Source organism: Ovis canadensis, chromosome 7, assembly GCF_042477335.2.
Source record: "Ovis canadensis isolate MfBH-ARS-UI-01 breed Bighorn chromosome 7, ARS-UI_OviCan_v2, whole genome shotgun sequence".
In the NCBI taxonomy this organism is placed as follows: Eukaryota; Metazoa; Chordata; class Mammalia; order Artiodactyla; family Bovidae; genus Ovis; species Ovis canadensis.
The window spans coordinates 17,047,987-17,120,075 of record NC_091251.1 but is presented as its reverse complement, the minus strand read 5'-3'; the positions used below and the strand labels follow the sequence as shown (position 1 = coordinate 17,120,075).

General features: G+C 41.8%; 1 long non-coding RNA gene across 1 annotated transcript; it reads left to right on the top strand.

Annotated features, from left to right (window-relative positions):
- Window positions 1–38,112: 38,112 nt before the first annotated feature.
- Window positions 38,113–71,722, top strand: LOC138443265 (uncharacterized). Its single transcript, XR_011258050.1, has 3 exons — window positions 38,113–38,183; window positions 42,723–42,821; window positions 70,641–71,722. It is a non-coding gene; the product is annotated as an uncharacterized lncRNA (long non-coding RNA).
- The last annotated feature ends 367 nt before the right edge of the window (window positions 71,723–72,089 follow it).

The window sequence follows — 72,089 nt, the reverse complement described above, 5'->3', positions numbered from 1 at the left end:
CAGAAAAACATCTATTTCTGTTTTATTGACTATGCCAAAGCCTTTGACTGTGTGGATCACAATAAACTCTGGAAAATTCTGAAAGAGATGGGAAAACCAGACCACCTGACCTGCCTCTTGAGAAACCTATATGCAGCTCAGGAAGCAACAGTTAGAACTGGACATGAAACAACAGACTGGTTCCAAATAGGAAAAGGAGTACATCAAGTCTGTATATTGTCACCCTGCTTATTTAACGTGTATGCAGAGTACATCATGAGAAACCCTGGGCTGGAAGAAGCACAAGCTGGAATCAAGATTGCTGGGAGAAATATCAATAACCTCAGATATGCAGATGACACCACCCTTATGGCAGAAAGTGAAGAAGAACTAAAGAGCCTCTTGATGAAAGTGAAAGAGGAGACTGAAAAAGTTGGCTTAAAGCTCAACATTCAGAAAAGTAAAATCATAGCATCCAGTCTCATCACCTTATGGCAAATAGACGGGGAAACAGTGGCTGACTTTATTTTTTCTGGGCTCCAAAATCACTGCAGATGGTGACTGCAACCATGAAATTAAAGGACGCTTACTCCTTGGAGGAAAGTTATGACCAACCTAGACAGCATATTAAAAAGCAGAGACATTACTTTGCCACCAAAGGTCTGTCTAGTCAAGGATATGGTTTTTCCAGTGGTCATGTATGGATGTGAGAGTTGGACTATAAAGAAAGCTGAGCACTGAAGAATTGATGCTTTTGAACTGTGGTGTTGGAAAAGACGCTTGAGAGTCCCTTGGACTGCAAGGAGATCCAACCAGTCCACCCTAAAGGAGATGAGTCCTGGGTGTTCATTGGAAGGACTGATGTTGAAGCTGAATCTCCAATACTTTGGCCACCTGATATGAAGAGCTGACTCATTGGAAAAGACCCTGATGCTGGGAAAGATTGAGGGCAGGAGGAGAAGGGAACAGCAGAGGATGAGATGATTGGATGGCATCACTGACTCAATGGATGTGGGTTTGGGTAGACTCTGGGAGTTGGTGATGGACAGGGAGGCCTGGCGTGCTGTAGTTCATGGGGCTGCAAAGAGTTGGACATGACTGAGTGACTGAACTGAACTCCTCTTAAAAACTCTCTAGTCCCATCTAGGATTCCACCCTCCTGACCTAATTGCCTCCCGAAGTCCTCATCTCCAAATACCATTAAACTGGGGATTAGGGTTTCAACATATGAGTTTTGGGGGGCACACAAAAATTCAATCTATAGTAACAAATGAAGGAGCTCAGAGTAGAGGTCTTGGAGGGAAAATGAAGCCAGCTAGACCTGGGAGCTTGGTGGTGGGGTCCTCTCCTTAAGAATTCACTCCTTACCAGTTACAAAAGATGAGAGTCTCCCTTGTAAAACAGAATCCATCACTCTTGGTTCATACCTTTCAATTCAGGTGTTGTAAAGTGAGATTTTGAAGCACCATGAACAAACTCTAAAAAGTAAGATAGTAAGTAAATATATTGCTGGGTAAGATAAGGAAGTGGAAGGAATAGAATTTTGGAAGACAGAGTCAGATCCACCTCTTAGGGCTCTGTGCTTCTTAGTTTCCTCATTGGTAAAAAGTATGGACATTAATACTGTTTTTAGGATTGTTAGGTGGATTAAAGGAGAACATATATGTAAATAAATTGTCATACTATATTGGTTCACAGCAGCATCCAACGAATGAGAACTGTTATTATTAAATGCTAGAAGACTCACCATCTACATTGGGAAAAATTATTTCTATCACTTGTATATTACTTACCTCTGTTGTCATCAACATTATGCAAAGGCAGACTTATGAACATTCTTGCAAAAAGCTAATATTGGAACAAATGTGTTTCCTTCATGTAATTTGCTTTCCTTACATGAGTAATACAAAATGCCTGTATAATAGTCAAGGAAAGCCCCCCAAATACACTCTCCTAGAAAATTAGCTCTTTTCAATTTTATTTCACACACCAAAAAAAAATATTTGAAGTGTTTCAGTAATAACTTCAGCATTCCTTAAGAAGATTGAAGTGAAGTGAAGTGAAAGTCTTTCAGTTGTGTCTGACTCTCTGTGACCCCAAGGACTGAACAGTCCATGGAAGTCTCCGGGCCAGAATACTGGAATGGGTAGCCTATCCCTTCTCCAGCAGATCCTCCCAACCCAGGGATCGAACTCAGATCTCCCGCATTTCAGGTGGATTCTTTACCAGCTGAGCTACCAGGGAAGCCCTTTAAAAATATTAGGAGAGCTGTTCTAAAATGATTGATTTTTATGTCTTTAAAAGGGAAAAGCCTAGTTTATTTTTGGAGTGTGGAAACCTACCTTAATGCAGCTAATGTAATAACTTCTAATGCAAACAGTCTTGTGACTTTGTTTTGTCTCATGCCATCTAAGTAAATATTTGTGAGGCCTGGCAAACTAAATTGTGCTGATTTCCCAGAGTCCCAGGAGATAATGGGAGACTTTTTTTTTTTATGAGTTTCAATAAAATATAACATAAGTTGTGGGTAATATAAAACAGCTATCCTCAACCCATGTACCAGTAGGTTAGCAGCATTGCATGCTATCAGCCAATAAGAACGGACATTCAGATTCTGGCCCCTTCTTAACCAGAGTAATGTTGTGATCATGGTAGAGGTTACATAAATTGTTATAGGCAGATATGTGAGGACTGGACATTAGGCTGTTCATGTACATACCCCATGAATACATAAGTCCCTTATGATCAATAAGCCATCCCTTTGTGAACCTGCATTGTTCTGGGCACTGTTCTCCTGTAAAGCTCGGGTTCTGGGTCCCTCAGAGAAGAACTAGTGTCTTTGTGAGCCCAGAGTGGGGACCCTTTGCGAATGCAAGAGCAGAACATACAGTTTTTGCAATTTTGCTTTCTAGTACCCAAATTGTATTTTGATTTCAGTGGTAGTTACATGTGTATCTGCACATTTGTCAAAACTCACTGAATTTCTAAAGATATATGCTTTATTATAATTATAAGGACCTCCTAGGTGGCTCAACGGTAAAGAATCTGTGTGCCAATGCAGGAGATGCAGGTTTGGCCCCTGGGTCAGGAAAACCCCCTGGAGAAGGAAATGGCAACCCACTCTAGCATTGTTGCCTGGTAAATTCCATGCATAAAACAGCCTGGCTGGCTACAGTCCATGGGGTTGCAGAGTCAGATAAGGCTTTGCAACTAAACAACAATACCTCAATAACATTGATTAAAAGTAATTATGCTGCAATTAGATTATTGAAAAGTAATAATTGACATAGAAAAAAAAAAACCACCTTCAGTGGCTCCCATTGGACTATGAGATTAAATTCACACTGCTGAAGATATTTAAAGCTCTCTGTTACATGGTTGAAGATCCCCTGGAGGAGGGGCACCCACTCCAGTATTCTTGCCTGGAGAATCCTATGGACAGAGGATCCTGGCAAGCTACAGTCCGTGGGGTCACACAGAGTCAGACACGACTGAAGTGACAGTATGTTACTTATGCAGGTATGTTGTATGGCTGCAAGCTACCTTCAGCAAAGGTTTTTAGCCTATTTGGTGTCATGACCACTTTTGATGATCTGGGGAAAACTATGGGCTCCTTCTCAGAATAAGGTTTTAAAACGTGTAAATAAAACATGTAAGAGTATAAGGAAACCAATTAGATGGAATTTACATCAAAATATGTATCAGATTTTTTGTACAGTAGGATATGTACTTCTTTACTAGCTCATTAAATGACTAGAGCTGGCTTAAGTCTCATAACTAATGTAATGTCAAAGTATTGAACATAGACAGTAGTTTAAGATTGATATGTGAAATCTGCAACAACTATTGATATGTGGGATCATCTGTGAGTTTTACTGGTGACAAAATCACACATATGGCTCATACAATTGTGATTTGTTGTTCATTCAAATACAAAAGGGAAGGAAATGCTAAATTTCAGCTAGACATTAGTGAAAATAAATGTGTTTTTTCCCCCATCAAATTCCACCTTTTGCATACACAACTCCCCAGACTCTCTCTCTGCCTTAATTCCAGGTGACAATCCCCTGCCTGTCCCCTTGTTCCCCAACAAGCCCTCAGACACTCTCTGCTTTAGTAAACAGGGCTCATCCCCTCCTAAAACCTATAGGGACAGCAGCTGACACGAGTATGCGAATGCGAAGTCAGACAGTGGAGAAGGATGGTGGATACACAGTCCATGTCCTTCCTCAGGGCATTCGATACATTTGTTTTGGGGGAAAAAACCCAAAGCACAATAATGTACCAGCCAAGGAGAGATTAGTGCAGAGCTGGCCAGCGTGCAACCGCTGCTTAATCAGGCGGAATGAACTGCCTGTTCTCCCCTGCCTGCGCTCCCACCACATCTCCAGGGAGCTTCACTTGGGTAGAAAGCCCTTCCCCGCTAATCTCTATCAATCAAAACACAGCTAGTTCAGAGGCTGGCGATTCCTGCTTCCCCTAGCTGCCATCATCTGACCTCTTTCTCTCCTCCCAGAACACTTGGTTCAAATCTTTTTTTTTTTTTTCCAAACAGAGGTCCCATCTGGCCTTGTATTGTGGTGATTGACGTCCACGTCCATCTTCCGTCGTCCATCCTGAGCTTGAGGGCAGCACGCCCTGCTGAGCCTGCATCTCTCTTAGTACCCGTGCTTTGGTGCACACAAGGCCGCGGGGACCCAGTGGGTCAGACTGACCGTGCTGGGCCGGCCTCTGCCTCCCCACCTCTCTGCCTCATGTCTTTGTGTCTTTTACTGATGGATTCTAATGCTTCCACTGCTAGAAACAAAGCCCTGACAAACTTCTCTTTCTTGGAAGGGCTTACCGTAGAGCCACAAAAGTCCCAGCCAGAAAAGTAATTGATGTCCTTTAAAGCCTTCCTCCAGAAATCCACTCAATCATTCATTCATGTCCTCTCTCATTCTCCTTAAAGGCCAGGTGAGAGCTTACTGTCTGAAATACATCAGGTGGGGACTGGCCGGATACACATATATGACCGCATGTGTGTGAGACTGTTTCTTAGTAGCCTAGAGACAAGGAGATTAATGCCTCTTCATGAAAGGCACGCATTCCTCCTCAGATGAGCTGGAGCTGTCAAAGCAGTATCCTATTATTTATGTTTTATTTTTAAATTGAAGAAGTGACGTGAAATGAAAGTCACTCAGTCATGTCCGATTCTTTGTGTGTGTGTGTGTGAGTGTGTGAAGTCGCTCAGTCGTGTCCAACTCTTTGCAACCCCGTGGACTGTAGCCCGCCAGGCTCCTCTCTCCATGGGATTCTCCAGGCCAGAATACTGGAGTGGGTAGCCTTTCCCTTCTCCAGGGGATCTTCCCAACCCAGGGATTGAACCCAGGTCTCCTGCATTGCAGGCAGATTCTTTACCAGCTGAGCCACAAGGGAAGCCCAAGAATACTGGAGTGGGTAGCCTATCTCTTCTCCAGCAGATCTTCCTGACCCAAGAATCAAACCAGGGTCTCCTGCATTGCAGGTGGATTCTTTACCAACTGAGCAATCAGGGAAGCCTCTTTAAATTGAAGTATAGTTAATTCACAATGTCATATTAGTTTCAAGTGTACAGTAAAGTGATTCAGTTATATATATATATATATTCTTTTTCAGATTATTTTCCATTATAGGTTATTACAAGATAACGAATATAGTTCCTTGTGCTATGTAGTAGGTCCTCCTTGTTTACCTATATTATATACAAATACATCCTTTAAATACATGTAAATACGTTAGGGCTTCCCTGGGGGCTCAGATAGTATAGAATCTGCCTGCAGTACAGGGAATCCAAGATCAATCCCTGGGTCAGGAAGATCTCCCAGAGAAGGGAATGGCTACTCACTCTAGTATTCTTGCCTGGAAAATTCCAAGAACAGAGAAGCCTGGGGCTACAGTCCATGGGGTCACAAAGAGTTGGACACAACTGAGTAACTAACACATAAACACAAACATGTTAAGCCCAAACTTCTAATTTGTCTTTCTCCTCACCCTGCTATCCTCTTTGGTAACCATAAGATTGTTTCCTATGTCTGTGAATCTATTGGTTTGTAAATAAGTTCATTTGTATCATTTTTTAGATTCCACAAGTAAGTGGTATCATATATTTGTCTTTCTCTGTTTGACTTCACTTAATGTGATTTCATTCTTTCATATGGCTGAGTAATATTCCATTGTATATGTATACCGCAAGTTGCATCCTATTAATTCGGTCACTCAGCAGTGCCCAAGGCCCCACAGAATATCCATAGTTATTGGTCTCTGTGAAGCTACATTTAAAACCATGAAAAACAATAAAATAGGAGTTTGTATCCTGGCTTTTAAAATTATTTGCAGTGTGACCTTGAGCAAACTATTGAAGATATTTAAGCCTCAGTTTTATCATCAATAAACATGGATGGTAAAAACATCTACCTCTTAGGGTTGTTCGATGGCAAAATGAATTAATATATGTACAACTCTCACACCAGTGCCTTGCACGTGATAAGTGCTCCATGAATCCCACAAGTGTTCACTAAAACAAAGCACCTCCCATGCATCTATTTTCTATTAAGCACTTGCTATTGGCTAAGCACTGGGTTAGCCATTAGGGATTTAAATCTAAATAAAACATTACTTTATCTTCAAGGAGCTCATAGCATAATGTAAGGTTTTTCAACCTGTAGACTGGAGATTCCTTAGGAAACCTTTTTCTGAGAATCTATTTGTTCATCTGACTGAGTAAATAATCTGCCTTAGATATATATGCTTAATTTTAAAAGTGTATGTAGTTACTTTAGGATTAATCATTGTTAAAATCATTTAGAAGGATTCGTTTCATATTTTTTTTCATTACACATCATCTCAACCAACATGAAAGGAACAAATGTGACCATGTGATGGTGCCCGACACTTTTTAGAGGATATTAAAAATAGCTTCTTGTGGTCAAGTTGGCTGCATCTACTGAGTGGATAGCACGTTTTGATAGAAGCCCAAACCATCCTGTCTGCTTAGGCCTAAAGGGAATTCTGCCTCTGATGAGTGGCAGTCAGTGCCAAGATACTACGTGGGGGAGACTGACTCTCAGAGAATACTTAATCAAAAGTTTCCAGATGCTCTCCCCCAAATTGGGAACACTCCACAAAGAAGAAAGTAGAGGGAAGCTCGCAAACTGACTCTGCGAAAAGGGCTTCTGTTTAGGAGTTTCTGTTTCTCTGATCCAGCTGAAGTGGGAGAAGGTCTCCAAGATGACAAGGGGCGGCCCATAGTTGCTAGTGCTGGATTTCTGTGGATGCCTCTTGGATGTGGCTGCTGATGGAGTCTCTGCAAGCAGACGGAGGTTGCAGAGAGGCAAATTGCCTTCTTCACACTGCTGTTCTGCTACCATAGAAATTACAGAATTGTTCGTGGCAGTTGCTGACCATCAGGGTTAAGTTTTTAGATCACCTCTTTTCGTGATTGATCGTATAGGGAGGTGGAGAAGCATCAGTGAGTTGGACTCTGATCCGTGTCGCAGTTTGAATTTTCAGTCTTGGCAGTCCTCCTCAGTAAAGTCTTTAAAAGACTGCAATGACTATTCTGGCAAAATTAGTGGGAACTATTGCCAACACTAAGAAACTCCTACCAGCAGAGATTGGATGAGAACCTCCTACCTTGTTCTTTAGAGCCCCATGCCTTAAAGTAGTTACGGTGCAATGTTCCCTCAGAGAGGAGAGCATTAATACTTACTTTCTGGTCCAGAGCAGAAGATCAGTACACTTGGCTGCAGACAAGTCTGGGTGATCTTTTGGTAGTTATATCATTCTCAAGCCACAGGGTGATCTCCACGGAAAAAAAGAGACTCCCCACTATGGGTTGTTTTGCTTTGTTTGATTTTTGTTTTTCTTGTCTGGGAACTCACGTCTTTGGTTCCTCCCAGGAAAATTGTAATTCAGCACAAGTTTATTGGCTGACAGTAGCAGACACTCAGTTCAAATTTATTGACTGACTGAAGAAATGCTTATTCACATAGCAGTTAAACCTCAACCTAAGTCAGCCTTCCTTAGTCACATTCCCATCCCTGAGGTGTTTTCCTCTAGGCCCTTAGGTTCCTTTACTGAAAAAGTTGTTGTGGGACTGATGAACAGGTAGGATTGTTTAGTAGTTAAGAGCATCAGCTTTGCAGTCAAACAATACCTCAATGTGATTTTGGGCTCTGCAAATAACTAGATGGGTGATCTTGAACAACAAACTACTTGAGCCTCAGTTGCTTCTTTGTGAAAATGTGCTGAATAAAACTTGCCTCATAGAGCTGTTGATAGAATGAAATGAAATAAAGCAGATTTCCCCAGATTTCAGTCATTTGCAACTTACCCATACAAAAATGGCCTGCATGATTTTTGCCATATTTAAATACCACCTGTACTAGGATTCCTTTAATACTTTCTTTAAATTAACTTTGTTTTTAAGACAGATTAATTTTAAAATATATATGGATACTTATCACCTCTCTAGTGATAGAAAATAAATGTCATGGAGACTAAACAATACTAAGTTCCAGCTTAATATTTTTACCCGCTAAAGTCTCTGACCTAAGGTCTTCTCTGTTAGGAAGATTCCTGTCATGTGTTAAAGACATCTTAGCCCCAAACTGACACTTTATTTTTCCTTTAATTGAAAGAACTAAAAAATGATCAAAACGGACTAGCGTTTTCACTGTTTGAGTCAATGTAACTTGATACCCTGCTTATTTTGTCTCAGATATTGCCAATGGCATGTCTATCACGTTTTAGAAAGCTGAGCTAAAATTTGTGAAGATGTTGTGTTTCCAAGTGAAATGATAGAGACCCCTTGAAAACGCAGCTGTACTGGGTCACATGCAGGCGCAATATCCACTAAGAAAGTACAGTTTGGCCAGAGGAAAGAGAAAAGGAAAGTCTGCTGGGGGTTCCCTCTGACTATCGCATGAGTTTCTACGAAGGACTCTGAGGTCACACAGTAGACCCCACAGTGGCTCCTTAAATCAAGAAATCGCTGCTGCCCTTAGGGGAGCCTGCGAACCTTTGCTCATCTACAGAGCTCACTGCCAGGAGTGGTGGTGTGCAGATAATGGGGACACCGGAGAGGGAGAAGCATCTTTTGACAAGTCCCATCTTGGTCTCCACTTCCTTGGAGTCTGTTGTGGGCTGAATAATATGCACGCCTCAAAATGTGACTGTATTTGGAGAGGGGTATTTAAAGAGGTAATTAAGGCAAGATGAGGCAGTTAGTCCTAATATGACTTGTGTCTTACAAGAAGAGTTTAGGACCCAGACATACACAGAGGGAAAGCCATGTGAAGACAGTCGTCTCCGAGCCAAGGACGGAGGCCGCAAAAGAAGCCAGCCCTGCTGGCCTCTTGGTCTTGGACTTATGGCTTCCAGAGCTGTGAGACGACGCATTTCTGTTGTTCAAACCACCCATTCTCTAGAACTTTGCAATAACAACACTAGCGGACTAAAAGAGTCAGTGCTTCCCCTTTGGACGAAGGGGATAAAGGCCGATTAGCTCATCACTCATAGACAGTGACCCAAGCTCATAGACTGGCTGGTGTGTCAGAGAGAGCCAGGCTTATTTGACTTTTTACATATGTTTTCTAATTACTGTGCTCTCCATCCATCCATCCATCAGAATTCCTCTTTGGTAGGGTGGTGGGGTGGGGAGCAGGTAGTTTATAAAAGACTTGTTTTGTCAGCTTAGAGGACAAATTTTAGTGAAGTTTTTGGATTGTCTTAAATGTCAAAGTAGAATTCTGTTTCTAAGCCTGGTCAAGGTCCAGATAAACTGATTTTCCCTATTTTGACCTTTTCATTACTTTTTATCCCTTAAGCACAAAAACAGCATTTCAACATTGTTGCAACGATGTCTGGCGCATCAGTTCTGATGTGCCATTTACCCGTTTATCACGTTTGTGTCCTCTCCCCTATCCCGCTATATCCTCGCGCAATGTCCTCGCTCATTTTTATCATCATTGTATCAAGCAAAGACTTTAATTCAAGTTCTTACACCATCTTCCCACCACTCCTGTGCATTTCTGAGTGTCCTTGGCATGGATAGAATTCAACTAAATTGTCGGCTCACGGTTGTGTTCATTAAGTTTGTTACATATTCTTTCGAGTCATGATGTACCCAAAGAGTGCGGCACAGCCAGGATCTCACAGAGTCTCCTACCTAGAGCAAAGCCGAGCTTCTCTTTGTGCCTGCATAGCTTTGTAAATAGCTCCAAGAATTCTGACTGTCCCTAATTAACTTGTAAAATGTTTCCCCTTGTACATTCTGTCTTTTGAGAAAAGCTCTCCTGCTTTCATGGGTTCAAACAAAGTTCAGTTATGACTTCTTTGAATATCATCTGTAATCACCAGAAGGACCAGTGCTTAGAAAGGCTTTAAATGCCTCCAGCTCCCTACTTGGTGAGTAGGAAGATGTTTGAACATTTTATGGAAGAGTAACAAAAGTGTTTTGAGGCCCTTCATCCAACCAGTTTATCTAGAAGTAATGTGTGAGCGTTGGAGATAAGTGACGTGTCTCATCATTAGCCGCATAGCACGTACTGGAGGAAAGGAGCAAGACGAAGAAAGTCCTAAGACCCCTAGGTAAATAGTGGGTCACTCACATCCTTAGAGCCTGTGGTGAGCGAGTGTGGCCTGCTAGTGACAAGAAGATGAGGCCTGCATGTTAGAAACCCCTAGTGTAAACAGCATCTGGGAAAGGAGGTGCTGATTGTTCACGGCTCTTCTGTGTTTTGTTTTATGTGGTCACTGTTTCTTCTTTGCGAATAAATCCCTCCCTCTTAGAGTTTTTCCTGGCCTGATTTCAGGGCCTACCTCTTAGTTATACAGTATGTTGTGATTTGTAAGGTTTTGTGAAGGATCAGCCTGTGAATAGATCTCTTATCCTGTTTGAAAATTTCTGTGCAGTTAGAATTTAGAAAATCTGCTAGAGAGGAGGCCAAAGGCAGTCTCTGAGTTCTGATCCCTGTATTTTTGATGCATCTTGGGTTCTTGTTGTTGTTCAGTCGCCCAGTCTTGTCCGACTCTGTGACCCTATGGGCTGCAGCATGCCAGGCCTCCCTGTCCCTCACCATGTCCCGAGTTTACCCAAGTTCATGTTCATTGCATCGGTGATGCCATCCAACCAACTCATCTTCTGTCGCCCTCTTCTCCTCCTGCCCTGTCTTTCCCAGCACCAGGGACTTTTCCACTAAGTTGGCTGTTCACATCAGATGACCAAAATACCGGAGCATCAGCTTCAGCATCAGTCTTTCCAGTGAATATTCAGAGTCGATCTCCCTTAAGATTGACTGGTCTGATCTCTTTGCTGCCCAAGGGAACTGCAGGAGTCTTCTCCAGCACCACCATTTGAAGGCATCAATGCTTTGGCATTCTGCCTCCTCCCAGCCATGTGTGACCACTGGGAAGACCGGATCCTTGACTACATGGACCTTTGTTGACTGAGTAATGTCTCTGCTTTCAACACACTGTCTAGGTCACCATGAAGGAAAAGGCTAATGTTTTTCTTCCCTCTTAACTCCTCATTTCTCCCCTTCATAACAGTGTGATTTATAGAAAGTGAGACTGGGTGTGCCTTCCCGAATGCCTGCATCTACCCTTGTGCACAACCGCACTAGTTTATGAACACAGCCACAACCAGCGTTTTCCGTGCTGACTTTGTCTAGCATGTGACCATTTGTCAATCAAACTCTGCCCTGTTTCTACGCATTTTAAATTCATGGTGAAGGTCACATCCTGAGTGTCTGCTGTGCTCTCAGCCTCATGTCCCTGCTTCTGCAAGTTTACTTGCCCACAGCCTCACAACCTGGGTCAGACTTAGTGCAACGAGACAGGCCTCACAGGAAACACTTTAGGAAGAACAGTCAAGTCCTTGGTGGCTCCAAGCCACATCTGGTCTTAATCTTTGGCTGGATCTCCGAGCTGTGTTAATGCTAAAATTTTCCTCATCATTTCAGTCTCTCTGTCTTTCCATCTGTTTTCTCTTTGTGTCCAGTGTTGCTACCAGGAGAATGAGACTCAAAGAAAACTCTACCTGAGGATTTATAAGTTATAAATACTATAAAAAAGAAAGAAAGACAGGCACCCTTGTTAATGTTTTTATACTGCTTTCAAAGCTTATGAGAAACAGAGCCACCCAGAACAACTTGGGAACCTGGGCTCTAAGCCCTCCTGAGAGCAGGTTGGGTTTCTGTCTACCAAAAAAGGAGACTTTCCCCCTCCTCTCGTATCTCCAGGCTCAATTTTCTAAACAGTTTCTTCACCTATAATCTTCTGTTGTAGAAGACAGACTGCTTAGCTGGGAGTAAAGAGACATCTTTACACATCAGATGTGTAAAGCCTCATACATGCACATCACGTTTATTCCTTGTCTTCATCACATGCGTGATACCAGACGTTGTTCACTCACGACAGACATTCACTGAGGAAGCGCACTATTTTGGACTCCAGATACCTTCATGAACAGCTCAGACAGGGTTCCTGATCTCACCCATTCACAGATGAGGCGAATTCAGTGCACCTAACAGTCCTGTGTAGTGTCATGGGGCTTCCTTCAAGAGAGTCCTGAGAGACTCGAAGGTGGCCCGTCACAATGCCACGGTCTGGAACTCATGCCCTCTGCTTGAATACCGGCTGACCTGTGACTGCCAATAGTGGAATGTGGCGAAGGTGGCAGAATGACACCTTCTAAGCAAATGGGGTAGGGGTTCCCCAGAGCAACCGAATCAGGCAAGACTTTCTTGACACAAGAGAAGCCATTTTTGTCCTAAGCCATTATGTGATCTAAGCTTGAACACAGTGCTTGCCCTTGAACAGACATTTAATGATCTTAAGGGAAAAAGCAGGTTCTCAAGTGGTGCTAGTGGTAAAGAATCTGCCTGTTAATGCAGGAGATTCAATCCCTGGGTCAGGAAGATCCCCTGGAGAAGGAAATGGCAACCCATTCCAGTATTCTTGCCTGAAAAATTCCATGGACAGAGGAGCCTGGCAGGCTACAGTCCATGTGGTCACAAAGTGTTGGACAACTGGAACCTAAGAGGTGATGTATTGACCTCTTCTGGCCCTTGTAACTTCATTAACTAAAGCTTAAACTCCATGGACTGCCCAAGCCCCTTCATGAATATGCATACGCCCTTAGCTTAAAACTTCCCCAGTTTTGCTCTGGGAAAGATCCCCAGTGTTCTCCTTCCTTGTTTCAAGTAATAAATCCTTCTTTCTACCCACCTTTGGCTTGGTTGTGTCTTTTAACTTAGTATCCAACAAGAGACAAACCCAGCATTTCAGGTAACAACTTCAGTGATCACAATAAGATGTATAAGATTCTGTCTTGCTTGGAGGGTCCTCCTGGGTACAATAGCCTCTCCATTTCCCCCATTTCTTGTTTGTAGAAAATAGGATTTAGTCTTCTAGGCCTTCCCTGAGTTTCAAAAAGGAAAATAGGCAACTACTAAATAGGGAAGGAAAGGAATGCAGAAACAAAGGAAAAGTCGTTACACAAGAGAAGTTCAGCAGTTAAACAGTCCTCTTTTTCCACAGGAACTAAGATACCCTACCCGGCTACCCCGCCAACCCCAGTGTTAGATGGTGACTACGTGCTGAGCATAAGCACACAGACTCCAGGTTGGTTGAACCAGAAGAATGGTTGAGATTCTTGAATCACCACCCTGTTGCTGCTGCTGCTGCTGCTAAGTCACGTCAGTCGTGTCCGACTCTGTGCGACCCCATAGACGGCAGCCCACCAGGCTCCGCCATCCCTGGGATTCTCCAGGCAAAAACACTGGAGTGGGTTGTCATTTCCTTCTCCAATGCATGAAAGTGAAAAGTGAAAGTGAAGTCACTCAGTCGTGTCCGACCCTTAGCGACGCCGTGGACTGCAGCCCACCAGGCTCCTCCGTCTATGGGATTTTCCAGGCAAGAGTACTGGAGTGGGGTGCCATTGCCTTCTCCGCACCACCCTGTTACTTCGCCATTAACCAATCAGAAGAAAGTCATGCCTCTTGAAGCCCTCACTCCCAAATACTGCCTTTAAAAATGCTTTCCTGGGATGGGATGGTTAGGGAGTTTGGGACTGACATGCATGCTCTGCTCTATTTATTTTCTTAATTTATTTTTATTTTGTATGTATTTATTTCTGGCTGTACTGGGTTTCCTTGCTGCTCGGGCTTTTCTCTAGTTGCGGCGAGTGGGGGCTAGCCCTCTAGTTGCTGTGTGCAGGCTCCTCATTGCAGTGGCTTCTCTTGCTGTGAAGCACAGGCTTTAGGACACACAGATGTCCGTGGTTGTGGCTCTCAGGCTCTAGAGGACAGCCTTCATAGCTGTGGCACACAGACTTGGTTGCTCAGCAGCATGTGGGATCTTCCCGGATCGGGGATCGAACCCACGTCTCCTGCATTGGCAGGCAGACTCTTTACTACTGAGCCACCAGGGAGGCCCGACACTCTGCTATATTTAAAATGAATAATCGACAAGGTCCTACTGTATAGCACATGGAAGTCCGCTCAGTGTTGTGTGGAAGTCTGGATGGGAGGGGAGTTTGGGGGAGAATGGATGCATGTATATGTATGGCTGAGTCCTTTCCTTCACCTGAAACTATCATAACATTCTTAATCAGCTATCCTCCAGTATAAACTAAAAAGTTAAAAAAAAAAAAGTTTCCCTGAAACCATCAAGGAGTTCGGGTCTTTTGAGCATGAAATAAACTCTGTACTTCCTTCCCCCACAAACTGGTGTCAGTCAGTTGGCTTTGTTGCATAGCAGGTGAGCAGATGTAGGTTCACTTTGGCAATGCATTCTCATTCTGGAGGGGCTTTTCTGATAGCTTAGTTGGTAAAGAATCCTCCTGCAATGCAGGAGGCCTGGGTTCAATCCCTGGGTAAGGAAGATACCCCGGAGAAGGGAACGGCTGCCGACTCCGGCATTCTGGCCTGGAGAATCCATGGACTGTATAGTCTATGGGGTTGCAAAGAGTCGGACACAACTGAGCGACTTTCACTTCACTCATTCTAGAAACTCTGTAGTTGACTTTGAAGAAATGAGGGGCTGTATTGTGAGGTTCACGAGACAAGGAACTGAGGCAGCTCCCAGTCAACAAGCAGCAAGTAGGCAAGGTCCTCAGGCCAATAGCTGCCAGCACCCTGAGTGAGCCGTCAGATGAGAACACAGGCAAAACTCTGACTGCAACCTTGTGAGATCCAGATAAACCGTTCATAGACTCCTGATCCACAGAATGGAGATGATGTGTGGTGTTAGCTTAAGCTCTTAAGAATGTGGTAATGTGTCAAGTAGATGGAAAACTAAAATAGAGACCCTGCATACAAGAGGAAGACCCCGGCCTAGGACTGATCCACAGGCTTCTGTAGCTGTTTACACAGCTTTCTCTATTTATCTCTACTATTTTCCATGGGCTCCTTGGATTACAGAGCTGTGACTTCACCACGGAACTTGCCTAACCTGGGAAAACATGTTTACAACATCCCAACTCCTGGAACTCCTTAAAACTAGAAAAATGATGAAGCAAGACCACAGACAAAGAGAGATTCCTGAAAAACTACAAGCTGGACACTGCGTCACTGAAGGGATTTAAAAGACTTGTCCTCTTCTCCCACCCTGGACACCTTCACTGCCAAGTACCTTTCCAGACCCCAGATGGATCGTCTCAAGGTGATCCATTTAATTACATGTGGTAACTTTGCATCTTTCATTCATTAGTTCAACTAACAGGTTTAATTTCCTCATCTGTAAAGTGAGTATATTAGTATCTACCTCAGAGAGTTGCCATGAGAGAAAATGAGTTAATACATGAAAATTGTATATATAGTCTCTTAGTACAAATTAAATACTATACAAATGCATGCTATTACTATTGACATGGTTTTGAGTGTGCTTATTTATTATTATAGTGAGGCAGTGACCTAGATCTTGGGAATACAGATAGATATATAAGCTATAGACCCTACCCTGCTTCTGGTTCCTTATCTATCTACGAGAAAGCTAAGTTTTAAAAAGAGAGACAAACTGGACAGGAAGGTTTATAGAATGGGGGCTTAAAATCAGTAATACAAATTCCAGAGTCACATAATGCTCTCTGGAAAAGCACATTCTAGGTAGGTGAAGTCTGGAAATGACAGATGTAAAAGATGGATCCAATAGCATCCTATGTCCTCTTGGTATCATAGGAGTCAATTAGTGCTAAAAGAGAAGAAATGAGTGAGGACAAGCTCATTCAAGTTATCATTTTCACTAAGCCAGCCCTGCTAATGCAAAATAATAATAATAATAATAATAATTAAACTACAAATAGTTGGCATGGCTATAGCATTATTATTCATAGCAAGTTATATACCTGGTAAACACACAGTACAATAAACACTCGTTTATGACTTCAGTAAAAGTGTAAGTCATAGAAAGGTTAGGTTGGATTGCTCTTTCAGGAAAGTTATGTAAGGGTGAAACAGCCTTTGGTGGGGGCAGGAACTGCAGTCTGGTCCCTGTTCTCCAGGATCATAGTTCCTTTTCATGGATGGTAGAACAAAAGGGAAATGTCCTGCCCTTCATGAGCCAGTTATTAAAAATGAATCTCTTTGGGACAAGACTAGGCTTCCAAACAAACAAGTCATTTAAAATTAAATCCATGTTTTCTTGGGGTTTCTTGATTAAGGTGTCATCCAAGATAAGGATAAAAAGGAGATTGTACCCTGATGAGAGCATGTCATATTTTAAATGCTGGCTGCTGAGTGTGTCTCAGTCAGTGGTTGAATTTTTTATTCCTCCATTTTATCTCTATAGCTACCATGGTGTCTGCAAATAGCAAAATATTCTATCTGTATTTATGAACAATGAGTCACAGAATGCTTATTAATCAAATGAGACAAAGAATGGTTAAATAATCAAAAGAGAGGAAAAATAACTCATTACTCAATTGTTCTTATTTCTGTTTGCAGACTCCCACATTAAGAGAGTGTTTTGACCAATTTCAATACAATTTTGGTAGAAATAGAATTTCAGTCTAGAAGTGAGGGGACTTTGTTCAAATATTGCATCTATAGAAATAGTTTCTTGAGACTTCCCCTAGACCTTCTTACTCCAAACAACAAATACTTTGTTGTTGTTGTTTTTTCTGGTGTAGAAAAGATGAAAACTAATTCTCTAGTGCTCTTCCCTTAAACTTCTACTCTGCTGGGCTTTGTAAATGTATGTGACCAAGTGAAACCAGATGTTTCAATTTCCTCTCCCCGCCCATCACAAGATGCCTTGATTTTCACCTTTGGAATTGTTTGTTACAGCTTGAGATCTTCTTATAAAAGGCCCTGTGATGGTTATTTTTATGTATTACTTGATTGGCTAAGCATGCCCACATAGCTGGTAAAATATTATTTCCCGATGTATTTGTGAAGGTGTTTCCAGAAGAGATTACCATTGAATTAGCAAACTGAGTCAAGAAAAGTGCTCTTACCAATGTGGATGGATCATCCAATCACTGAGGGCTCAAATAGAATGAAATGGTGGAGGAAGGGTAGATTTGCTCTGGGACATCCACCTTCTGCTCATAGACATCAATGCTTCTGATGCTCCTAGAATATGGGCCTTTAGACTGTGTCTGGAATTTATGTCATTGACTCCTATGAGTCTCATGCCTTCGGATTCAAATTATGCTTCCCACTTTCAGGTTTTCCAGTTTGCAGGTTGTATACCACAATTGCATGAGCTGCTGCTGCTGCTGCTGCTAAGTCGCTTCAGTCGTGTTCGACTCTGTGCGACCCCATAGACAGCAGCTCACCAGGCTCCTCCATCCCTGGGATTCTCCAGGCAAGAACACTGGAGTGGGTTGCCATTTCTTTCTCCATTGCATGAGCTAATTCCTCATATATATACATGTAGTTACATATATATATCCTACTGGTTCTATTTCTCTGGAGAACCCTGACTAATATATATTTCTTTGCATATCACCTAGTGAATATATAAGCCTGAATTAAGTTTACTGTTTATTTCTTGGGGTAGAGGAAATATGTAAATAAGCCATCACAAGGAGGTAGAATTTGCAATGGTTAAAAAGAGAGACTTGTAATAGAATCTGAGCTCTACCATTTACTCTCTTGAATGAGCTGTTTAAACTTTCTAAAACTCCTCTTCCTCTAAATTGAGAACACAGTTACTGAATTTAGATCATATGGTAACTTAATGAGATGATTTGTGTGAAAATACTCAGTATATAGTAAACCAATCAATAACTATTTCTGTTATGTTTTGATTGGAAAGCAGGAAAAGGAAAGAGGAGGAAGGGTGAAGAGCCTGGGTGCTGTCCAGCTCTGTATGGAAGAAGGAGGGGGTATAGGGGGGAAAGTTTTAAAAGTGGTGTTAGTAGAAAGCTATGAGTTTCTCTAAATTCATCATCTCACAAAGGGCCAATTCTGGGTGTTTATGCCTGTGCCAATGCATTCTATAAGAATATCATATCTATTACCCACCAAATTCCTGAGATTCAGATGATTTTAATATACTTTGTCCAATAGAGTGTCATAGGCATAATATGGCCCCCAAAGTTGTACATGTCCTAATTTGTAGAATTAAATATGTTACCTTATATGGCAAAAGAGACTTTGCAGATATAGTGAGGATTGTGAATCTTGATATGGATCTTATTTGACTAGGATGAATCTAACTGTATAAGCTGTTAAAAGTGGGAGAAGGTGAAAGAGTCAGTCAGAGAGACATGTCAGAATTGGAATTTTGCAGGTGAGATTCAGTGCCTGAGGGGTACTCACCCAACCTTCTGTTTATGGCTTTGAGGTTGGAGGAAAGAGATCATGAGTCAAGGAATGCGGGCAACCTCTAGAACTGAGGTAAGTACCTCCAGCTGACAGTCAGCAAAGAAGTGGGTACTTCAGTACTGCAACCATAAGGAACTGAGTTCTCCCAACTACCCATGTGCTGGAGGATATAGATTGTCCCATAGAGCCTTCAGAAAGAAATGCAGCCCTGCTGACACCTTGACTTTAACCCAGTGAGGCTCATTCTAGACTTCTGACATGGAGAACTATAAGATAATAAATTTTTTGTTGCTTCAGTTCAGTTCAGTCGCTCAGTCATGTCCGACTCTTTGCAACCCCATGAACCACAGCATGCCAGGCCTCCCTGTCTATCACCAACTCCCAGAGTCCACCCAAAGCCATGTCCATCGAGTCAGTGATGCCATCCAACCTTCTCATCCTCTGTCATCACCTTCTCCTCCTGCCCGCAATCCCTCCCAGCATCAGGGTCTTTTCCAGTGAGTCAACTCTTTGCATCAGGTGGCCAAAGTATTGGAGTTTCAGCTTCAACATCAGTCCTTCCAGTGAACACCCAGGACTGATCTCCTTCAGAATGGACTGGTTGGATCTCCTGGCACTCCAAGGGACTCTCAAGAGTCTTCTCCAACACCACAGTTCAAAAGCATCAATTCTTCAGTGCTCAGCTTTCTTTATAGTCCAACTCTCATATCCATACATGACTACTGGAAAAACCATATCCTTGACTAGACAGACCTTTGTTGGCAAAGTAACGTCTCTGCTTTTTAATATGCTGTCTAGATTGGTCGTAACTTTCCTTCCAAGGAGTAAGCATCTTTTAATTTCATGGCTGCAGTCACCATCTGCAGTGATTTTGGAGCCCCCCAAAATAAAGTCAGCCACTGACTTTTTCTACTGTTTCCCCATCTATTTGCCATGAAGTGATGGGACTGGATGCTATGATCTTCGTTTTCTGAATGAGCTTTAAGCCAACTTTTTCACTCTCCTCTTTCACTTTCATCAAGAGGCTCTTTAGTTCCTCTTCACTTTCTGCCATAAGGGTGGTGTCATCTGCATATCTGAGGTTATTGATATTTCTCCCGGCAATCTTAATTCCAGGTTGTGCTTCTTCCAGCCCAGTGTTTCTCATGATGTACTCTGCATAGAAGTTAAATAAGCAGGGTGACAATATACAGCCTTAACGTACTCCTTTTCCTATTTGGAACCAGTCTGTTGTTCCATGTCCAGTTCTAACTGTTGCTTCCTGAGCTGCGTAGCGGTTTCTCAAGAGGCAGGTCAGGTGGTCTGGTATTCCCATTTCTTTCAGAATTTTCCACAGTTTATTGTGATCCACACAGTCAAAGGCTTTGGCATAGTTTTGTTGCTTAAGAGTCTAAAATAATGGTAATTTGTTTGAGCAGCAGTATAAAACTAATACATGGAAATAAAGACAAAAGCTTCATTTAATTTCATTCATTCATTTATTCAGTTTTCAACATTCACTGAGCAGCTATAGTGAGTGAGTCTCTGAGCCAGTTGCTAGTAATAAAAGCATGAGTAAGATACTGTCCTGGCTCTCAGCTTATTTAGACAAAGTCAGTGGAATGACCAGAAAAAGTTTCAAACTACCTAAACAACTTGTTCTGGCTTAATTCTCTGAACTACTCCACCTCTCCTCTTGCTTGCAATTTCAAAACAATTAGTCATAGGAGAGGTGTGGCATGTTTTGCAAACTCACTGGCATGGATGTAGTTGAGCAATCCAAAGAAAATCTAATGGATTTTCCCCCTTGGTCTATTTCCAATAAGATCTTGGCTTTGGTGCCCTTTGGGGTAGAGCTTTGGCTGCTTAATAAACATACCATCATGCTGCTGCTGCCCAGTGACACAGTGACATCCTTCTTCTTCAGAAGAGTAGTCTCTTGGTGGTTGCCTAGGTCAGGGCTCCTCGAGCCTTGGTGGGCCTAAAAATCGTCTGGGAGGCTTGTTAAAACACAGATTCCTGGGTTCCGTTCCTGAGATTCTGACTCAGGAAGTCTAGCCTGGGGCCCAAGAATCTCAATTTATTTTAAAAATTTATTAATAAATAAATGCTGGTATTTATTTAATAATTTTAATATTAATATTAAATATAATAAATATTTACTTGTTCCAAGTCTTAGTTGTGCCTTAAAGGATCTTTTCTTTATGGTTGCAGTATGTGAGGTCTTCAGCTGCAGCATGCAAGCTCTTCATTGCAGATGTGGGATCTAGTTCCCTGACCAGGGGTCAAAAAGCAGCCCCTCTGCATTGGAAGCATGGCGTCTTAGCCACTGGGTCACAGGGGAATCCCCAGAACCGGGATTGCTAACAAGCTCCTGGATGATGCTTCCTGTCCACGGGCCTCACTTGCAGTGTCTTCAGTGGATCAGTTCAGTTCAGTTCAGTTGCTCAGTCGTGTCTGATTCTTTGCGACCCCATGAATCGCAGCACACCAGGCCTCCCTGTCCATCACCAACTCCGGGAGTTCACTCAAACTCACGTCCATCGAGTCAGTGATACCATCCAGCCATCTCATCCTCTGTCTTCCCCTTTTCCTCCTGCCCCCAATCCCTCCCAGCATCAGAGTCTTTTCCAATGAGTCAACTCTTCGCATGAGGTGGCCAAAGTACTGGAGTTTCAGCTTTAGCATCAGTCCTTCCAAAGAACACCCAGGACTGATCTCCTTTAGAATGGACTGGTTGGATCTCCTTGCAGTCCAAGGGACTCTCAAGAGTCTTCTCCAACACCACAGTTCAAAAGCATCAATTCTTCGGTGCTCAGCTTTCTTCACAGTCCAACTCTCACATCCATACATGACCACTGGAAAAACCATAGCCTTGACTAGACGTACCTTTGTTGGCAAAGTAATGTATCTGCTTTTGAATATGCTATCTAGGTTGGTCATAACTTTCCTTCCAAAGAGTAAGCGTCTTTTAATTTCATGGCTGTAGTCACCATCTGCAGTGATTTTGGAGCCCCCCAAAATAAAGTCTGACATTGTTTCCACTGTTTCCCCATCTATTTCCCATGAAGTGATGGGACCAGATGCCATGTGGATCACTCCTTGTTTATTAATGAGCATGGCTTATGGAGCCTGGATGGTCAGAAGCAGACAAACCTCAAAAACATGCAGCATTTCTGCCAGTTGGTGCCGTACTTTTGAACCCTGAACCCTGATAGTCCTCCACCCTGGTCCTTCTCACTTTGGTTCTCAGATGGCACTTCCCAGTCCTTCTATGATCACCCAAGATGCACAGCAACTTGCTGCAAACTCAGACCACTGAGAAGTGAGGGAGAGGAGGAGAATATGAGTGGTGTTCCTCTAGCCCATAAGTCTTGATGTCCTTGCATCATAAACAGCATCCTCACCGATAAGGCAAAATGAAAGACTGAAATCTTCACTTACGCAACTCAGCGTGGGTGCAAAGGGCATGTCCACTGAGGGACACGCAAAGGGATTACACAATGCGCTCTGCAGACACTGAGACAGCACATGATATAGCAGCCTCTCCTCAACTCCAACAGTTAATATCCCCTCACCAAGCTCTGTTGTCCTTTATTCCGTTGCTGCCATCCTTCGCTGAACTTTTTAAAGTCCAAGGACACCCTAGAATGTATTGACCCAGACAAATGCGAATGAGTTACTGCTCAGTTCTCTGTCATTGTCCTTCTCAGGATCTTGTCCTTCTCAAGATCAAGAACAAGATCTCATGTCCTTCCTGAGCTAGAAAATGGCCACAAGTCTGAATACATTCCAGGCAATAACTGTGGATTCCTAAACTGATATTTATACAAATCTCATCATTTTGATAGGCTGGATGAGGATGGTTCCTCTGTTTAAGATTCAGAAACATAAAATGGGATTTGGGTCTATTGCTTAGAAAAATCCCGTTGAAATTCCCAAACATCCTCTTTGTCATTTAAAGAGGAGAAATGTCATAAATAAGGGCTTTGTAAATACTGCTTGCTTGATTAAAAGGAAAAAATCATGTTTCTTGTAAAAATTTGTTTTCACTTAAGTTTTCTTTCTAAAAAAAAGATACATCTAGAGTTTTAGGAAGATGGTTTATCTCTAGATGGCTGCGGCATTGTTATTTTCTTTACGCTCAGTCGCTCAGTCGTATCCAACTCTTTGTGACCCTTTCTTTATGCTAGGTCTTTACAAAATAAAAAAGACTTGTTTGACATATGGACTATTAATCTCATAACAGGAGTAAAAGACCATTATTACTTTTATCTGTGAAATTAACCTTAGTGGGGTTTTTTTGCTCATTTAAAAAAATTTAGTTGATGTAAAATATTGTATATTATGGATATACAATATAGTGATTCACAGTTCTTAAAAGTTATAATCCATTTATAGTTATTACCCTATGTTGCCTGCCCCCTTCCCTGTCCTCACTGGTGACTGCTAGTTTGTTCTCTGTATCAGAGAATCTGCCTCCTTTTTGTAATATTCACTAGTTTGTTTGTTTGTTTTAGATTCCACAAGTAAGTGCTATCATAAAGGATTTGTCTTTCTTTGACATTTCACTTAGCATAATGCCCTCCAAGTCTATCCATGTTGCTGCAAATGGCAAAATTTCATTCTTTTTAATGGTTGAGCAATGTTCCATTGTACATATATAATATACATATACACACATCTTCTATATCCATTCATCTGTTGATGGATACTAAGACTGATTCCATATAAGATGGCTTACCTTTCTTGGCATAAGAATTATTTATTGACATTAAAATTTTATACATCTGAACTTTAGTTTTATTTGCTCTAAAGTAAAATTTCTTAACTTATTTTGTATCATGAACCTCTCTGGAATTGTTGATGTCTCCAGGCCTTTTCTAAGAATAATGTTTTATTTATGTATGTATTTGGCTGTGCTGGGTCTCAGCTATGGCATGTGGGATCTTCAATATTTGCTGCTGCATGAGGGATCTTTTCATTTCAGCCTGTGGGATCTTTGCAGCATGTGAACACTTAGTTGCAGCATCTGCATCTAGCTACTTGGCTGGGGATAGGACCTGGGCCTCCTGCACTGGAGTGCAGTCTTGGCCACTGGGCAACCAGGAAACTTCCCAAGAATAATGTTTTAAATGCATGAAAAGCACCACTTTTAGGGAGAAAATAAAAATAATTATTTAAAAATACAGTTACCTAAATATTAAATCAAATTTACGATATAATGATATGCTTCTTTGGGCTTTCCTGGTAGTTCAGATGGTAAAGAATCCGCCTGCAATGTGGGAGACCTGGGTTCGATCCCTGGTTGGGAAGATCCCCTGGAGGAGAGCACGGCAACCCACTCCAGTACTCTTACCTGGAGAATCCCGACCGATAGAGGAGCCTGGCGGGCTACAGTCCATGGGGTCACAGAGAGTCGGAGACGACTGAGCGACTAAGCACAATGTGCCTCTCTAAGTTATGGCCTAGCAGCAGGCTCACTGCCTACTATAATTTTGATGTAGTGATGAGCAGAAACAGTATTTTGAGGTATCTGCAAGAACTAATGAATGGGTATGATTTCTGTTGGAGATACAAATACCCTTGTCTATTACTGTGGCTTGCTGTCTGCATCCTTTCTTCTTAATTAGAGGGTAATTACTCAACCATTGTGTGATTGTTTTTGCCATACCTCAACGTGAATTGGCATTAGGCATATATATATGTCCCCTCCCTCTTCAATCCCGCTTCCACCTCCCTCCCCACCCTCCCCTCTGGGTTGTTAGAGAGCGTTGGCTCTGGGTTCCCTGGGTCACACATCAGACTCCCACTGGCTGTCTGTTGTACATATGGTAATGTATATGTTTCAGTGCTGTTCTCTCATATCATCCCACGTCTCCTTCCCCCTCTGTGTCCAAAATGTCTGATGTGTCTCCTTTGCTGCCCTTTAAGTGGGAGCGTCAGTACTATCTTTCTAGATTCCATATAGGTGCGTTAATATGTCTACATTTTTAATTGAAGGAAATTCTAAATTTCAAAGAGGTTAGTGAAAATACAATTCTGTCCATCCAGGCCCATAGACTCCCGGCATGCTATGCTAAGTCACTTCAGTCATGTCTGACTTTGTGACCCTATGGACTGTAGCCTGCCAGGCTCTTCTGTGCATGGGGTTCTCCAGGCAAGAACACTGGAGTGGATTGCCATTCCCTTCTCCAGGGGAACTTCCCGACTCAGGGATCAAACCTGCATCTCTTACGTCTTTTCCTGCATTGGCAGGCAGGTTCTTTACCACTAGCACCACCTGGGAAGCCTGAATTTTATCCATAAGACTGCCTGGGGATTAGTGGACCACAGGTTGAGAAAATCAGCCTAAAGCCTCTTTTCATGAACTCTGCAGTTTAATGCATTCCAAAAAGAGGATTTCTGTGAATCAGCCAGACTTTAATGAATGGAGGCTATTAGTCTCTGACCCTCATGAAGTTTTAATTATTCAGGTAACATAATGATCTATTGATTTTGACAATTTTCTAAAAAACACTGAAGTATGTATACTAAGTATAAAAAATAGTTTATTCTCCCTCCCAACTTCCACTCCGTTACCAAGAAGGGAATCACTGTTGACAGTGTGTTTGTGTGTGATCTATATATTTTATAATTCTCTCACCATCACATGCCAATGGGAACATGAATGTATTGCTCAACAATAACTGGGGAGAAAAGACAATTTATTTCTGAAAGTTTAGTATTTATAGTGCAGGTCCCAAAGAAAGATTAGCTATATTTTCTCTCACAGGAAAGTTCTGTCAGATCTAGCTAGGGTCATATGTCAACTTGGTCCAGGCCCTTGGCTGGAAGAGCGTAGGGTTGGATCAGCTTAATACACGGGTGCTTTTGCTGCAACCATGTAAATATGTGGGTTGAGAAATTCTATGATTCAGAAAGAACTAAGCAGATGCCTCCACTAACTGACCTTTAGAAAGCTGGTAACACTTTGTCCTCAGCCTGAAACAGAGTGGATATCTTCATGGAGAATGAGAGAACTAGGTTTCCCTCTTCTTTCATTATGAACAAGGACCAGGAGCTCATTCTCTTTTAAAATACTCTCAGTGTTACATTTTCTGAGTAAAAAGTAATTCACAAGACATTGAGAGTTTGAGGAAAAAATTTAAGTGTAGTAAGGCAGTAAAGCATCTTGCATCTCTTAAACCTGCTTATGCCCAGATCCCGCTTCCGGTGCATGCTCAGTTGTTTAGTCATGTCCAACTCTTTGCCACCCCCTGGATTGTAGCCCACCAGGCTTTTCTGTCCATGGCATTTTCCAGGCAAGAATACTGGAGCTGGTTGCCATTTCCTTCTCCAGAGGATCATCCCAACCTTGCATCTCCTGCGTTTCTTGCATTGGCAGGTGGATTCCTTACCACTGAGCTACCTGGAAAAGCTATCCCACTCCTGGAGACTCTGAAAAAATTGATTTGGGGTGTGCCCTGATCTTTGGGTATTTTAACAATTTCCCAGGTGACTCTGACATCCAGCCCAAGTTGAGAAACTTTGACTCGTCTCATATTCTTTTTAGTTATACAAGTAATGCATAAATACATTCTTGTTAACTTTTTCAAGCATGGTTCTAATTTTTAAAGCATTGATCAAAGTACATGGAATCAGGAGTCTGAAAATCTGATGTGCAGTGGAATCACCTAGGAGAATATTTAACATGCAGATTTCCTTGCTTGATCTGCTTTATTAAGTGTGAGGGGTGACCTAGGAATGTGTAATTTTTATAAGTGCCCCTTTTTCCTTTTTTATTAAAGCTTTTATTTTGAAATAATTTTATACTTACAGAAGAGTTGCAGAAAAATCCCATTCATTAGGCCCCAAACATCTTACTTAACCACGGTACGCTTAAAACCAAGAAGTTAACACTAATACAATACTATTAATTAAACTACAAACTTCATTTGGGTTTCTCATTTTTCACACTCTTTTTTCTGTTCCAGGGTACCATATTACATTTAGTTGTCATTTCTTCTTAATCTTCATCAATCTGTATGGTACTTGGGTCTTCACTTGTCTTTCATAACCTTGACTCTTTGGAAGAATTTTAATTAGTTACCCCCAACTGATTTTGGTATGGAATTTTCCTAACTTTTTTAAAATTGAAGAATAGTTGATTTACAATATCATGTTAGTCTCAGGTGTACAACATAGTGACTCAAAATTTATATAGAATATACTCCATTTAGGGCTTCCCTTGTGGCCCCGCTGGTAAAGAATCTGCCTGCAATGCCAGAGACCTGGGTTCGATCCCTGGGTTGAGAAGATCCCCTGGATAAGGGAAAGGCTACCCACTCCAGTGTTCTGGCCTGGAGAATTCCATGGACTGTATAGTTCATGGGGTCACAAAGAGTCAGACACACTGAGTGATTTTCACTTTCACAGTTTCACATACTCCATTTATAGTTACTGTAAGGTATTGGCTGTATCTCCTGTATGGTACAATATTTCCTTGTAGTTTATTTATTGTATACATAGTAGTTTGTACCTCTTAATTCCCTGTTTTGTCTTTCACTCCTTCCCTCTCCTCACTGATAACTACAAGTTCTATGTGTCAGTGAGTCTGTTTTGTTGTTGCTGTTGTTAACTGTTGATATTTTCAATCCTGTGTTTTATTTTTCAGATTCCACGTAGGTGATAACATGTAGTATTTGTCTTTTTTGTCTGACATCTTTCACTAAGTGTGATACCCTTCAGTTCCATCTATGTTGTTGCAAATGGTAAACTTTTATTCCTGTTTATGATTGAGTAGTATTCCTTTGCACATATAAACACATCTTCTTTCTCCCACTTTGGTAACCATAAGTTTGCTTTCTATGTCTGTGAGTCTGTTTCTGCTTTATAAATAACTTCATTAGTATAAGATCTTAGATTCTGCTTGTAAGTGATACCGTATGATAGCTGTCTTTGCCTGACTTACTTCACTTAGTATGATGATCTCTAGGTTCATCCATGTTTACACCGATTCATTCTTTCTTTGGCTGAGTACTATTCCACTGTATATATATACCACATCCTCTTTAGCTCTTCATCTGTCAACAGATATTTAGGTTGCTTCCATGGTTTGGCTATTGTGAATAGTGCTGCTATGAACATTGAGGTGCATGTATCTTTTGGAATTAGTTTTCTCCAAATGTATGCCCAAGAGTTGGTTTGCTGGATCATATGGTAACTATTTTTTTAAAGGAACTTTCATACTGTTATCCATAGTGGTTACACAAATTTACATTCCCACAAACAGTGTAGGAGGGTTCCTTTTTCTTTATACCCTCTGCAGCATTTATTATTTGTAGACTTTTTGATAATGGCCATTCTGACTTGTATGAGGTGATAGCTCATTTTAATTTTGGTTTACATTTCTCTAATAATTAGTGATGTGGGGCATCTTTTCATGTGTCTATTTGTCATCTGTATTTCTTCTTTGAATACGTGTCCATTAGGTCTTCTGCCCATTTTTTGATTGGGTTGTTTGTCTTTTTGCTATTGAGCTGTGTTACTATTTTGTATATTTTGGAAATTAAGTCCTTGTTGGTTGCATTGTTTGTAAATGTTTTCTCCCATTCTGTAGGTTCTATTTGTTTTGTTTATGGTTTCCTTTCCTGTGCAAAAGTTTAGAAGTTTGAATAGGTTTCATTTATTTATTTTTGCTTTTATTTCTTTCACCTTGGAAGACTGGCATAATAAAACATTGGTACAATTTATATTACAGAATGTTTTTCCTGAGCTCTCTTCCCGGAGTTTCATGGTGTCATGTCTTATATTTAAGTCATTAAGCCATTTGGAGCTTATTTTTCTATATGTTGTAAGGGAGTGTTCTAATTTCATGGATTTTCATGTGGCTATCCAGCTTCCCTACAACTTGCTGAAGAGACTTATCTTTTTCCCACTGTATATTCTTGCCCCTTTGTTGAAGATTAATTGACCATAGATGTGTGGATTTATTTCTGGGTTCTCTATTCTGTTGCCAATACCACACTGTTTTGATTACTGTAGCTTTGTAGTATTGTCTGAAATCTGGAAGGATTATGCCTCCAATTTTGTTCTTTTTCCTCAGGATTTCCTTGGTAATTCTAGGTCTTTTGTTCCATATACATTTTAGGATTATTTGTTCTAGTTCTGTAAAAAATGTCATGGGTAAATTGATAGGGATTGCATTTAATATGAAAATTGCTTTGTGTATCATGTCCATTTTTAACAGTAGTAATTCCTCCAACCCAACAGCATGGGATGTCTTTCCACTTCTTTGAATTGTCTTCAGTTTCCTTTGTTAATGTTTTATAGTTCTCAGCAGATAAGTCTTTGACCTCCTTCACCAGGTTTATTCCTAAATGTTTTATTTTTTATGCAATTTTAAATGAGTTTTCTTTAACTTTCTGATATTTCATTGTTAGCATAAGAAAATGCAGCAGATTTCTGTATGTTAAACTGTGAGACTATAGTAGTGAACAAAATGATGAGGTCTGAGGGAACTTACTTTGCAGCAGGTACAATTTTTAAAAATTTACAAACACAAGACAAAATCATCTATGTGCCACAGGAGATGAAGAAACAGATTAGGAAAGAAGGTGGCACTTGAGCCAGGCCTTGAAGAACAGATAAATTTTTAACAACTGAAAATGAAGAAAGCGTTGCTTGAAGTACAAATTGGACACTTAATAAATGAAGTTCAATTGTTTTCTAATAAATAATAGCAGTACAGCAAAATTATCTGTCTTTTTGCAGTTCTTAAGAATAATCATTCATGATCATTTCCCCATTTATTCTGAGCCTAGTGGTTCCTTTGTTCTCTTCATTTCTTTATATTCTACAGGTAGTTGTTTTTTATTTAATATAAATTCTCAGATAAAATACCTTGTTGGAAGTTTTGGATTTAGAGCTAATTAACCGAGGCCAGGGGTGGCAACCCGGAGGAGCAACCCCACATCCAAGGAGCGGTTGCTGTGCGGGCGTAGGAGGGCCTAGAGGAGCCATCCCACACTGAAGGTCAGGAAGGGTGGCTGTGAGGAGATACCCTTCATCCAAGGTAAGGAGAAGCAGCTGTGCTTTGCTGGAGCAGCTGGGAAGAGATACCCCACGTCCAAGGTAAGAGAAACCCAAGTAAGATGGTAGGTGTTGCAAGAGGGCATCAGAGGGCAGACACACTGAAACCATACCCACAGAAAACTAGTCAATCTAATCACACTAGGACCACAGCCTTGTCTAACTCAATGAAACTAAGCCATGCCTGCAAGGCAACCCAAGACGGGCGGGTCATGCTGGAGAGGTCTGACAGAATGTGGTCCACTGGAGAAGGGAAAGGCAAACCACTTCAGTATTCTTGCCTTGAGAACCCCATGAACAGTAGGAAAAGGCAAAATGATAGGATACTGGAAGAGGAACTCCCCAGGTCAGTAGGTGCCCAATATGCTACTAGAGATCAGTGGGAAAATAACTCCAGAAAGAATGAAGGGATGGAGCCAAAGCAAAAACAATACCCAGCTGTGGATGTGACTGATGATAGATGCAAGGTCTGATGCTGTAAAGAGCAATATTGCATAGGAACCTAGAATATCAAGTCCATGAATCAAGGCAAATTGGAAGTGGTCAACAAGAGATGGCAAGAGTGAACGTTGACATTCTAGGAATCAGTGAACTAAAATGGACTGAAATGGGTGAATTTAACTCAGATGACCATTATATCTACTACTGCGGGCAAGAATCCCTCAGAAGAAATGGAGTAGCCATCATGGTCAACAAAAGAGTCCAAAATGCAGTACTTGGATGCAGTCTCAAAAATGACAGAATGATCTCTGTTCATCTCCAAGGCAAACCATTCAATATCACAGTAATCCAAGTCTATGCCCCAACCAGTAACACTGAAGAAGCTGAAGTTGAATGGTTCTATGAAGACCTACAAGACCTTTTAGAACTAACACCCAAAAAAGATGTCCTTTTTATTCTAGGGGACTGGAACGCAAAAGTAGGAAGTCAAGAAACACCTGGAGTAACAGGCAAATTTGGTCTTGGAATGCTGAATAAAGCAGGGCAAAGACTAATAGAGTTTTGCCAAGAAAATGCACTGGTCATAGCAAACACCCTCTTCCAACAACACAAGAGAAGACTCTACACATGGACATCACCAGATGGTCAACACCGAAATCAGATTGATTATATTCTTTGCAGCCAAAGATGGAGAAGCTCTATACAGTCAACAAAAACAAGACTAGGAGCTGACTGTGGATGAGATCATGAACACCTTATTACCAAATTCAGACTCAAATTGAAGAAAGTAGGGAAAACCGCTAGACCATTCAGGTGGGACCTAAATCAAATCCCTTATGATTATACAGTGGAAGTGAGAAATAGAGTTAAGGGCCTAGATCTGATAGATAGAGTGCCTGATGAACTATGGAATGAGGTTCGTGATATTGTACAGGAAACAGGGATCAAGACCATCCCCATGGAAAAGAAATGCAAAAAAGCAAAATGGCTGTCTGGGGAGGCCTTACAAATAGCTGTGAAAAGAAGAGAGGCAAAAAGCAAAGGAGAAAAGGAAAGATATAAGCATCTGAATGCAGGGTTCCAAAGAATAGCAAGGATAGATAAAAAAGCCTTCCTCAGTGATCAATGCAAAGAAATTGAGGAAAATAACAGAATGGGAAAGACTCGAGATCTTTTCAAGAAAATTAGAGATACCAAGGGAACATTTCATGCAAAGATGGGCTCGATAAAGGACAGAAATGGTATGGACCTAACAGAAGAAGAAGATATTAAGAAGAGGTGGCAAGATACACAGAAGAACTGTACAAAAAAGATCTTCACCACCCGGATAATCATGATGGTGTGATCACTCATCTAGAGCCAGACATACTGGAATGTGAAGTCAAGTGGGCCTTAAAAAGCTAGTGGAGGTGATGGAATTCCAGTTGAGCTATTTCAAATCCTGGAAGATGATGCTGTGAAAGTCCTGCCCTCAAAATGCCAGCAAATTTGGAAAACTCAGCAGTGGCCACAGGACTGGAAAAGGTCAGTTTTCATTCCAATCCCAAAGAAAGGCAATGCCAAAGAATGCTCAAACTACCACACAATTGCACTCATCTCACATGCTAGTAAAATAATGCTCAAAATTCTCCAAGCCAGGCTTCAGCAATACATGGACCATGAACTTCCTGATGTTCAAGCTGGTTTTAGAAAAGGCAGAGGAACCAGAGATCAAATAGCCAACATCCGCTGGATCATCGAAAAAGCAAGAGAGTTCCAGATAAACATCTATTTCTGCTTTATTGACTATGCCAAAGCCTTTGACTGTGTGGATCACAAGAAACTGTGGAAAATTCTGAGAGAGATGGGAATACCAGACCACCTGACCTACCTCTTGAGAAATCTGTATGCAGGTCAGGAAGCAACAGTTAGAACTGGACATGGAACAACAGACTGGTTCCAAATAGGAAAAGGAGTACGTCAAGGCTGTATATTGTCACCCTGCTTATTTAACTTCTATGCAGAGTACATCATGAGAAACGCTGGGCTGGAAGAAGCACAAGCTGGAATCAAGATTGCCAGGAGAAATATCAATAACCTCAGATATGCAGATGACACCACCGTTATGGCAGAAAGTGAAGAGGAGCTAAAAAGCCTCTTGATGAAAGCGAAAGAGTGGAGTGAAAAAGTTGGCTTAAAGCTCAACATTCAGAAAATGAAGATCATGGCATCGGGTCCCATCACTTCATGGGAAATAGATGGGGAAACAGTGGAAACAGTGTCGGACTTTATTTCGGGGGCTCCAAGATCACCGCAGATGGTGACTGCAGCCATGAAATTAACAGACGCTTACTCCTTGGAAGAAAAGTTATGATGAACCTAGATAGCATATTGAAAAGCGGAGACATTACTTTTTCGACTAAGGTCTGTCTAGTCAAGGCTATGGTTTTTCCAGTGGTCAGGTATGGATGTGAGAGTTGGACTGTGAAGAAGGCAGAGCACCGAAGAATTGGTGCATTTGAACTGTGGTGTTGGAGAAGACTCTTGAGAGTCCCTTGGACTGCAAGGAGATCCAACCAGTCCATTCTGAAGGAGATCAGCCCTGGGATTTCTTTGGAAGGACTGATGCTAAAGCTGAAACTCCAGTACTTTGGCCACCTCATGTGAAGAGTTGACTCATTGGAAAATACTTTGATGCTGGGAGGGATTGGAGGCAGGAGGAGAAGGGGACGACCCAGGATGAGATGGCTGGATGGCACCTCTGACTTGATGGACGTGAATCTGAGTGAACTCTGGGAGTTGGTGATGGACAGGGAGGCCTGGCGTGCTGCGATTCATGGGGTCACAAAGAGTCGGACACGACTAAGCAACTGAACTGAACTGAACTGAATGTAAGAGGAGAATTTTTAATCAGTATGCCCTAGAAAACACTAAGAAAAAACATTCTGACATTGAATTAGAAGTATGAAGTTATTCCACATTCTGGAAATGGAGGTGGTAGTGGTATGTATTTGTGTGTTTCCCCTGTACTGAGAATTTCTCAAATGAGCTGGTATTTCAATTAAAAAGTTAGTTAGCAGTTGTTTTAGAGGTCTTTCCCCCACCCCTTTTAAAGACGGACTGTGTACACCCACCCTTATCCCAAAACTCCTTCAACAGCTAAGTTTTTTGACCTAATTGCTACCCTGAAAAAGTCTTAGGCTGTCTTGAACTACATTTTTTATCTATCAACTTCTCAAAATAACTAGATACCTAATAACACTTGTATTCATAAAGATTTGGAATGGGAATTATCTAAGAAAAAAAATAATCCAATACAAATTAATTTAGTCTTATAGCCAGAGGGTAGATAGGGAGTACAAGTAAATTCTGAGGGGCTTCCCTGGTGGGTCAGAGGTTAAAGCGTCCGCCTCCGATGCGGGAGACCCGGGTTTGATCCCTAGGTCGGGAAGATCCCCTGGAGAAGGAAATGGCAACCCACTCCAGTATTCTTGCCTAGAGAATCCCATGGACAGAGAAGCCTAGTAGGCTACAGTCCACGGGGTCGCAAAGAGTCGGACACGACTGAGCGACTTCACTTCACTTCACTTCACTTCAGTATTACATGAAGTTATGCATGAAGTGATTAGAACACAGCCAGTGTGCAGCTTGGCATCAGGTTTTAATTCTGCAGCAGTTTGCCTTTAGTTAATGGAACTTCCCACGTGGTGCTAGTGGTAAAGAATCCGCCAGCCAATGCAGGAGATGCAAGAGATGTGGGTTCAGTTCCTAGGTCGGGAAGATCCCCTGGAGTAGGAAATGGCAACCTGCTCCAGTATTCTTGCTTGGAAAATTCCATGGACAGAGGAGCCTGGTGGGCTACAGTCCATTGGGCTGCCAAGAGTCGGACACGATTGAGCAACTGAGAACAGCAGCAGCCTTTAGTCAAAAAGAAATGCAATGATAACCAATAACTGTCCCTGGTTAATGTGAAACAATCCACAGAGGAGGAAATACCAAGCATGTCATCACAATGTATTTTCATTGTCTGCTGCTGCTGCTGCTAAGTCGCTTCAGTCGTGTCCGACTCTGTGCGACCCCATAGACGGCAGCTCACCAGGCTCCCCCGTCCCTGGGATTCTCCAGACAAGAACACTGGAGTGGGTTGCCATGTCCTTCTCCAATGCATGAAAGTGAAAAGTGAAAGTGAAGTCGCTCAGTTGTGTCCGACTCTTCGCTACCCCATGGACTGCAGCCTACCAGGCTCCTCTGTCCATGGAATCATCCAAGCAAGAATACTGGAGTGGGGTGCCACTGCCTTCTCCATTGTCTAAGATTGTTCAAACACAGTGTCTAGTATTTCAAATGTCAATAACTGAAAAGATTTTTTAAAATGGAGCCCTTAACATTTTCATAGCACAGTAGCAACTCTTGTGTCATCCTGTCTTCAGAATCATTTGTGAAAGTAGCAGACATTTGCGGTTGTCCTAATGACATCACTAAAACCAAATGTTCCCAGTCTAGGTCAGAGCCGTCCATCAAGGAAGCTCCCGTCATCAAGTTACCAGATGACAAAATGTTAGATGTAACGGGCAGAATTGGAATGAGACCCATGCTGTCCAGGCCTGGACTGTTTTTAAGGACACTGCCAGAACATCTTTTGAAAACAGGGGGGGAAAATGTCTTTAAAACATCTGTTAACCAACTTTTTGAGATACCAGCTCATCTGGCAAATTCTGGATACAGAAAAAATGCTCACATTCATGCCACCACCATTTCCATTTCCAGAAAGTTCATAGTTCTTGTCTCTGTTAAACTGATTTCTCCTCCCCCACATACCACCCTCCCCCATGCTCTTCTGTGACAAAGCACCCTGTAAGCCCAGGAAAACAGCTTTGAAATTTCAGACCCTTTTGCTAGCATCTTCTTTTGTAGGTACTCTGCTGTTTTCTCATGAGTCCACCATGTTCTGCAGATTTTCTTCCTCTGTGGAAGTTTCCAGAAGGCCTTAATAAACCATAAGAGCAAGAAGGCCCAGTGTTTAGATCACTTCCCTGCTGAAAATTTTAGAATTCTCTGTGAACATTCACTTTTTTATCTCACTTCCTGGCAGTATTCCTGACCCACCACAGACATTCAGTAGTATTTAAGTGAATAAATATATCAGATAAGTTTGTGTGTATGTGTGTGTGTTTAATCTAGCCTGCTAAGAATGGCAAGGCTTTTCCCTCATATACTGTTTATTATATCCCATGAATGGAAGTAATGATGTCGATTCAAGTCTTCTACCTCTTTTGCAAAGACAAACTGGTAAAACGGTCGCTGTTATTACATTGCACTACCTCTACCAGAGCAGCTCAGAAACATGAAATTCTCCCCTCACCAAGTCTTGCTTATATTACAGACAGCATGGTACTCTTCTTTTCACTAGGAAATACGTGTTTCCCAGGCAGTGAGACGAAAGGGCTGATTTTTTTGCTTGTCCTGGAGTGGACTTCTCTTGGGGGTGGGCGAAAGAAGGAAAAGAAATGATGGATCCCACCCTTTCCTGCGGGCACATCAATATTCTGGGCTAGACCCTAGACCAAGCTCCCAACCCCCGTGGGGAACTGAGAGTGTGATAAAGCTGGCAGAGCACTGAGGGAGTTTGTGTGCAATTGGTGGCTCTACTGAGGATGAAACATGAGTGCGGACAGGCAGGAGACTCCCTAGTTAGCCATGGCAGAGGCAGGGAAGGCAGCTGGGGCTCTTGGCCCTGTACACATGCGGAAGACACCTTCTTCCCATGATGCGGCATGGCAATCCTGAGTCTTCTCCACTTTTTGTTCCAGTTTAAGGTTTTGCTCTTGGAAACAATGTTCTAAACTTTCAGGTTCCTAGAGTCAGGAGGTGGTGTTGTATTTCTTTCTGGATTACAGAAAAATCGAAAAGCTGAATGAGTAAAGAAAAAAAAATATGTATGTGTTTTCTGTCATGTCAAGTTTTTTTTAAAAAGCAAGTTACAGAAAAATGTATAGAGATCAAACCCATTTTACATATGTGCAGTTTAGAAAAGGATCTGAACCAAACTGTTAACAAGGTTACCCCTAGAGGTGTGAGTAGGATTAGCTAGCAGGGTAACAGGGGGATTGCATATTATTTTGCTAAATATTATTCTATTGTGTTATTTTTACAGTCACAGTGTAATCATGTATTCATGGGTAACTTGTTTAAAGTTACATGAATTCAACAAAGAACCCGTGTCTAAAATACATGAAGAACTCTCAAAACTCAACCGCACAAACAAGAACCATTTCATTTAGAAAATGAGCAGAAAACCCGACAGACACTTCACTGGGGAGGATATCCAGATGGCAAATAGCACATGAACAGATGTTTCATATCATTAGATATAAGAAAAATAAAAATTAAAACCACAATGAAATGTTATCACACACCAATCAGAATGGCGACAATAAAGGATAGTCAAAACACCAAATTCTGACAAGCATGTGGAAAAACTGGATCCCATTGCTTTTAGAAATATAAAATGATACAACCATGCTTGGAATTTTCTTGTAAAACTAAACCTTGTGATCTGGCAGTTGTACTCTTGGGTGTTTATTCCAAAGAAATAAAAACTTCACACAAAAATGATTGTTCATGGCAGCTTTATTCATAATAGCTAAAAACTGGAATCAGCCCAGAGATTCTCTGATGGGTGAATAGCTTAATATATTGTGATGTGCATGCTTCATGCAATCCCCTTGATACATGCAATGACTTGGATGCATCTCCATGGAATTATGCTGAGTAAGAAAAACCAGTCCCAGAAGACTACATTCTGTATGGTTCCATTACATGGAGCCTTTGAGATGACAGAGTGTGGTTGTCAGGGGTTAGAGGAGTAGGGAGGCGGCAGAGGTGAGTGTGCTTGTAAGAGGGCAGCACAGGAAACCTTGCGATGGAACTGTTTTACATCTTGACTGTGGTTCTGGACACATGAATTGACATGCAATAAAACCGCATATAACTGAATCCACAGTACACATGAGACCGGGGAAATCTGATCAGCAGGTTATGTCAAGATCACCAGATATGTCAATGCGTGTCATGACTGTAGAACTGGACGATAGTTTTGCAAGATGTTATTCAGAGAAAAACTAGGTAAAGAGTACATGGAATCTGTATGATTTCTTGCCATTGCATGTGAATCCACAACTATCCCCCAAAACTTTCCACTAAAAAAAAAGAACACCTCAAAGCATTTGAATATGTCTGTCAACTCCTGTCTGTAAAGTGGCAGGTAGAAGGTAGGTCCTGACTTCTGTACTGCCTCCAGTAAAAGGTTGAGGCATCTTTTCCACCTCACAGCAGACATCATCTTCCCAGACGTGTTTACCTTGCTCTTTCCCCTGAGCACAAAAGGGGGAACAGGCACTGAGCATGCCTCAGTGAACTCGTTTCTACAGCCATGCAATCTGATCATCATCTAGATCTCGACGTTCAGCCCCGGCTAAAGATGAGAACTATCGTGATCCCTTATTAACCGGCCAGTGGCAGCACCCTAACCCCAAATGATGAAGTCTTAGTCTCAGGAGTGAAATCTAAGCACAATGCTTCTGTCTGGTGTTTAAGCTTTCAGCACAATTGTGACGTCCAGCCAGGGTTGAGACTCACTCATCAGAGCGGTGATCACAGAGGTGGCTTTTAAAGGCACCAAGCCGAATCCCCCGTCTCACTTCCGCAACCTACACTTCTAGGGCCAGAAGGGTGTGTTTTTACGGGCTCACTTCCCCCTGCAGTCAAAGCTGACACTGAGCATAAAACCTCAAGAAGAAGGTGTGTCCGGGCCAGAGTGGGTGGGGCATTTCTAGAAGGCACACAGGCACGTGTTCTCCAGGTTGCGTACTTGGCGGAACGTCTCTGAACCTGGCTGAAGCTCTGCTGCTGCTTCTGAGGTTGCTGAGAGGCCAAGCAAGTAGTGGGCAGAGCCCTTGAGGAGTGGGAAGGGCGGGGGAGGCAAACAGCACTGGAGGTTAAAGGGCCTTCTTGGGCTCTGTCTCCATCTGAGAGCCTGTGGTCATACCACAGAAGGTTTTGAAATCTAAGGTTCTGAGCAGGTCAGGGAGGTAAATGGGGGCTGGGGATTAATCTGCCTCTGCAGCAGAAAAGAGGCTGAGGATTTGGTGCCCCCTGCAGCGTGCTGCTTGGTGAGGTGGGCACACTCCCAAGCACGCCCGGAGACCCTGTGAAGCAAAACTCGTTTAACAGGTCCTACCCAGGGGTGGGGCTTCCCAGGTAGCCTGCTAAGCAGAAGATGCAAGACATTCGTTTTCGATCTCTGGATGGGAAAGATCCCATGGAGAAGGAAATAGAAACCCACTTCGGTGCTCTTGCCTGGAGAATCCCATGGGAAAAGGACCCTGGTGGGCTACGGTCCATGGGGTCACAAAGAGTTAGAAACGATTGAGGACACAGGCAACAATGAGCTAGCAGCCATTAGCATCTGGACGGCAAGCAGAGCTATTAAAAGCTCTGCCCAATTATATCATAAGTACCTCAAGAATTTCTCAAATAACCCGAGCAAATTCCTCAGACTCTGCTAAAAGCCAAGCAGAGGAATAACAACTTTCTGGCCATTTCACGCCTTCCCTCCACTGGTATTTATGAATTCCAGACATTTTCTCCATCTAAACCTAATTAATCTCCTGGTCTGAAGATCAGCAATGTCAGTCTCTCCCACAACCCAACTGTGTCCCAGTATTCACAGTTGTCACCACTCAGATTCTGTCCCTAGGCTGCTGCTAAGGATCCATTAAACAGTTTCCAAAAAGCCACATGCTACTTGACCCATACTCACTGTGTTTATAGAATCACAAGTGCACTTATTTAAACAGGTGCTGTTCATCTACATGCTGAGATTGTTTCATCTTGTTTTCTCATATGTTTGACCTCCTTGCCTCATTTGGAGAAGGGAAGAAAATAATTAAATTATTTTCTCTCGTCCTTAGTCTTTATTTACAATTGCAGTCACTCCTCCTTAAAGACTGAAGGCGTCATTGTCAAGGGAAACAAAAGATTGAAAAGGCAAAGCGACTATTAGTAGCCCCAGCTGCTTGTTACTGTCTGGACTGTGTGCAGAGGGATTCCAGGACTGCTGGTGCTGGCTGGGACCTTCCCCGACTCTGTTCATTCTTAACTTCTTGATCTTTCTTCTCTCCTCTGGTTTTGACTAAAAGTCACAAGGCAGTGATGTGTTTCTCCTAAAGCAGCTAGGTGAAAACTCAGTAAAGGCTGTGGCAAATTCCTGCTTCTTACCTCTTTAAGTCAAAGTTGCTCAGGCTCTAAGATAAAACTTAAAAGATCAGCCAATCCGGCAGTATTTATGTGACCAAGTCCCAGTAAAACTCTGGCCACCGAGGCGCTGCCTTCATTGGCAGTACTCTGTATATCACACGTGGTTTCCAGAACAAATGAGCGCTATTCGCAGCTCTGCTGGGAGAGGTAGCCAGAAGCTCCCGGGGTGGGACCCTGCTGGACTCCAACCCAGGCGCCTCCTCTTGTAGCTGATCTTCATCTGTTTCTGCTTTCACTGTAATAAACCATAACCATCGGTGCAGTACTTTCAGCAAATTCTCAGAGTCCTGGGAAATTATGGAAGCCAAGAATGGTCTTCCCGATGCCTGCTCTTGCAGCTGTTCTCAGGGGTGGTCTTGTGGACATCTCTGACTTTTAGCTCTCCTTATTAACACTGGAACAGTAAAATGGACTTTTGGCCCTCAGCTAACTCATCTGGAAAGTGGGAACATGATCATATCTGAGGTGCTGACCTTCATAGAATGAATAATAAGCTGAAACAACATTTTTGAAAGTACATTGTAAGCCATAAAACACTTCATAAATTTAAAGTTATTCATTGTGTCTCACTGTCTGTTTCAAGGAATTCCAGGTGAGACAGCCAACTTAGATAGCAGAGCTGAAGAGGTTAATGACCCAGGCTTTGGAATCAGCCATATCTGGCTTCAGTTTTTCCCATGTCTACTAATCATTGAGGCTACTTAAGTTTTGCCTTCCTCATCTGCAACATAGAAGTAATAATATTTGGCTCATACAGTTGTAAGAATTAAATGACTTTCAAATGCTCAACGCATAGAGTTATTATTTTTGATGACCCCCCACTACATTGGCTAGCCAGCTTTGGAGATGGGGGTTGGAGGATGGAGATAATTTGCCAAATTTTTGCATAAAACTCAACATGTCATTGCTCTTTGCCTTCATTATTACTCTGATGTTTGTTAGTATTTTTTTTTAGAATACTAAGTAACTGCCTATATTAACAGAGTTAATGTAACTTCAAAACTCTAATTTACCAGTAAAATATAATCAAGATTGCACTTAATAAGTCACTTTGGTTTTAGTTAAGTACATATTGGTTGATTGCTGTTTGGTTGGTTAAGATTCCAGATTCTTCTTCATGCTGCTAATAACAGGATTCTAGCAAGAACTTATAGACTCACATAATAAGAATAGACACAGAAATTAGAATAGGGTTGGAGAAAATAGTGTGATGCCAGTATTTTCAAGAATATCTTTAATATTTTTAGAGGACTTGATCAATTTTCCTCCTACTCTTGAAGACATGATTTCTTCCTCCTCTCCGTGGCCTTTCTCAAAGAAGAAAGTAATGTCTCCCTTTCCCCTAGAATGATTTCTGCCTGGCCTTCTCTGCATTTTTGTCCTTTTTTCCAACTTGACTCCTTGCTGAGAACTGGGCATGGTGTCATTGCCAGGCAGGGTTCTCGTCTTCCTCTGAAGGGCACTTAAGCTGCTCTTGAACAGCAAATTGTCCATGGACAAAGCAGCCCACTTCTGTTTGAATGAATTGAAATCGGAATGGAGCATGATATTTTGGAACCACTGCCAGAACAGTCTTATCAAATGAGGACCTTCTGTTTTGTTTTTTCTTTTTAACTCTTCAGTAGTGTATGAAACTGATCTCAGTGTGTGAAACAGTGTGTGAAGGGATCTGTTTCCACAACGCTTTTCACTACTTCTGGCCCATGTCTCAGCCTCTCTCTGGCCCTGAGCTTCACCCCATCTCTGGGGCTCACCGCTTCATGGGTTCCACCCTATTCTTCCCCCCAGCCCTGAGCTCCGCTCTCTGAGAGTCACCTGCTCTTGACTCCCACTCCCATCTCTGAGCCTCCCTCTCTCTTACTTCCACCTTCCAGCCATCAGGAGAGACGGAAGGGGAAAGGCATTACCATACCCCTTTAGGGACGACCACTGGAAAGCACGCACAGCTCTTTTCACATCCCGTTGGTCACACTCAGGTTGCATGACCACACTTAGCTGCAGGGCTCCTAATTCTGGTCTCTGTGCACACTCTCTGCCAGTACAAATTCACCTGCTGTACAGGGATTTTCTTTCTTTCTTCCTTTTTTTAGGTGGACTTGGTGGGTTTTTTAAAAATAAATTTTTTTTGGCCGTGGCTGGTCTTAGTTGCAGCACATGGGATCTTTAGTTGTGGCATGTGGGATCTACTTCCCTGACCAGGGATCAAACCTGGGCTCCCTGCATTGGGAATGCAGCGTCTTAGCCACTGGACCACTAGGGGAGTCCCTGCGGTGATTTTCAACAGTATATTTTGTGTTGTTCCCTAGGATTTTGCACCATTTTTTTCCCTGCTCATCAACGATATGGGGCCACTGCGGAAAATTTGGAAAGCATGTACTGCTGCTAAGGGGCAGTAAAAATACGACCTACAATCTTATCACCCAGAAGGGGCATTTCTTCTGGTTTTTGTCCTGTTTCCTTCCAGGACTTTCTCTCTATGCTTCTTCTCTCTACCTAGCTCAGGTTCAGTTGTAAATGCAAATTTGTACTTCTCTTTTTTTGTTTTTTTCATTTATTAGTCCCTACAGCATCTAACTGGGTAGGGTTTTCACCCAAAAAAAGTGTCCCCAGTAACTGAGAGAGGGAGACAGGGACTCTGTCCTCAGAGCCCAGAGGAGGGAAATGGAGGATAAAGAACTGCAGTTCTGGATACTTGGATGGCGGCCGCCTGTTCTCAGTGCAGTCCAGCTGGGGGGGCTCTGCCCTGGGCAGGTGACTGGCCAGGCCTTTGAGAAGTGAACACCAGACGGCCTTGAGCCAAAAGCATGTAGGCTAAGATGGAAGGAACGATGGCCTACGAATTCTGTTCAGGAGACTTGTTCAAGAACCCCAGGTGTCTGCACAGGGAAGACCATGCCTCAGAGTGAACATGGACAGCATCACGTGGCCAGGTCACCAGGTGTCACTTCACCCCTAAATTCCTTTTCTGCTGGGAATGAGGCATTGGGGCAATTAAGAGATCTCAGTCCTAGAGGCAGCAGGACTGATGAGACCTGCCAGGTTCCTGATGATTTTAACAAGGCTAGGTCGTGGGCAGCCCATAGCAGTAGAGAGAGAGCCTCATAGTCGGAAGTGGGCAGAGCATTGCCACATAGTATGACACACATGTTCTTCCAGCTGCAGGTGTCTGGGGGCCACCACGGGGGAGGAGACCAATCACAAACAGGGCAGGACTGGATGGAAAGAAGACATCATACTGGGCCTCCCATAATACCAGTGAGTACAACTGAATCCTCTCCTGTGCAAGTCTGCTTAAAGGGCGGTGGGAAAGTACTTAGAAAGGCATGCCTGAAAGTCTCTTGGATCAATATTCTTAAATTTTCTTGACCTCAGTCAACTCTGTTTGGATAAGAGAGCCCATTGTCTACCTAGATCAGTCTCCCACTGGGACAAGAATTTGGGAGAGAATTAAGAGAGGGCCAGAATTATAATTTATATGGTCTTATTACAGTTACTTGGAGAAGGCAATGGCACCCCACTCCAGTACTCTTGCCTGGAGAATTCCATGGATGGAGGAGCCTGGAAGGCTGCAGTCCATGGGGTCGCTGAGGGTTGGACACGACTGAGCGACTTCTCTTTCACTTTTCACTTTCATGCATTGGAGAAGGAAATGGCAACCCACTCCAGCGTTCTTGCCTGGAGAATCCCAGGGACAGGAGAGCCTGGTGGGCTGCTGTCTATGGGTTCGCACAGAGTCGGACATGACTGAAGTGACTTAGCAGTAGCAGCATTATAGTAACTGGAGGAAAAAACCCAAAATGATCAACAGAAATAAGACCTATAACTAATTCTACAAACATAGTGTTAATATAAACCTTACATAGTAATTGAAATCTTTGGCCCATGTACAGTTAAATGTGTTTCATCTAAAAGTTGTGGCAATCCCAACTTTGTATTTGTGCAAAGCTTTGTAGTTAAAAAGCAATGTTAAGCATTCAGCTTAATTTTATTGTTTAAATCCAATTTAGTTTTTCCACTCTTTTTAAAAAATAATTTTATTAATTTATCTTTGGCTGTGCTGGGTCTTCATTGCTGTGTGGCCTTTTCTCTGGTTATGGAGAGCAGGGGCTACTACCCTCTAGCTGCTGTGCGCAGGCTCATCATTTTGGCGGTTTCTCACGTTGCAGCTCCCAGGCTCTAGAGCACCAGCTCAATAGCTGTGGTACATGGGATTCGTTGCTCCATGGCCCGTGAGGCCTTCTTATACCAGGGATCAAACCCGTGTCCCCTGCTTTGGCAGGTGGATTCTTTACCACTGAGCCGCCAGGGAAGCCCCTATTCAGCTTTATTTTAAATTACCAAATAATGTGGGCAATAGATACCCTTATCCTATACTGAATTCCTCCTTCCACCCCTGACCCTCACCTGAGTCTCTGATTCTTGCCCACCCTTTCTAGATTCCACCTCTACTCCTGAGCCACAGCCCCATCTTGAGCCCCAAGTGAACAACTTGATAACCTTGGTAAAGTAAAGGAGGAGTCTTATCTTTTTGGCATCATGAACTACGAATAAATGTAAAATATCTCACAAGTGTGATTACAACTGCTTGCTAGCCCCAGTTCTTCATTAGTTAGCATAAGATTAACCGTAGACTTTGGCCCAAATAATTCAGATATTGTGGTAATAGAAGACCCACATTAGAAGTGTGAGAAGATTTACCCTGAAATATTAAATACGTGGCACTGGCAAGAGAACTGAGGCAAAGGGAGAAACTGATACCTCAGTTATATGGTGTCACAGAAATTAGGGTATTTCCCTTGTGGCTCAGCTGGTAAAGAATCAGCCTGCAATGTGGGAGACCTGGGTTCGATCCCTGGTTTGGGAAGATGCCCTGGAGAAGGGAAAAGCTACCCACTCCAGGATTCTGGCCTGGAGAATTCCATGGACTGTATAGTCCCTGGGGTCTCATAGAGTCAGACTGAGCGGCTTTCACTTTCAATTTCACGTGCACTATCCTGAACAGCTTGTTGCATCAGAAATCTCTCATATATGGACATTAATTCAGTACACTGCAATCTCAAATCAGTAAATACTTCATGACACAAAGCAAAGACTTCACAGTACTTGATAACGCTTATGCTTGTATGTCAACATATCAGTTCAGGTCCTCTGGGAAACAGATGTCAGATGGAGTTAGAAGTTCAAGAGACTTACTGGGGAGAATGCCTGTGAAGGATTAAAGGGAAAGGGAATCGGAGTGTGCCGGGAGAGGCTTCCAACTGTGATGCTTTCCAACACCCATGAAAGGATAGAGGGAAGGAGGACTGGGGGGAAGAGCCTCAGACTGCAGCACAGCTCCAAGAAAGTCAGTCAGCCCCGGAGCCCAGAGCGCGCATGCGGGGAGTCCCACATCAGACAGAAGCGCACTGTCTCTGGGACCCCCGCCGTGCTCAGGCACTGACTGGGTGCAGCCTGGGGGGAGGTGCCGCACGGGCAGCTAACCGCACTGCTCGCTGCGTGTTCTCTTGGAGGGAAATCTGAGCAGCTCACCCACAGCGTCCCCAGTCCGCCCCTGAGCTGCCCAGATCCTTGGCCCTGTAGAGTCTAGGAACTGGAGGTGTCGCCTCCTGAGGGAACGTCTTGATGACTTATCTGGTCTTGTGACCCTAACCCTCATTCCTTCAGGGTCTGAGCCCTGGGTAACTGTACCCATTTCAGGCTGCAGTTGCTGCCTGTGTCCACTCACCTTTTCGGCTGGGCAAGCATTGTCAGGAAGAACCAAAGTGGACTGCCTGGGCTGCACATTGCTCTGCCTGCTCTCGTGTAGAAGCATAAGATGAGCAGTCCTGCCTAATGGTCCTGCTAGTCAGGGTCAGTCATCCCTGCCGTGATGGTGACTCTTCTCACCTGCTGGTGTGTGGGTCCAAGGAGTCCAAAGCTCCCTGGCAGTAGCCATAGCGGGTATTTCAGTGGGACTCTTGCTGTGTTCCCTGGCAGGAGTGCACCTCCTTGGATCCTGGGAATGCAAGTCTAAGCCCAGAGTTGTCCAGTAAGCACAAAGTCCCTTACTGGGTCATTGGGTTTGATGGCAAGTGGGGCTTCTCTTGTTTCTGCCCCTTAGGTCTCAGTTGCTTATGTTTCCTCTAGGAGAAACATCATCATACAGATTCTCTGATTTAGTGTCTATACTGCATCCCAAAGGAAGGCACCCATGTTTTGCAGACTATTGTCTCCAAGATGGTGCCTCAGTTGTACCTTCAGAAGGCTCCCAAAGGGAGGCCACTGCTTTTGTGTGGTGCTGTATACAACATAACGAGGGGGCCTCAAGGGAATGTGGCCACCTACACACCCCCTTTACTGTGAAATGTGTTTACTGATTGGATGCTGTGTTGTGTGGGATTTTATGCCTGTGAATCAGGTATTCTCTAAGTCCCTACACAAAGTGATGTTGGCTGAGATTCTGTGGGCGAGAAAACAAACCCATTGTCCAAATAGGTATCTTTCCCTAGGAAGATGAACCACTGGGTCTTGCAACATGGAAGGGGCCCAATGTGGTTTATTTGCCATAAAATGATGGGTTGGTCTTCTCAAAGAAGACTCGAGTTGGTTCTACTGCTGGCAGATCGGAACTTCGAAGGTGCCAGTAGCTAAATCAGCCTCAATGACGGGCATATATGCTGTTGAGTTCAGGCATAGCCTCCATCTCTGCCTTTTTGGCCGCTTCTTCCATGTGCGTAATGTGTCAATTCTGGGAAAGTCAATGATAAAGCCTTCCCAGAACTGACACGTTATGCACATGAATGGTTGACTGGGCCATTGGTACCTGCCCCGGAATCTATTTTTTTCTCACTTAAGGCTACTTTTTCTTTCACACAAAGTCAATGACCAGATGCACCGATCCCAACTCTGCTTATTGAGATTTTTATCTCCACTTTGTTTCAAGGCCAGCCCTGAATTTGGCTATAACGCAACTGCTGTCCACTTTCAGCTTGCATTCGCATACCAGGCCAAGTCACCCCTCAAGCCCAGTTTCTTCCCTTCTTCATCTGGCTGTATGAGATTCCTGCATAGGTGGCCATATGCGTGAACAAAGGAGGGGCACTGGCATAAAGACGGTGGGTGACATGGAGTCTGGGACACCTGCCCATGTTGCTTGTTCATACCTTCTGGTCCTATTTGGCCTCAGTCTCAGACATTCCATTTCCCTCTTACTGTGGACTGCTCCTGGACCTGTTCCACTCTATGACTTGGTGAGTCGAACGAAGCCCACCCCGTAATGGGCAATTCTGAATGAACAGTCACTTGGTGCCCTCTGATTAAGTATTGCAGTTCTAACAGGGCCCAGTAACATACCAGGAGCTGCTTCTCGAAAGGTATGTAATTCTCTACTGCAAGTGGCATGGTCTTGCTCTAGAACCCCAAGGGTTTGCATCGCGAGTCTCTCATCAGGGCCTGCAGCACTGCAACATTTTCCATCCCTGGCATCATCAATAGCATAGGGTCTTCCAGATCACATGGCTCCAGCAGCAGAGCTGCTTGCACTCAGCCCACACTTGCTGCAGAACTCATTTCTGCTCGGGGCACCACTCAGAGCTGGCAGCCTTCCGTATCACTCTGGAAATGGGCTGGAGAAATATTTCTAGATGACACTGTGTTGCCTTCAGTCCAAAATGGCTCACCAAGTTCTTTGCTTCCATCTTTGAAATAAGAAATGCAAGAATCAGGAATTTACCTTTTACTTCTGAGAGGATGTCTTGGCAAACCCCTAACTACTGAACTTCTAAAAAAATTTACTCAAATAGTAGTCTTGTCTCCCACCCTGTGGAGCACAGGTGTCTTATCAAGGCCTCCAGCATGTTAGTCACCTCTTCTTGCTCAACCCGTCCAGCCAGCATGATGTCATTGATGTGATGAATCAATGTAATATTCTGTGAGATGTCTGGAAACTCCAGATCACTTTAGATTCTGTCATGACCCGAGGCAGAGGAGTTAACAGAGCCCTCAGGCAAAAACATAAAAGAACATTCTTGTTAGGGAGTCTTGCATCAGGCAGAAATGGCCTGGTTCTAGTACTGCCCCTCCCTTGCTCAGCTCAACCACTGGCTTAGCGGGGGTCAGGGGCGTGGCCTCGTGGATGAGTCGAGTACTCTGAAGGTGTGGACACTGGAGGCCGCCATCTCACTCCACTCATTGCATAGAGAGGTGCCACTTCACGCTTACCACCGTGTGTTTACAAAGGGTGATGTTTATTCACCTTATTTTTATCCTGACTGTTGAAATAAATTAACTTTAGAAAAATGTGGAAAATGATATAACTTAGTAAAGAAGTGATTAGAAGTAGTATCCAAATCTTAACATCCTTGGACAAATCGTGCTAATGTTCTGGCACATTTTCTTTTTTTAATTCATTTGTAACTGGAGGATACTTGCTTTACAGCATTGTGCTGCTGTCTGCCATACAGCACGAGTCAGTGTTGTTGTTCACACACACACACACACACACACACACACGCACAGGTTTCCCAGGCGGTGCAGTGGTAAAAAAATCTGCCTGCCAATGCAGGAGACACAAAAGATGCTGGTTCAGTCCCTAGGTGGGAAAGCTCCCCTGAAGAAGGAAATGGCAACCTGCTTCAGTATTCTTGCCTGGAAAATTCCATGGACAGAGGAGCCTGGGGGCCTACAGTTCATGGAGTGGCCAAGAGTCAGACGCGACCGAGCGACTGAGCACACACACATACACGCATATATAGATCTCTAAAACCTCTTCCTCTTGAGCGTCCCTTCCACCCCTGCCCCCATTCCACCCCTCTAGGTCATCACAGAGCAGGCTGGGCTCCCTCTGTTACACAGCAACTGCCCACTAGCTATCTGTCTTACATATGTTGGTGTGTATACATCAGTGTGCTCTCTCAATTCGCCCCACCCTCTGTGCCCGCCACTGTGTCCACAAGCCCATTCTGTACATCTGCTTCTCTGTTCCTCCCTTGCAAATAGATTCATGGATACAATCATCCTCGATTCCATACATATGCGTTAATAGAGGATATTTGTTTTTCTCTTTCTGCCTTCATTCACTCCGTCTAATGTATTCTAGGTTCATCCACCTCACTTCAACTGACTCACATTCTTTCTTTTTTATGACTAATACTCGATTGTAGATATGTACCCACGATTTCTTTATCCATTCACCTGTTGAGGGACATCCAGGTTGCTTCCCTGTCCCTGCTATTGTAAATCGTGCTGCAGTGAACATTGGGGTACACGTGTCTTTTTGAATTATGGTTTTCTCAGGGTATATGCCCAGTAGTGGGATTGCTGGATAGTAGTTAAAGAATCTCCATACTGTTCTCCATAGTGGCTGTATCAATTTACATTCCCACCAACCTTGCAAGAGGGTCCCCTTTTCTCCACATCCTCTCCAGCATTTATTGGCTGTAAATTTTTTTAATGATGGTCATTCTGCCCAGTGTGAGTTTTGATTTCCATTCACTGTAGTTTTTATTTGTATTCCTCTGATAATGAACGATATCGAGCATCTTTTCATGTATTGGTTGGTCATATGTCTATCTTCTTTAGAGAAATGTCTGTTTAGGTCTTCTGCCCATTTTTTGGATTGGGTTGTTTTTCTGATACTGAGCTTCATGAGCTGCTAATATATTTTGTACATTAATCCTTTGTCAGTTGTTTCGTTTGCAGTTATTTTCTCCCATTCTGAGGGCTGTCTTTTCATCTTGTTTATAGTTATCTTTGCTGTGTAAATTAGACTTTTCTCTTACCTTTTTTTCCCCCTTTAAAAAGCTGTCATCAAAGTATGCCATTTCTTGCATAATTTTTTCCTCCTCAGTATATTTCATCTAACAATAGTTCTACCCTCAAAAAAGTGTTACTCACCTGCTGAAAAGAAAATGGATGTCAGTCTGGGAGTTACAGGGATGGGATTTTCATCACTTCAGAGGGCAGAGAGACCTGGCTGTGGAAGGGTGGCTGTCCCTTATAAATCAGGATATGTCAGGACCTACACCAGTATAGCCATTGAGATGGCAGGCTTGTGTTCAACGCAGTGACCAGAGTAGAATGGTAAAATGTTGAATTACTGGAGAAAAAAGTAGAATCAAGGCCAATAGAAAGCAAACCCTATGATGAGTTTTTAAAATTAGTTCCATGTCTAGAGTGAACTCCATGGAGAGAGACATGCCCTTGGGCAAGGGTCAATCCCCAAATTCATCATGTGGCAAGGGGCAAGGCAGCAGAAATTGAGGCAAAGCAAATCAAATTTTCTGCTGGCTCTCAGTGCAAGATTGAATGATTAAGCCCTGGATATTCCTGGGCATCTCATGAGGGACTGGCCTACTGAGAAGAATGAAAAGCTTTTCTCATCATGTTAAGGTCAGAAGAATTAAGAGCTGTGTCCTTATTTTTTAAATTCCAAAGCACAGAAGGTAGTCATATAAGCTAAAATCAGAACATTTTTACTGTGCCTTTCAAAAAGTCTTCAAGTATGGGAATTACACATTAAATAATAAAATATTTAGCTAGTAAAAAGGAATGAAGCACTGATACATGCTACAATCTTGAAAACATTATTAAAAGGCCAGTCACAAGGCGATTACACATTGTACGATTCCATTTATATGAATACACAACTGTGAATATACTAAAATCTATTGAATTATACATTTTACATGTATTCAGATACATCATGCCAAATGCCAGGCTGGATGAAGCACAAGCTGGAATCAAGATTGCTGGGAAAAATATCAACAATATCAGATATGCAGATGATACCACTCTAATGGGAAAAAGTGAAGAGGAACTAAAGAGCCTCTCGATGAAGGCAAAAGAGGAGAGTGAAAAAGATGGCTTAAAACTCAATATTCAGGGGCTTCTCTGGTGGTCCAGTGGTTAAGAATCTGCCTTGTGAGGCAAGGGACACTGGTTTGATCCCTGGTCTGGGAAGATCCCACATGCCATGGGGCAACTGAGCCCCTGTACCATTGCAACTATGCAAGCCCTTGATCCCTAGAGCCCGTGCTCTGCAACAAGAGAAGGCATGGTGATGAGAAGCCCACTCACAGCAGCTAGAGAAAGCCTATGCACAGCCATGAAGACCCAGCACAGGCGAAAAAAAAAAAAAACAAAAAAAACTCAACATTCAAAAACCCAAGATCATGGCATCTGGTCCCACCACTTCATGGCAAATAGATAGGGAAGAAATGGAAACAGTAGCAGATTTTATTTTCCTGGGCTCCAAAATCACTGCAAACAGTGAATGCAGCCATGAAATTAAAAGATGCTTGCTCCTTGGAAGAAAACCTGTGACAAACCTAGAGAGTATATTTTAAAAATAGAGACGTCACTTTGCCAACAAAAGTCCATCTAGTCAAAGCTGTGGTTTTTCCAGTAGTCATGTATGGATGTGAGAGTTGGACCATAAAGAAGACTGAGGGCCAAAGAACTGATGCTTTCAAATTGTGGTGCCAGAGAAGACTCTTGAAAGTCCCTTGGACTGCAAGGAGATGAAACCAGTCAATTCTAAAGGAAAGCAACTCTTAATGTTCATTGGGAGGACTGATGCTGAAGCTGAAGCTCGAATACTTTGGCCATCTGATGCCACGAGCCCACTCATTGGAAAAGACCCTGAGACTGGGAAAGATTGAAAGCATAAGGAGAAGCGGGTGATGAAGGATGAGATGGTTGGATAGCATCACTTACTCAGTAGACATGAATTTAAGCAAACTCTGAGAGATAATGGAGGACAGAGGCGCCTGGTGTGCTGCAGTTCATGGGATCACAGAGTCAGATACAATTTAGCAGCTGAACAACAACAGCAACACTATATAAATCAACCTTTCATATTAGAATTTGTTTCAATACAAAAGCTTTCTAGCATATGAGAAGTGGCTACGAGTATTTATTATTTAATATACTGACTGCCCCAGTGTCATTTTCCTCCTTTAAAATGTGCCACCAGAGTTTTAAGCTCATGGTACAAGCATTGCTACAGATGTGTCTGCAGAGACAGGCGATTCTCTATAGTTTGAGGAAAGCAAAGCACAAGAGAAGCTGAATGACAGAGACCTATACCCATGTAACTAAATTATCTGTCTTTTATGGAATAAGTAAGGAAAATTCGAGTTAAAAGAAAAGGAAGCAGCTTATGTGTACCTTGAAAATGAGTTAGATTATGTAGAATAAGAATCAAAACCAAATTGTCATTCTGTGCCAAACTGGAAATTGCCACAGGCTATTTCCTTCCTTGAGTCAGACATATGAGAAATACTTTAAGGTTTAAGCGAAATTTACTGCTTTTGTTTGCTGAGAAGAGTATCCCTTTTATGCAGTCCATTTTGTACTTTTTTAAAATTCTTTGCTATTAAAAAAAGAAAGAAAGAAAGAATCAAAGAAAGAAAGAAAAAAAATGAGCTTGAAAAGCTCATGCCATGAAAAGGCACGGAAGACGTTAAGTTCAGAGTACTAAGTGAAAGATGCTAATCTAAAAAGACTATATACTGATTCCAGCCATGCAACAATTTGAAAAAGGAAAAACAATGGAGACAATTGAGGGATTGAAAGGGGCAGGAAAGGATTATTAAGAGAAGCACCGAGAATTTTAAGGGCAGTGAAAATATTCTGTATGGTACCATAAGGCTGCATACATATCATTATGCATTTGCCCAAACCCATACAATGTACCACACCAAAAATAAACTCTAAGGCAGACTGTGTACTTGGGGTGCTAATGATGTTTAGGTTCATCAGTTGTAACAAAGGTACACTTGGGGCAGGGGGTGGGGTAGATGTCGATAATGGGGGAGGCTATGCATGCGTGAGGGTAGAGGGTATGTGGGAAATCTCTATATACCTTCCTCTTAGTCTTGCTATGAATTGACAACTTCTCTAAAAGAGAAGTCTTTTTAAAAAGCACTTGTATAAAACAATATGTGTGTAACTGTATTTTGGAGAGTATAACTTATGGAAATGCAATATATTTGACAATACTGCACAGAGAACATAGGTGGGCGTAGACTCGTACTGGAATAAGAAGATAACACCAGATGGTAACTCAAACCCATAGGAACAAATGAAGAGAACTACATATGGTGGATAAGAAAGTTAATATAAACTCTATGAATATATACTTTTTCTCCTTTCTTCTCTCAACCTCTTTAAAATACATAATAGTATATAAAGTAATGATTATAACAATCTATTGTTGGGTTTCTAACGTATACATGTAATATCAGTTTAGTTCAGTCGCGAAGTCGTGTCCATCTCTTTGCAACCTCATGAACTGCAGCACCCCAGGCCTCCATGTCCATCACCAACTGCCGGAGTCCACCTAAACCTGTGTCCATTGAGTCGGTGATGCCATCCAACCATCTCATCCTCTGTCGTCCCCTTCTCCTCCTGCCCTCAATCTTTCCCAGAATCATCGTCTTTTCAAATGAGTCAGCTCTTCATATCAGGTGGTCAAAGTATTGGAGTTTCAGCTTCAATATCAGTCCTTCCATTGAACACCCACCCCTTTAGGATGGACTGGTTGGATCTCCTTGCAGTCCAAGGGACTCTTAAGAGTCTTCTCCAACACCACAGTTCAAACACATCAATTCTTCGGCTCTCAGCTTTCTTTATAGTCAAACTCTCACATCCATACATGACCACTGGAAAAACCATAGACTTGACTAGACAGACCTTTGTTGGCAAAGTAACGTCTCTGCTTTTGAATATGCTATATAGGTTGGTCATAACTTTCCTCCCAAGGAGTAAGTATCTTTTAATTTCATGGCTGCAGTCACCATCTGCAGTGATTTTGGAGCCCAGAAAAATAGTCAGCCACTGTTTCCCCATCTATTTCCCATGAAGTCATGAGACCAGATGCCATGATCTCAGTTTTCTGAATGTTGAGCTTTAAGCCAGCTTTTTCATATATGTAATATATGTATAACAATAATAGCACAAGAAGGGGAAAGAAGAATAGAACTATATAGGGTAACATTTATATATCTTAGTGAAATGAAGTTAGTATAAATCTGAAATATATGCTGATAAGTTAAAACGTATATGGTAAATCTGCCATTATGATGCTTAAAATTAAAATGCCATCCAAATTTTAAAAAAATCATTAGAGGAATTAAAATGTTGTAGTGAAAATATTTACTTAATGCAAAAGAAAGCAGCAAAGAAAGAACAGTGGAACAAAGAAAGCATGACCCATGTAGGCAAAAAAGAAGTAGAATATCAGATGTAAATTCAACTATATCAATAATAATGTTGAATATAATGAGATGAAAAATTTAATCAAAAGGCAGAGATTGTCAAACTGAAATTTTGTAAAAAAGCAAGATCCAACTATGTACTGTCTATTGTAAGCATACTTTTTAAAAACTTTTTATTTCATATTGGAGTATAGCTGATTAATAGGTTTCCCAGGTGGCTCAGTGGTAAAGAATCCACAAGCAATGCAGAAGATGTGGGTTCGATCCCTGGGTTGGGAAGATCCCCTGGAGAAGGAAATGGCAACCTACTTCAATATTCTTGCCTGGGAAATCTCATGGACAGAGGAGCCTGGCGGGCTACAGTCCATGGGGTCACAAAGAGTTGGACATGACTTAGCCACTGAGTGGACTTCCTTGATAGCTCAGTTGGTAAAGAATCTGTCTGCAATGCAGGAGAACCTAGTTTGATTCCTTGGTTGGGAAGATCCCCTGGAGAAGGGAAAGGCTACCCACTCTAGTATTCAGCCTTGAGAATTCCATGGACTGTATAGTCCATGGGGTCGCAAAGAGTCAGACACAACTGAGTGACTTTCACTTTTCAATTTTAGGCATTAAACAACAACAACATAGCCAATTAACAATGTTGTATTAGTTTCAGGTGGACAGCAAAGGGACTTAACTATATAAATACATATATTCATTCTTTCCCAAATTCCCCTCCCATACAGGCTGCCATATAACATTAAGCAGAGTCCTACGTGTTATACAGTAGGACCTTGTTGGTTATCCATTTTAAATATAGCAGAGTGTACATCTCATTCCCAAACTCCCCAACTATCCCTTCCTCTTATCCTTCTCCCCTGTAACTGTAAGTTCATTCACTAAGTCTATGAGTCTGTTTTACAGTTAACATACTTTAGATTCAAAGATACAAATAGGTTGAAAGTAAAAGGGCAAAAAAAAGAAAAATATACCTTGCAAATATCAATTTTAGAAAGCTAGAAAGCTGGAGTGGCTATACTAATATCAGACAACACAGACAGTGAAATAAAAAATGTTACCAAAAATAAAGTTGCACTTTTTATAATAATAAACGTGTCAATCCATCAGGAAGATATAATAATTATAGTAAGTAAGCGTTAGTTGCTCAGTCGTGTCCAACTCTTTGCAATCCTATCTATGGACTGCAGCCCACCAGGCTCCTCTGTCCATGGGATTCTCCAGGCAAGCATACTGGAGTGGGTTGCTATTTCCTTCTCCAGGAGCTGAAAGATGGAAACAATCCAATGATTGGAGTGGAACAATCCAACTTATGAATGGATAAACAAAATGTGGTACATCCATACAATGCAATATTACTCAGCCATGAAAAAAGAACATCAATAGGGTTTCCCAGGTGGCTCAGTAGTAAAGAATCTGCCTGTAATTCAGGAGACATAGGTTCAATTCTTGGGAGAAGGAAATAGCAGCCCTCTCCAGTATTCTTGACTGAGCAATCTCATGGACAGAGGAACCCCGAGGGCTACAGTCCATGGGGTTGCAAAAGAGTCAGACACAGCTTAGCAACTAAGCATGCACGCATGCAAAGAAATCACAAGAGAATCTTAAAAATATTGTGAGATGAATGAAAATGAAGATACAATGTAAGAAAAGTTATGGGATGCCACTTAAGTAGTACTTAGAAATTTATAGGTGTAAATGCTTATATTAAAAAACAAATAAGATCTCACATGATGTAAGTCAAATCATTATGCTATACACTATAAACTTACCCAATGCTGTTTGTAAATTATATCTCAATAAAACTGGAAGAAAAAAAATGTTTAATAAAATAAGGTCTGACATCAATAGCCTAACCTTTTATCTTAGTATACTTAGGAGCAAAGTAAAGCTAAAACATGAAGAAGGAAGAAAATAATAAAGATTAGAATGGAAATTAATCAGGTAGAAAATAGAAATGACAGTAGAGAAAATCAACAAAACCAAAACTTGTTTCTTTGAAACTGAAACAAAAATTTAGCTAGCTTGACCAAGAAAAAATTGGAGAAGACTCAATTACTAAAATTAGGAATAAAAGAGGAGACATCACTACTGACCCTAGAGACACACAAATAGATGGATGCATCAGAATGAGGCTGCCAACCTTTCCAAAGTGAAAGTGAGCACAAATTTCCCATCCTCCAGCATCAGTCTCTTTGAAGCACAGAAGGAGAAATAGCTTACAAAGCCATTACTAAAAGCCCTTAAGCTTAGTGGTTTTACAGTTGCTTGAAAATCTGCCAACGTAATCAGGACAAAAGGCCTTGCAGCTTACCTACCCAAGTTGTTCCCATCTCCCACTGGAAAAAAGAACTTGGTGATAACAATGACTTGAAAATGGTAACATTGTGGCAATTACCCAAAAAAATTCCCATTACATGAAAACAAAATGATCCACAAAAGTAAAAAGCACTCATTTGTATTTATTGTTTTAGGAACAGCAGCAGATTAAAGCCATGACCCAGTCACATCAGCATTGTTGATGGAGATAATACAGTTCAGTCTGAGAATTATGGAGATTCTGGTCTTTGCATCAGATGTAGTGGAAATTTATGGCACTCAGGGGCAGCCAGGTGTCTTGGGTTAGTCTTCAGTAAACTCTGCTAACTGGTTCATTTTAGTATTCACTTAGTAAAATAATCTATATGAGTGTGCACTAGTCACTCATAGTAAAAAGGAAAATAGGACTTGCACAAAGAGGAGCCCCCAATCCCATTAGTGTATGAAAGTGAAAGTGAAGTCGCTCAGTCGTGTCCAACTCTTTGCGACCCCATGGACTGTAGCCTACCAGGCTCCTCCCTCCATGGGATTCTCCAGGCAAGAATACTGGAGTGGGTTGCCATTTCCTTCTCCAGGGGATCTTCCTGACCCAGGGATGGAACCTGGGTCTCCTGCATTGCAGGCAGACGCTTTAACTGCTGAGCCACCAGGAAAGCCCATTAGTTTTTGGCAGATCTTATTTTGAGAATCATTGCTTTGTTTTGCAACTGCACATGGATTGCCATGTATCTACTTGGAGGTATAACATATAACCCAGTATCAGCAGTGCCTTCCACCTGTCCTTTCAGAAAAAAATGGTAAAGTTGACTTGAACCTCAATCACATGGAAGCCTAAGCTCTTCTCATGATCTCTGTTAAGTTTCAGGGGTAGAATGCAGGTGGATACATTTTACAGTCTCATGATCTCTTTCTTTTGATTCTCTGTTCTGTTATGTGCTGCGTAACAGCAGTACAGATGCAAAATTCCGTCCCTCTTTAAATCCTCAGTCATGTCCGACTCTTTGTGACCCCATGGACTGTAGCCTACCAGGCTCCTCGGTCCATGGAATTTTCCAGGCAAGAGTACTGGAGTGGGTTGCCATTTTCTTCTCCAGGGGACCTTCCCAACCCAGGGATCAAACCTGGGTCTCCCGCATTGCAGGCAGACGCTTTACCATCTGAGCCACCAGGGAAGACTTTAAATCCCATCAACAAGAAGATCTCCTCAGAAAGACATTTTGGGAGGCTGTGTGGAAAGAAGGCAGAAGAGTGAAATGACAGCCGCACAAACCCTTCAAGTAATGGATTCGTTTTCTCATTCTTAAAACATCTTTCAGCTACCGCTTTCTCCACTCCCTTCTTTCCCCTTCTATCTGTCCCCGCTCCCAGTCTTAGAGGGACACTCCTCCCCTCGTCCCAGTCAGCCTCCGTCATGTTTGTCTGTCTTGATCCTCCTATGCTCCCTGTTTTTTTGTTTCTTTCTCTCCCTTGTTTATAACAACAAACAAATTTAATCAGCCTCTCAGAGAGAAGAGCTTTAATATTTTTCCAAAGGCATGGCACCTGTGAATGAATGCTTAGGCTTTTGGGGTCTCACCTTCAGCTTATTCCCAAGGTTGATATAAGAACTTTTCCTTGAGAATCAACTGCGACCGGCGTATAAGATTATGCGAGAACATGGCAAGTGGTGCTGAGCTACCTGGTTAGGTAGGAGGCAGAAGAATTTCTCAAGGAAGACAGTAATTTTCTCAGAAGAAGGTGGTGGGAGTGTGGTGCAAAAAAAGAACTGAACATTTAGTAAATATTTGCTGAAGAAGGAGTTAATGGAGTAGGCAAGTTATGGGAAAGAGAGGAGTCGTGGGACAGGATAGAAAGCTAGAGTAGAGAGGGACTTCCCTGGTGGCCCAGTGGTTAATAATCTGTGTTTCTATGGCAGGGGGTGGGGGTTCAACCCCTGATCAGCAACTAAGATCTGAGATCCCACATGACTGACAGCAGGGCCAGAAAAAGAAAAAAGCTAAAGTGGGGAGATTATCCCTCTTCAGGAGGAAGGAGCCTCTTTTATGGAGATAGCCTAAAAGGAGGTAAGAGGGTAAAAGTAAGATGCATTTGCCGGGGAATAAGGGTGGTCATTTGAGGGCATACTTGTGCAGTGACTTGGATTTTCTCAATGAAGTCAGAAACAAGGTCATCTAGTGACTGAGGCCAGGTAGAAGATGGCTCAGCATTATGACTGGAGGCCATTATTTACCTGTGTTTCTCATGTATAATGTTGTACAATCTCGTCCACCATGGACACCCACCTATGAATAGGAGCAGATGAAAAATATGATCATATGGATCCTGGGCTGTGGTTTTGTGAGTCCAGGAAAACAGAAGGACATGAAGACCAGTCAACAAACACAGCACAGACCAAAAATGCCATCTAGGGGGAGATGGTAAATTGGAAGAAAATTTAATGGCTTAGAGGACTGGCCATGAATAAGATGAGCTACATTGGGAGCAAAAGAGTAAGCTATAGAAATAAGAGATTGCTGGCAGAGAGTATTCTGTTAATATTTAGAGGTTATCACTGAAGATCAGCTTTACATTATGACCCATGGGAACTCTTTCTGTAGGCTGTAAGTGAAAATGCCTGGCATTGAGAAGAATGAGGAACTCAGAAGCTAGAGTGTGGTCAGCTTGGATGAAGACTGAGCCAAGGGCACAGACCTCACAAGAGAGGAATCAGGAGGATGGAATATGGCAACAACAACATTGTCACAGAGAAGAAAACTTTCATATATCATAAAAAGAATTTTTTAAATTAAAATGAAGTCATAATTTGCATGGAATAAATACCAAAATCACTCATTTTGTGTGGGAATCAGAGTTGATCCTCGAGTGATGATGGGTAAGAGAAAGTATGAGGAGCCTGGCAGGCCACAGTCCATAGTGTTGCAAAGAGTTGGACCCGACTGGAGTGACTTAGCAGGCATGCACGGCACAATAGCAGAGAGAAAAAGGTGATCACAAGCACAGTGTTTGACTCTGGTGCTTCACAAAGGTCAAGACAGAACTCTAAAGCCTGAAAGGAGAGCGTGTCCAGATTTTGTTTTCTAAATAAAGGCTAAGATGGGTGTGGGTTGAATGCTTGCTTGCCTAAGTTGCGCCCTTAGGAAGCCTTATAGTAATGGATTTGGGGAGTTACTGAAACAGTTAATGCAAGGAATGCTGCTCTAAAACTGGGTAGACAAGAACAACAAAAGATACAAATGAGCTTATAGGGAGAACAGAAATAGACCTACAGACATAGAAAGCTAACTTATGGATACCAAAGGGGAGAGGTGGGGAGTAAATTAGGATGGGACGAACATATACATACTGTTATATGCAAAACAGATAAACAAGGAGGAACTTTAGTGCAGCGCAGGGAATTCTACTCAGTATTCTGTAATAACCTATATGGGGAAAGAGTGGTGAGCTATAGTCCATAGGGTCACAAAGAGTTGGGCACAACTCAGGTGACTTAACACACACACATGTATATGTTTAACTGAATCGCTTAGCCGTTCACCTGAAACTAAGATAACATTGTAATCAACTAGACTTCTTTTAAAAAAATATTTTCACAGACCCAAAAAAAACTGGGTAAATAAATGCCTCATTAAAAACCAAACACATACATATACACGCACACGCACACACCCCCCTCTAAATCCTCGCTCTAAAAGGCTGTTGCCATGCAGAAGAAACAGATAGTTAAACAAACAAATAACTTACAAGTGCTTGAAAACGTCTTCTTTCTAGATTAAAAGTTCTTGGTGGAGTTAATGAGATAAGCTGTAAAAAAGCACATATCTGGACATGTTGAGTAAAGCAGCATAAAAGCTCTGGAAACTTTCGCTCCATTTCTTCAGAACTCACTGTCCCTCAGGAAAAATGAAATTTTGCCTCTCATTTGACACTCTGACTTGAATTTGCAGCTCTGCACCTTACAAAGTACTGTTTACCCATCCGTAAAAATTCCACCTATCAATGAACAGAGAAATCCTCTCAGGCTACCAATTTACCAGCTAATCCTAACAAAGAAGATAAATATTGAATTTCCCTTTTCAATCATTACTCATAAGCTTTCTGGGACAGAATCTGAAAAAAGGAATAATTCCTGAAGAGAAAGACATCTGAACATGTGATTTCTGTTTATGACTTCAAGCAGCAAAGATTTAATTGCTAACTATAGGCAAATCAAAGCTGTTAAAATTATACAAATAATGAAAAGTTTGTTTTAAATGCCAGAGTATGCTCTAAGAAGAAAGTGAAAATTTCCCTGCTGAACCAGAATTCAATGCATTCATTGATTCATTTATTCAAGTTATAGTTATACTAGAAACCAGAGATAATAATGAGTATTAGTAAAAACAAAGTTATTTTTAACAAAAGTTGCTTGCAAGTATTAAGACCTAGATACTCCTAGGAGGAGTCAGATGTGTTTCTTTTTTTTCAGTCCTTTGGAGAAATTTGTGCTGTGTGTGCTCAGCTGCCTTAGTTGTGTCTGATTCTTTGTGACCCTGTGGACTGTAGCCCGCCAGGCGCCTCTGTCCATGGGATTCCCCAGGCAAGAATACTGGAGTGGGTTGCCATTTCCTTCTCCAGGGGGATGTTCCCAACCCAGGGATCGAACCTGCATCTCCTGCCTTGCAGGCAGGTTCTTTACCCGCTGAGCTACCTGGGAAGTTCAACCGGTGAACCACAAGGGCCTCGACTGGGAGAACTTCAGATGTGTTCTTATCTGAATTTATTCCAATAATCAAATGTTTGTAAATCTGATTTGGCCTACCACCTTACGCTGATGAACAACATCCGTGTTTAGAAATAGAAGGAGTCTGGAGCAAGCCAGAAGAAATACTCCGACTGCTTGTCTGCTGAAAAAGTAGTTCATTTTCAGCATCTTCTAAAATGGAAATGTATCTTGCTTAGTCCAGGAAGAGGGAGGTGAAATCTTATACACAAAACCCATCACAGCTGCTGTGAGAGAACTTGTTTGCTTGGTGACTGCAGGATTGTCATTTGAAAGGCTCTACATTTCACTGGTTAGACTCTAATTTAGAGGGAAGAATAATCCAGTCTTCTGCAGTCTCTAAAGTTCTGCCTGATTAACCACTGATTAGCATCAACTCAGAAGAAAGATCTGCTATCAAAATTCATGCTATTAAAACTGGAATTGAAAACCGTAACAACAAAAATGGCAAGCCTTCTCAGCGTCATGTTATGTGCTTTGAAATCACCAGAGTCCTTTCAGTCTTTGCGGTGTGAGAATGCAGGCTTTTGTTCTGGCGGAGAGCACTCGGTGAGAGAGGGCACGCACAGTGTTAGCCAAGGACTCTGCCTGGGAGCAGATCCCAGGGCGACATGGGTATTAGCTCAGCATTTATGCTACTGGCTCTGTTGGTACTGCTGAGATTTTTATTTCCTCTACTCATAGATTTTGTGGGGAATTGAGGATGGAACAGAGAAAGGTGTAAGTATTTGAAAAATAATGAGAACTCAACGCAGTTTTCTAAGAGCCCTGATTTCCCTGAGCATTTTGATTGTGGCAGTAATTACAAATCTCATTTTGGCAGCCTATGCCCAGGAGGTTCCATGGAAGTAGGGAGAGCGATTCTTCAGGGAAGCTGTATTTGTACTCCAACTACTGACTTATTTGGGCCCTGCCAAATTACTTTATCTCTCAAATTTAAACTTAGGACTACTGACTGAATCTTCTGAAAGTTCCAATTAAATGCAGTTGGCAAAAATTTTATACATGTTGATGCATAATATTGAAACCATAAACACTAATTTGAAAGGAAAAAAATAATTGTAACGTTATGGGAAAACGTGCACAGAGATCCTATGGGTTGCTGAAGAGCAGTGACAGCTTTTTAAAAAAGTAGTTAAGGTAGATTTTTTTTTTATATATATATTGGTCAACAGTTGCTATTAGGACATTGTGGAGGAAAAAAGGACATTGGGTTGCAAGTGCAGATATCCAGAAGGAAAATGGTTTAAGCAAAAAGCCATTGATTATGAGTTCACCTGCTGCTGGATCCGGGACCTCCCACATTGTTAGCCGTCACTCCTACATTTTCTCTCCTCCAACTCTGCTCTGCTTTCCTCTGTGTTGGCTTCGTTCTCAAGCTAGGCATTCGTCCCATTGTGTTGGAAAGGTGGTTATCACCAACTCCAGGCTTAATTCAACCAGGCTAGTAGCCTCAAGGAAAGAGAGTGCCTTCTTCCCCACGATTTCTGGAAAATCATAGGAATGACATCAACTGGCCTGACTGGGCAGGTGCTCATCCCTGAATCAGTTGCCTGTGAGTTGTGCTTTACTTCATCATGCCGGGATCGCAGGCCCAACACAGAACTGAGAGATTGGGTCAGCATCTCAGGAAACAAAACTGTAAGTAATCACAGTCTGGTTCCCAGAAGGCTCAATGGTATGCTGTTAGCAAAAGAAGAGGGAAAGGATGTTGGTCAGGTAAATACAACAGGTTGCAAGAATTAGAGATGAAGTTCAGTTTACCTCTAATGATAAGATTTCATTGCAAAGATTCATGTGAAAACAAGGGAGGGCAGAGAACAACCTCAGCAGTGTTCATGGAGAAACGCAGTTCCCAATTCAGCTGTAGCTCCAGTGGTCTGACTGCAACTCTGGAACAGAACAGCCTCTCTAGAAACTGCACGTTCTCGAGTCACATGCAGAGTAGACAGGACACATCCATTTCGGCGCTTCTGTTCCTTCTGCTCCGTAGCTACTAATTCACTTCTGCTCTGCATTTTTTTCCCCTCTATTGACTTCTGTTTATTGCTTTCTTTCAACGCATTTCTTCTCTTCTGTGCTACGAATTTTGTTCTCTATTACGTTAATTTCTGCTTTCAACACATTTGCTTCAGTTTTCTCTAGAATTTATCTATGGTTCTCTTTCTAGCAAAATTTTACTTAAATAGCTCATTAATTTTCCATCTTTCTTGTTTTCTAATATATGCAATCAAGGCTATAAATTTCCTCCTAAGTTCTCCATTGGCTGTTTCCCACAAGTTTTGACATGAAGTGCTTTCTGTTTCATTTGGTTCTGAATATTTTACAATTTTATTATAAATTATTTTTTATTATAACTGTTTTCTTTATCCCACAACTTCCAAAAGATTTGTTATGGAGCTGTACTATACATAAAGTGCACAATTCTTAAGTGAATAACCTAATAATATGTTTGTATGTATACACCTACTTAGCCACAGCTTAGATCAAGATATAGAACATTTTTAGCATCCCAAAGAACATCCTTATGCCACTTCTCCGTAAATATATCCCTAGAGGTAACTACTATTGACTTAAATATCATAGATTAGTTTTACCTCTTTTTGAACATCATCTGAATTGGAGTCATATATTCCATTTTGTGACTGCAAGATTTATCCATGTTGTAGCAATGATTGGCTTTTCTTTCCTCTCCATTACTGGAAACAAATATACTCATTTGTCTATTCTAGTCGATGCATATTTGGGTTGTTTCTAGTTTGAGGCTATTATGAATAAAACTACTATAGATGTTCTTACAAACGTCTTTTGGTGGACCTATTTACTCATTTCTCTCACTGACTGACGCTGACTTGGCTATATAGCTAGTAGGAGAATTGCTAAGTCATAGGATAAACATATATTTAGTTTTATTAGATACTTCCAAACAGTTTTCCATAGTGGTTTTTACCAGCTTACACTCCCACCAGTAATATGTGAGAGTTCTCATTGTTTCACATCCCATCAATATTTTATATTGTCCATTTTTCTTTTTTAATTTTAGCTATTTTAATTGTAAAATACCTTAAAGTCTTTTCAGTCTGCATATCCCTCCTGACTATAATGTTGAACACCTTTTTATATATTTGTTGACCATTTACATATCTTCTTTTATGAACTATTTATTTAGAACTTTTGCTTATTTCTATAGTGGATTATTTGTCTTCCTATCATTGAGTTGTAGGAATTCTTCATACACTCTGATTATGAATCCTTTATCTGTTACATGTATTGTGAATTTTTTCTCCCAGTCTTCTCATTCTCTAAATGATATTTTTGATGAATTTGTTTATAACTCTATGAAATATACTTCTTTTCTTTCAGTGATAGTGCTTACCGTGTTCTGTTTAGGAAATCTTTGCCCACTCCAAGGTCATCAAGATCTTTTCTTCTAAAAGCTTCATTGTTTTGCCTTTCATGTTGAAGTTTATACCCATTTCATTTTAATTTTTGTGTATGGTATTATATAGGAATCATTTTCTTTTCCATGTGGTTAGCTAACTGATCCGACACCACTTACTGAAAAGAATATTGAAAAGATAACCTTCTCCCGCCACCAAAGAATTGCAGTGGTATTTTTCTGCGAGTCTGTTCTAGACTCTTATTTTGTTTCCATTATTTTAATTGACTATCCATGTGCCTAAAGCACATTGTCTTATTTAATATGCTATGTGGTAAGTGTTGAAATCTTTTCATATAAATCATCAATTTTTTCTTGTGCAAGATTGATTTGGTCATTCTAGATTCTTTGCATGACCATATGAATTTTAAAATCAGCTTGTCAATTTCCACAAACAAAAATCTATTGGAATTTGACTGAGATTGTATGGAATCTATAGATCAATTTGGATAGAACTGACGTTTAATCAATATTCAGTCTTCTAGTTCATGAAAGTGGCGTATTTGTCTATTTATTTAGGCCTGCTTTAAATTACTCATTGATGTTTTATTTTCAGAATTAATTTCTGGATGTTTGACTTTTTTACCTATTAAAAATAATATTTAAAAGATTTTATATTCTGATCTTCATTGTTAATATTATATAGAAATACAATTGACTTTTACGTATTGACCTTACATCCAGTAACCTTACTAAATCCACATATGAATTTAAATAAGTTGTTGGTGTAGTGGGGGATAGTTTGGATTTTCTCCATACACAAGCATGTGCAAAATAGTGACAATGTTATTATTTCCTTTCAAAGAGTCAGACACGACTGAGCAACTGAACTGAACTGAACTGAACTGAACTCAAAACTCTATGCCTTTTATTTCTTCTTGCCTTATGGCACCCATGAATTTTTTGTAGTATGCTTTAAGAAATTCTAAAACATATAAGGGTTTCTTATCTCTTTTTATTATTACTGTCTTTGTTGCACTCTTTTTGGGAAAAAAAGTTGTATGACATTAATTCTTAGGAATTTATTAAGCCCTGCTTTGTGGTCTAGTATATGATGAGTTTTTGCACATGCTACATGTTATTTGTTCCCAGATTCATGCAATTTAACTGTGGATGAAGATGCACCATATATTGGCTGTTTATTCAAGGCATGTGCCATATCCTGTAAGACAGTGTCCTAACCTTGAGGGTGCTTTGGCCAAAACTGTGTCTTCAGTAAGCTTTTCTGCTTTGCTAGCAATCCAGTGGCTAAACTGGAGATGGGACACATAGCAAGATCAATGAATTCCAGCAGTGTAGATTCATCATCATACCTTCTTTGCTGTGAAGGGTGTCTCCATACTAGGACTCAGCGGACAGGGTCCCACTAGTTTTTCCGTAAGTTTCCCTATTTTAATGTAACAGGCTTCATGGTTTTGACAATTTAACTGGTGCTGCAACTGTTTTAGTCAGACTCTAAGCTTGGTCCTCAGATGCATCTTTTTCAACTGTAGGAAATAAGATACTCTTTAAAGCTGCTATCAAGATTTTCTGACATAACCTGAGTTCTGATTCAGTTATTTCACTTCTCGTTTTCCTTACTCTGCCCTCTAGGCAGATCAGAATAACCTGGAGGACACATAATCCCTCAAATCATCATTGTTGTCGCAGAAATCAAGTTCCGCAGCTACGTGACCCCGCAGCATTTTCCCCTTCCGTGTCATCATCAGAGACAGTTTGAGTAATCATGATGCTATTGTTCCTCAAGGATTACCCACAGCCCCATTTCTCCTGTGCTCTTTAAATATTGCAGACAGTTCTAATCTGATGCCATTTTAAAGATTCTGATTTGTTTTCTGGGTTATACTACCAATTACCATGCCAGCGAGAGTCTCAGCAGGAAATAGACAGCGCATTGAAACTGGATAATTTTGAAAGCATTTTACAAAAGGACAATTTATAAAAAGCACAGGCAGAGTAAGGCAAACCACAAAGAATAGCGCAATATTCCGGTACTATGAACAGTAGCATTAATGAAGAGGCAAGGAGAAGGGGCAGTCACCAGAATCTAGTTTAAAGAATTACCTGATAGGAAAATAAGGACTTTGAGCAAGAGATGCCGCCCATGGCAGCTCTGAAGGGAGGTTTACATTGTTGAGTTGCTAAGACGTGCCCAACTCTTTTGCAACCCAATGGACTATAGCCTGCCAGGCTCCTCTGTCCTTGGGAACACTGGAGTGGGTGCCATTTCCCTCTCTAAGGGACCTTCCTGACCCAGGGATTGAAACTCCATCTCCTGCATCTCCTGCACTGGCAGGTGGATTCAGACACTCAGTGCTTAAAACTGATGCTCAGGATGCATTCTTCCCAGGCCTAAGAAGATCCAAGCCAACTCGTCTTGAGAATACAAGCACATGCTTTTTACAGCAGAAGAGATACAAACAGTGAATAAGTAGGAAAAGATGGTCAACCTCACCATTGATCAAAGAGACACAAATGAAATGACAATTTGCCTTTTATAAATAGAGCTAGCAAAGTGTAAAATGATAAAACTGACAAGGGCTTAATTTTCAAATTATATAAATAGCTCATGCAACTCTATAACAACAACAACAGCAAAAAAACTCAAGCAACCCAATCGGGGGAAAAAAAAAAAAAAGGACAGAATACCTAAACAGCCTTTCTTCAAAGGAGACATATAGGTGGCCAACAGGTACATAAAAAGATGCTCAACATTGCTAATTAATAGAGAAATGCAAATCAAAACTTCAATGAGGTATCACCTCATACTGGTCAGAATGGCCATCATCAAAAAATCTGCAAATAATGAATGCTGGAGAGGGTATGGATAAAAGGGAACCCTCCTATGCTGTTTGTGGAAATATAAATTTGTGCAGCCACTGTGGAAAACAGTCTGGAAATTCCTTTAATCCTTTAAAAAAGTTACCATTGATCTGGCAGTCCTACTCCTGGGTATATTCCCAGAAAAGCTGAAAAGTATAATTTGAAAAGATATATTCATGTCAGTGTCCATAGCAGCACTGTTTACAATAACCAAGACATGGAAGCAACCCAAATGTCCATTGACAGATGAATGGATAAAGAAGATATTGGACGTATGTACAACGGAATATTACTCAGCCACAAAAAGAATGAAATAATGCCATTTGTATGTAGCAACATGGATGGACCTAGAGATTATCATACGAAGTGAAGTAAGTCAGAAAGAGAAAGACAAATATTATATAATACAAACATATTGGAATCTAAAAAATAATATAAGTGAATTTATTTACAAAACAGAAATAAATTCACAAAGGGAAAACAATTTATGTTTACCAAAGAGGAAGCAGGGAGGGGTAAATTAGGAGTAGGGGATTAACAGATACTACTATATGTAAAATATATAACTAACAAGGACCAACTATATAGCATAGGGAACTATACTCCGTATATTGTAATAATCTAGAATGGAAAAGAATCAGAATCTGAATGGAAAAGAATCCAGTTGCTTCAGTTGTGACTCCTGGCGGCCCTGTGGACTGAAGCCCGCCAGACTCCTCTGTCCATGGGATTCACCAGGCAAGAATACTGGAGTGGGTTGCCATGCCTTCCTTCAGGGGGATCTTCCCAACCCAGGGACTGAACCCACGTCTCCTGCATTGCAGGCAGATTCTTTACTGCTGAGCCACAGGGCTGAATCACTTTGCCATATTTGAAATTAACACAGTATTGTAAATCAACTATAATTCAATTTTATTTTTAAGTTGGTAATTTCCAGCGTCAATGAGAATGTGGAGAGAAGGGCCCTCTTCTGCAGTCTTGGTGGGAATGTAATCTGGTACAAGTTTTCCGAAGGGCAGTTTGGCAATGTGTATCAAGTAGTACGATGTGAATATGCTTGGGTAAAGCAATTCTACACACTGTATAAGAGCATAGTGCAGGGCCACACAGTCCCGCCTAACCCTCTTGTACTCTTCCTGCTGTGTGTTCCAGGACTGCAGGATCCTGTCTGCTGTTTTACTGAAGCTATTTCTCAGGATTATTTTTATACAGCTGGTAAACTCAAGGAATAAATTAATATCTTCTAGCTCAAGAGCAGTCTCGTTTAGTGCTCACTATAAAAGCAGTGGATTCTCCAAGCTCAGTATTCCTCAGCTGCCACACAAATCCACTGTGTGCATAGCATCTGTCTGGCCCATTTTTTTGTGTAACCTCCAGGGGACTTGGCAGCCAAAGCCACCAACACAAATATGTTGATGTTCATGCTCTTGCTGGGCAATGAGTAATAAAGTCCTTTGTCCCTACAAAAAGATGAGTATATCCGTTTCTACAGATGAGGATATCGGAGATTGTTGAAGTTAGGTGAACATCTCAAATCGTATATTTACAAAGACAGGTCCAGAGCCCAGGTTGACTGAGCCTCTGCAGCTAAACACAGAACACCTGGATAAGCGGTTGGAGGGCCTGATGGACAAGTACAGGGAGCGCTGTCAGTCAGACTTCATCTCATCAGCCTACGGGGCTATTTGGTGCTTCAGTTCAGTTCAATTGCTCAGTCGTGTCCGACTCTTTGCGACCCCATGAATCACAACACGCCAGTCCTCCCTGTCCATCACCAACTCCAGGAGTTCACTCAAACTCATGTCCATTGAGTCAGTGGTGCCATCCAGCCATCTAATCCTCTATCTTCCCCTTCTCCTCTTGCCCCCAATCCCTCCCAGCATCAGAGTCTTTTCCAATGAGTCAACTCTTCTCATGAGGTGGCCAAAGTACTGGAGTTTCAGCTTCAGCATCAGTCCTTCCAATGAAAACCCAGGACTGATCTCCTTTAGAATGGACTGGTGGGATTTCCTTGCAGTCCAAGGGACTCTCAAGAGTCTTCTCCAACACCACAGTTCAAAAGCATCAATTCTTCGGCGCTCAGCTTTCTTCACAGTCCAACTCTCACATCCATACATGACCACGGGAAAAACCATAGCCTTAACTAGACGGACCTTGGTTGGCAAAGTAATATTTCTGCTTTTGAATATACTATCTAGGTTGGTCATAACTTTCCTTCCAAGGAGTAAGTGTCTTTTAATTTCGTGACTGCAGTCACCACCTGCAGTGATTTTGGAGCTCCAAAAAATAAAGTCTGACACTGTTTCCACTGTTTCCCCATCTATTTACCATGAAGTGATGGGACCAGATGCCATGATCTTCATTTTCTGAATGTTGAGCTTTAAGCCAACTTTCTCACTCTCCTCTTCCACTTTCATCAAGAGGCTTTTTAGTTCCTCTTCACTTTCTGCCATAAAGGTGGTGTTATCTGCATATCTGAGGTTATTGATATTTCTCCTGGCAATCTTGATTCCAGCTTGTGCTTCTTCCAGCCCAGGGTTTCTCGTGATGTACTCTGCATAGAAGTTAAATAAGCAGGGTGACAATATACAGCCTTGACGTACTCCTTTTCCTATTTGGAACCAATCTGTTATTCCATGTCCAGTTCTAACTGTTGCTTCTTGACCTGCATACAGATTTCTCAAGAGGCAGGTCAGGTGGTCTGGTATTCCCATCTCTTTCAGAATTTTCCACAGTTTATTGTGATCCACACAGTCAAAGGCTTGGCGTAGTCAATAAAGCAGAAATAAATGTTTTTCTGGAACTCTCTTGCTTTTTCGATGATCCAGCAGATGTTGGCAATTTGATCTCTGGTTTCTCTGCCTCTTCTAAAACCAGCTTGAACATCTGGAAGTTCATGGTTCACGTACTGCTGAAGCCTGGCTTGGAGAATTTTGAGTATTCCTTTACTAGTGTGTGAGATGAGTGCAATTGTGTGGTAGTTCGAGCATTCTTTGGCATTGCCTTTCTTTGGAATTGGAATGAAAACTGACCTTTTCCAGTCCTGAGTTTTCCCCCACTGCTGAGTTTTCCAAACTTGCTAGCATATTGAGTGCAGCACTTTCACAACATCATCTTTCAGGATTTGGTGGTTACAATCACTTTAAATGTCCAAACTGTTGTCTACATCAGTAAATAGTTGTTCTCAAAGTCTGCCCCCCATCCCAGACAAGAAGGGTCAGCATCCTCCAATAACTTGTTAGAAATGCAAGATTCGACGAGATAAAGTTCTGCAATCTGGTTTTTTTTAATATACGAAGATTTTATTTTGGAAAGTTTCCTTTAGCCTATTAGCTTAAGGCAATATTTTTGAAAAAAAGAAAGTTTAATAAATTAAGCCAATTAAGAGATGTCCAGGCCTACCATACAGCAATGGACATTTATTGTTTAAGCAATTGAAAAATAATTAAATTTTTAAATGATCATTTTAGCATTAACCATCTTTTCAGATTTTCATTATCTTCTTTTATGTTTTTTCCCTTTATGGTTTATTACAGGATATTGAATGCAGATCCCTGTGTTATAAGGTCAGACCTTGCTATTTACCCATCCTACACAACCTGGTTTGCATCTTCTCACCCCAAGCTCCCCGTCTGTCCCTCCATGGCCCGCACTCCACTTGGCACCTCCAAGTCTGCTCTTCGTGTCTGTGAGCCTGCTTCTGCATCCTGGATGAGTTCCCTGTGTCACGGTTTGGGTGCTCTCTGTGTCTTACCAAGCCCACCGTCGATCCAGGTGCACACTCAACTTTGTATGGCACTGCTCCCGTGCACAGGGCAACTCCTCACCAGCTCAGCTGTCGCCTTACCAAGAAACTGTGAGTTGGTTCCCACACCTGTTTATGCCAGTTGCATTCGTCACTCTATTTCCATATTTTAATTTATTATATTTACCAATGAATTATGTGGGCAAAAAGAAAGAATTATTTCAATGAAAGTGAAATGGAATCTTTCAGAAAGATTCAGTGAACACAAGTCACTAAAAAATACTCTTGAAAGCGGGAGAAAAGTAGTAAATACCTAATGTTTTGTACTTGCTGCTACTGCTAAATTGCTTCAGTCGTGTCCGACTCTGTGCAACCCCAGAGACGGCAGCCCACCCACCAGGCTCTGCCATCCCTGGAATTCTCCAAGCAAGAACACTGGAGTGGGTTGCCATTTCCTTCTCCAATGCATGAAAGTGAAAAGTGAAAGTGAAGTCACTGAGTCGTATCCGACTCTCAGTGACCCCATAGACTGCAGCCTACCAGGCTCCTCCATCCATGGGATTTTCCAGGCAAGAGGACTGGAGTGGGGTGCCATTGCCTCCTCCGATGTTTTGTACTTAGTATGTTTCATTTCAGTAAGCTTTTTCATTGCCTGACATTATTCCTGGAGGAAAAAGTGTTCAGTGCCAGGCATCTTTGTGAGTATATTAAAAACAAATGTTGGCAATTCTATGATAATTACACTGTTGTTTAAATCTAAACTTTAAGCAATTGCATATAGAGATACGTTACCGATTAGTAACAAAGGCCCTGAAATAGAAAGACATGAAATCCCAGTAGTGGATAGGAACAGCTGGACTGTCATAAAAAAAATAATAATTTAAATGAAAGAAGAGGAAAATTTGGACAACGTATTAGAGAAGAGACATTCAGACCAGAGTAGAATAGAGACTATTTTTTGGCTGTTCTTAGCCAATGGCATTTTAAAGCAATTCTTTATTGAAAACGATATTGGAAATTAATATTAAGAATAGTGTGTACCATTTGTTTATTACACATAATTGTGGTTAAACTAGTTCTTACCTCAATGTAGATTCAGTCATTTCTCACAAATCCTGTTGGTACTTTAATGAAATCTTGAATTGACTAACCCTCTAGCCCACCACCTCACTCCTCTCTGGAACACCATGGAATATAGACCATCACAGGCCTTCTGCCTGAAATGGTCAGGACTCGATGC